The 72,089-nt window shown below is 42.4% G+C and overlaps 3 protein-coding genes across 5 annotated transcripts in view; all 3 read left to right on the forward strand.

The window, feature by feature from the left end:
- Positions 1-10,142: 10,142 nt before the first annotated feature.
- On the forward strand, positions 10,143-18,978 carry slc39a7 (solute carrier family 39 member 7). Its single transcript, XM_038966001.1, has 8 exons — positions 10,143-10,309; positions 10,970-11,328; positions 12,115-12,283; positions 12,552-12,629; positions 12,816-12,938; positions 13,928-14,044; positions 16,502-16,698; positions 16,941-18,978. Exons 2-8 carry the CDS (start codon positions 10,975-10,977, stop codon positions 17,193-17,195), a joined length of 1,293 nt encoding a protein of 430 aa, XP_038821929.1. The 5' UTR covers positions 10,143-10,309; positions 10,970-10,974; the 3' UTR covers positions 17,196-18,978.
- A 3,333-nt stretch (positions 18,979-22,311) lies between these two features.
- LOC120022097 (retinoic acid receptor RXR-beta-A) lies at positions 22,312-40,836 on the forward strand. Of its 3 annotated transcripts, XM_038965913.1 has the most exons (14): positions 22,312-22,461; positions 22,947-23,091; positions 25,722-25,951; positions 27,676-27,702; positions 28,258-28,405; positions 29,122-29,301; positions 29,901-29,924; positions 31,440-31,600; positions 31,858-31,987; positions 32,208-32,340; positions 34,530-34,571; positions 35,173-35,264; positions 35,433-35,538; positions 35,637-40,836. In XM_038965913.1, the coding sequence occupies exons 2-14, from the start codon at positions 23,076-23,078 to the stop codon at positions 35,782-35,784; spliced, it is 1,437 nt and encodes a 478-aa protein (XP_038821841.1). In that variant the 5' UTR covers positions 22,312-22,461; positions 22,947-23,075; the 3' UTR covers positions 35,785-40,836. The 3 variants fall into 3 exon arrangements, with proteins under 3 accessions (XP_038821841.1, XP_038821842.1, XP_038821843.1); XM_038965914.1 differs by lacking the exon at positions 29,901-29,924; XM_038965915.1 differs by lacking the exons at positions 29,901-29,924; positions 34,530-34,571.
- A 22,528-nt stretch (positions 40,837-63,364) lies between these two features.
- The window catches only part of LOC120022635 (collagen alpha-1(V) chain-like), a 47,130-nt gene continuing 38,405 nt past the window's right edge, over positions 63,365-72,089 (forward strand). Inside the window, exon 1 of the mRNA XM_038966612.1 lies at positions 63,365-63,482. Within this exon, the coding sequence (XP_038822540.1) occupies positions 63,365-63,482 (118 nt within the window). The remainder of the gene's footprint in view (positions 63,483-72,089) is intronic.

Here is a 72,089-nt window from a genome sequence, read left to right on the forward strand (position 1 = left end):
GTGTCATTCTCAAAACTTTTGGCCACGACTGTACATACTGTATCTGGGAGGATACCTGTGGTGAGTTCTTGTAAAAACAGAAGACACGATTTACTGTATTGATGCCTCCATACATCTAGTATAACATATGACCAAAACAATAACACACTATATTGTGTGTACACATTTGAATGTCTTGCAGCGTATCATTTGGGGGTTATACAAATGGTTTTCTGTGTGTAGATCAGGTATTCTGGGACTGTCAGTTTAGCAGAGGTGAGTCACCATGTGTGTGTACGTCTGGTTGTTGCTGATGTGGACTCTGTTCAACAAAATAAACTAAACTCTGTATTTCATTTAAAATTACTTTTACTCAAGTATGACCATTGGGTACTTTTTCCACCACTGCATGGATGTTTGTTTATGCTGTTGTCAAGCACACCTCTTCCGTCTAGGTTTTATCTGTACTCTAGGCTACCGAAACTCATTAATTAACTAGCATAACCAGTCCATGACGATAAAGATACCTTAATAGAAAATTACTCAAGTAAAAGTGAAAATCACCCAGTAAAATACTACTTGAATAAAAGTCTAAAAGTATCTGGTTTTAAATATACTTAAGTATCAAAAGTAAAAGACACCGCTAAAATATACTTAAAGGGCAATTCCGTCAGTTTTCAACCTCATATTCATTATCACCAGCACCATACCAGTGTCTACATACACTACCATTCAAAAGTGTGGGGTCACCTAGAAATGTCCTTGTTTTTTAAAGAAAAGCACATTTTTGTCCATTAAAATAACATCAAATTGATCAGAAATACAGTGTAGACATTGTTAATGTTGTAAATGACTATTGTAGCTGGAAACGGCTGATTTTGAATGGAATATCTACATAGGCCCATTAACAGCAACCATCACTCCTGTGTTCCAATGGCAAATTGTGTTAGCTAATCCAAGTTTATAATTTTAAAAGGCTGATTGATCATTAGAAAACCCTTTTGCAATTATGTTAGCACAGCTGAAAACTGTTGTCCTGATTAAAGAAGCAATAAAACTGGCCACAGGAGTGATGGTTGATGATAATGGGCCTCAGCATGCCTACATAGATATTCCTTAAAAAATCTGCCGTTTCCAGCTACAATAGTCATTTACAACAACATAAACAATGTCTGCACTGTATTTCTGATCAATTTGATGTTATTTTAATGGACAAAAACGTGCTTTTCTTTCAAAAACAAGGACATTTCCCAAACTTTTGAACGGTAGTGTATGTGAAAACGGCGCGTTTCTATTATCTGTGGTTAAAAAGATAAGGTCCTGAAAGGATCACAGGGTAGGATTCAAGGTGAAAGAAAAATTCTAAATGAGCTTCTAGCCAGAGGGCAGAGGTGTGTAGTAATGAGCTTGGAGGAACTAGTACTACTCTCTGTAGTTACTCTCTGTGAGCTGTACTTGTACTCTAAATCAAGTAATTTCTGAAAGAAGTAACTTACTTTTTACTCAGTTACATTTGACCATATCCCTTCAGTTACATAGATTTATATTATTAAATTGTTGGTCTCAGATGAAAACCTTGTAACTCCAAATGTGGTGATAATATATATTTTTTTACATTAATCGATGCTATTGGTTCCCCTTTACGTCTGTATGAACGTTTCACGACCCCTTGGCTAATGAAGTGTATTCAAAATACACTATATATACAAAGTATGTGGACATCCCATCATATTAGTGTCTGACAGGTGTATAAAATCGAGCACACAGCCACGCATTCCCCATAAACAAACATTGGCAGTAGAATGGCCTTACTGAAGAGCTTCATGACTTTCAACGTGGTACCGTCAGAGGATGCCACCTTTCCAACAAGTCAGTTTGTAAAATTTCTGCCCTGCTAAAGCTGCCCGGTCAACTGTTAAGTGCTAGCAGCCACACACAAGCCGAAGGTCATCATATGCAATGCATCGGCTGGAGTAGTGGAAATGGGTTCTCTCTGGAATGATGAATCCCGCTTCACCATCTGGCAGTCCGATGGACAAATCTGTGTTTGGCGGATGCTGGGATAACGCTAACTGCCGCAATGCATAGTGCCAACTGTAAAGTTTGGTGGAGGAGGAATAATGGTCTTGGGCTGTTTTTCATGGTTCAGGCTAGGCCCCTTAGTTCCAGTGAAGGGAAATCTTAACGCTACAGCATATAATGACATTCTAGACGATTTTGTGCTTCCAATTTTGTGGCAACAGTTTGGGGAAGGCCATTTCCTGTTTCAGCATGACAATGCCCCCGTGCATAAAGAAATGGTTTGTTGAGATCAGTGTGGAAGAACTTGACTGGCCTGCACAGAGCCCTGACCTCAGCCCCATTGAATACCTTTGGGATGAATTGGAACGCCGACTGCGAGCCAGGCCTAATCGCCCAACATCAATGCCCGACCTCACTAATGCTCTTGTGGCTGAATGGAAGCAAGTCCCCGCAGCAATGTTCCAACATCTAGTGGAAAGCCTTCCCAGAAGAGTGGAGGCTGTTATAGCAGCAAAGGGGGGACCTACTCCATATTAATGCCCATGATATTGGATTGAGATGTTCAACAAGCAGGTTTCCACATACTTTTGGTCATATAGTGCATCTGCATTCCCAGTCGTGAAATCCATAGATTAGGACCTAATGAATTTATTTCAATTGACTGATTTCCTTATATGAACTGTAACTCAGTAAAATCTTTGAAATTGTTGCATGCTGCATTTATATTTTTGTTTAGTGTATGTTCAATGTTGTTGATCCATCCTCAGTTTTCTTCTGTCATAGCCATTAAACTCTGTAACTGGCCTCCTGGTGAAATCGCTGAGTAGTTTCCTTTCCTCTCCGGCAACTATGTTAGGAAGGACGCCTGTATCTTTGTAGTGACTGGGTGTATTAATACACCATCCAAAGTGTAATTAATAACTTCAACATGCTCAAAGGGACATTCAATGTCTGCTTTTTTTTACCCATCTAACAATAGATGCACTTCTTTGCGAGGCATTGGAAAATCTCCAAGGTCTTTGAGGTTGAATCTGTGTTTGAAATTCACTGCTCGCCTGAGGAACCTTACTGATAATTTTATGTGTGGGGTACAGAGATGAGGTAGTCATTAAAAAATCATGTTAAACACTATTATTGCACACAGAGTGAGTCCATGCAACTTATGTGACTTGTTAAGCACATTTTTACTCCTGAACTTATTTAGGTTTGCCGTAACAAAGAGGTTGAATACTTATTGACTCAAGACATTTCAGCTTTTCATTCTTAATTAATTATTTAAAAAAATCAAAAAACATAATTCCACTTTGACATTATGGGGTGTTGTGTGTAGGCCAGTGACAAAAATTATACATTTAATAAGGGGTGTGAATACTTTCTGAAGGCATTGCATTTGAGTAAAAAGTATCTTTGGGAATGTAGTGGAGTAAAAGTAAAAGGTGTGAAAAATTATTAATAGTAAAGTCAAGTACAGATACCCTCAAAAATACTTAAGTAGTACTTCAAAGTATTTTACTTTGTTACTTTACACCCCTGCATCCATGAAATTATACAAAATATTTATTCAAGAGGGAGACTCTCGCAGACACTCTCCAGAGACTCTCCTAAACTTGCTTGGAACGCACACTACTATTCTACTATTCTATTTGTATTCTACTAATACAAAAATGAGGTACTTACATAAGCTGGGTAACTCTTCTGGAGAAAAAAAAAATTATTTGTGGAATTTTAATGCGTTTGAGCGAAACAGTTGTGTTGTGGCAAGGTAAGGGTGGTATACAGAAGATATCCCTAATTGGTAAAAGACAAAGTCCATATTATGGCAACAACAGCTCAAATAAGCAAAGACAAATGACAGTCCATCCTTACTTTAAGACATGAAGGTCAATCAATCTGGAAAATTTCAAGAACTTTTCAAGTTTCTTCAAGTGCAGTAGCAAAAACCATCAAGTGCTATGATGAAACTGGCTCTCGTGAGGACCGCCACAGGAAAGAAAGACCCAGAGTTACCTCTGCTGCAGAGGATACATTCATTAGAGTTAACAGCACCTCAGATTACAGCCCAAATAAATGCTTCACAGAGTTCAAATAACAGACAAAACCTCAACATCAACTGTTCAGGGGAGACTGTGTGAATCAAGCCTTCATGGTCGAATTTCTGCAAAGAAACCACTACTAAAGGACACCAATAATAAGAAGAGACTTGCTTGGGCTAAGAAACACGAGCAATGGACATTAGACCGGTGGAAATCTGTCCAAATTTGAGATTTTTGTTTCCAACCGCCGTGTCTTTGTGAGACGCAGAGTAGGCGAATGGATGATCTCCGCATGTGTGGTTCTCACTGTGAAGCATGGAGGAGGAGGTGTGATGGTGTGGGGGTGCTTTGCTGGTGACACTGTCAGTGATTTATTTAGAATTCAAGGCACACTTTAAACCAGCATGGCTACCACAGCATTATGCAGCAAATACGCCATCACATCTGGTTTGCACTTAGTGGGACTGTCATTTGTTTTTCAACAGGACAATGACCCAAACCGCACCTTCAGGCTGTGTAAGGGCTATTTGACAAAGGAGAGTGATGGAGGGCTGCATCAGATGACCTGGCCTCCACAATCACCTGACCTCAACCCAATTGAGATGGTTTGGGATGAGTTGGACTGCAGAGTGAAGGTAAAGCAGCCAACAAGTGCTCAGCATATGTGGGTACTCCTTCAAGACTGTTGGAAAAGCATTCCTCATGAAGCTGGTTGAGAGAATTCCAAGAGTGTGCAAAGCTGTCATCAAGGCAAAGGCTGGCTATTTTGAAGAATCTAAAATCTAAAATATATTTTGATTTGTTTAACACTTTTTTGGCTACTGCATGATTCCATATGTGTTATTTCATAGTTTTGATGTCGTCACTATTATTCTACAATGTAGAAAATAGTAAAAATAAAGAAAAAACCTTGAATGACTAGGTGTGTCCAAACTTTTGACTGGTACTGTATATATATATTTTTAAATCCCACCACTTGAATAATGATTCCCCTATTAACAGCTATTAAAACTGAAGAGATTACCATACAAATCATGTATTAAATTAGTATATTAGACTAGTGTTTGTGAGTAATTGCGTTGACCTTTAAGATGTGAAGGTAGAATTTTAGGTGCATGATTCTGTCAAGTTTTGAAAACGAGTTACAAAAAAAAGAACTAACGCCAGCTAGTTTTTCCTGCTTTGTTAAAATAAATTAACATTGCTACCTACAGGTTATTCATAAGAAATAGACAAGCAATGTGATCTGCTGTCACTAGCACAAACCATGTATCGTTTGTGTAATGTCTTAAAATGTATAAAGGTTTTACATACTGTGTAAATATGTTTTTAGGGTTGAATTTTCATAAAATCCCACCACTTATGCTGTGTGTTGTATGTTGCTTTAAACTTTTGACACACTTTTGTATCATTCCCACCATTGAAAAGCAATCTGTGGGGTCCAAATTAGAAAAGAAAAACGTTTCAGTGAATTGACTGAAAAGCTTCATTTTCAAGACAGTCAAATCTAGTCCAATGGGTGACAAAACTGTGAGAAAGTGAAAAGAGCGGTGCATATGATTATGGGCAAGGGCAGGACTGGGCAGGCCGCAGACGGACAGAGAAAATAACATTTACCTTGAACTCCGGCTGCTCTGTCTCTAGGGCGGGGTCAACAATTGTGCAAGGGTCTGACAGGGTCAGGGGGAGGGAGGAACCAGGGACAGAGGCTGCCCTGGGGTCGTGGGGGCTACCCAGGGGGTGTGGGGGGAGGGGGGGGGAGGGTATTGGCAGATTTAGGAGGCAGATGCTCAATATGCAGATGTCTAATCGAATTGTGGGATGTTAAATTGGTACCACTGATTTGCATCAATACAATAGCCCTCCCATCCCGCCTTGGCTTTAGGGGTCAACCGAGTTCCCTTGCATGGAATAAGCAGCATCTGAAAAGGTGTGAACTTCATAAAGCAAGCATACTGCTGCTTGGTGGGAAGACACAGAATTAAATATATATGGGATATACTTCCTATAAATGCAATATCTGTCAGTCTTATTTTAAATATATCTCTATTCCTATAGGCTTGTGTTATATCAGATTAAGGGATATTGTATCCAGTGGTTAAAGGCCCAGTGCAGTCAAAAACTAGATTTTTCTGTGTTTTATATATACACTGCTCAAAAAAATAAAAGGGAACACTAAAATAACACATCCTAGATCTGAATGAATGAAATATTCTTATTAAATACTTTTTCCTTTACATAGTTGAATGTGCTGACAACAAAATCACACAAAAATTATCAATGGAAATCAAATTTATCAACACATGGAGGTCTGGATTTGGATTCACACTCAAAATTAAAGTGGAAAACCACACTACAGGCTGATCCAACTTTGATGTAATGTCCTTAAAACAAGTCAAAATGAGGCTCAGTAGTGTGTGTGGCCTCCACGTGCCTGTATGACCTCCCTACAACGCCTGGGCATGGTCCTGATGAGGTGGCGGATGGTCTCCTGAGGGATCTCCTCCCAGACCTGGACTAAAGCATCCGACAACTCCTGGACAGTCTGTGGTGCAACGTGGCGTTGGTGGATGGAGCGAGACATGATGTCCCAGATGTGCTCAATTGGATTCAGGTCTGGGGAACGGGCGGGCCAGTCCATAGCATCAATGCCTTCCTCTTGCAGGAACTGCTGACACACTCCAGCCACATGAGGTCTAGCATTGTCTTGCATTAGGAGGAACCCAGGGCCAACCGAACCAGCATATGGTCTCACAAGGGGTCTGAGGATCTCATCTCGGTACCTAATGGCAGTCAGGCTACCTCTGGCGAGCACATGGAGGGCTGTGCGGCCCCCCAAAGAAATGCCACCCCACACCATGACTGACCCACCGCCAAACCGGTCATGCTGGAGGATGTTGCAGGCAGCAGAACGTTCTCCACGGCATCTCCAGACCCTGTCACGTCTGTCACATGTGCTCAGTGTGAACCTGCTTTCATCTGTGAAGAGCACAGGGCGCCAGTGGCGAATTTGCCAATCTTGGTGTTCTCTGGCAAATGCCAAACGTCCTGCACGGTGTTGGGCTGTAAGCACAACCCCCACCTGTGGACGTCGGGCCCTCATACCACCCTCATAGAGTCTGTTTCTGACCGTTTGAGTAGACACATGCACATTTGTGGCCTGCTGGAGGTCATTTTGCAGGGCTCTGGCATTGCTCCTCCTGCTCCTCCTTGCACAAAGGCGGAGGTAGCGGTCCTGCTGCTGGGTTGTTGCCCTCCTACGGCCTCCTCCACGTCTCCTGATGTACTGGCCTGTCTCCTGGTAGCGCCTCCATGCTCTGGACACTACGCTGACAGACACAGCAAACCTTCTTGCCACAGCTCGCATTGATGTGCCATCCTGGATGAGCTGCACTACCTGAGCCACTTGTGTGGGTTGTAGACTCCGTCTCATGCTACCACTAGAGTGAAAGCACCGCCAGCATTCAAAAGTGACCAAAACATCAGCCAGGAAGCATAGGAACTGAGAAGTGGTCTGTGGTCACCACCTGCAGAACCACTCCTTTATTGGGGGTGTCTTGCTAATTGCCTATAATTTCCACCTGTTGTCTATTCCATTTGCACAACAGCAGGTGAAATTTATTGTCAATCAGTGTTGCTTCCTAAGTGGACAGTTTGATTTCACAGAAGTGTGATTGACTTGGAGTTACATTGTGTTGTTTAAGTGTTCCCTTTATTTTTTTGAGCAGTGTATATATATTTCCACACTATGAGGTTGGAATAATACTGTGTAATTGTGAAAATTATGATAATGGTATTTTAGTGTTAGAGCTGTTTGAAAAGACCACCTGAAATGTCAACCTGTTTTGGTGGGATAGAGTTTTGGCCTGTCTCGTGACATCACCAAGCAGTAAATTAGTAAATTAGACCAATAAGAAAAAGAGTTCCAAACCTCTCTGTCAATAATTGTACGTTTTCCCCACCCCACTCAGACCACTACCAGACAGTCCTTTCTAAATTCTTTCTTGAGAAATTGCTCTTTGCTAAGAAGCTATTTTTGTTTCTTTTTGACCATTTTAATTGAAAACAATCACAGTAAGGTACTCAGAAATAATTTGATATTGAGATTTTTGCAAATCTGTCTGCATTTGACTTTTAAATTGAACTGGAGCTGGGCCATTCCACCAATTCGGTGCCTTTTGAGAAGTGTAACTTCATGAAAAAAACGTTGGATTTCACACATTTTTGTAATTCTGTCATAAAGAGCACGTGTTCAAATGATTAAAAAAATATGTTTTCCCATTTAAAAAAATGCTATAGTAAGAGCCTATTAAGTGCCAAATATAGTAACAGGTTGACCGTAACATGGTTGACGATTTCATCTTAAATCAGCTACAAATCCCATTTTGATTGGGGGAATGGAAGCTTGTTGTGTGCAACAGGGAGTAGCAATTGAATGCAAGCTTCACAATTTTTTATTTTTTATTGTTAGAATATTTCTAGTCTGTCTATCTATGGGTAACAGGGTTGACATGTCATGCTCAGCCAGCTCAGTTTTCCACCACAAAACACCGAAAACAGTAGAACCAGCTCACCTGCTTTTACACTATGATTTGACTATTAGATGTTCAATGATTCTTTTGAAAAATATTTTAAAAGGAACAGTTTTACCTAAAAAGAGAGTTCAGTTCACTTAACAGGATTGATCTTAAAATGAGGGACAGATGTAAATGAATCACTAATTACACTAAATGACTTTGTCAAAGCAACAAAATAACTAGATCTTTTCAATTATGATGAAAACTTGGACAATTGTGTGGTTTAAGTGACAGAGGGTGCACGGAGGGACATGTCAAAATGCTGGATTTTGGCACTTTAGCGTGTCTTTATTCATATAGAAAATTTGATTTATTTAATTCTCCATGTGGTCTATATTAAAGGACACTTAATTTAATATAACAGGCTTTTAAAATGCAATATTGGTGCAAAATTTCTACTTGAAATATCAAAGGGACGCAAAAGGCACTACTGTCAATGAGAGAGCCAGGCAGAGCTGAGCTCTCGAAACTTAGAAAAGTAGGATAAAAGTATGACAAACTAAGATTAGGGTTAGGGTTGAACATAAGGCTGGGCTAAGGTTAGGGTTATTGCTAGGGTTCGGGTTGAGCCAGGGTGTGGACCACAGGAGGTTGGTGGCACCTTAATTGGAGAGAACGGGCTCGTGGTAATAGCTGGAGCGGCATTAGTGGAATGGTATCAAATACATCCAACACATGGTTTCCATTCCATTTGCGCTGTTGTTATTATGAGCTGTTCTCCCCTCATCAGCCACCTGTGGTGTGGACATGAAGCCATGGTTAGGGTTATGGCTGGGGTCAGGTTTGAGCCAAGGTATGGACATGGGACAAGAGGAAAGTGTGCAGAGACATGGCAGATGAATGTAAGCATGGCTCAACTGTAATTCTAATCCTTTTTTTCTCGGTCCCTGAATAGAATGATACAGTATTTCCATTCCATCTCAATACACGTTTTGTTATTTGGAATTCCATTGCTTTTCATAGGGAAACTTCAACATCAAATGCGGTATTTTTGTCCTGATATTGTGAAATATTCCCATTTCTAATAGTACAAGTGTAGAAGGGTAGCCTAGAATGCTTCATTTAATTAGGCCTACATTTTTTCCCAGTCTTTATGTGGAATCTCAGAGAACAATACATGTAAACTGTAATACAACACACTCTCAGTTGAAAGTAAACCTCCCCTAAATAAGATAATTCCATTATTGGTCGTTGTCTTTTCCAAAGTAAACTTTGCAATAATTTCCCTGAAAATAGTAGTCAGAGAGATACAGAAGAGGAAGTGAGAGATACCACTCCCTATTTTTTTTCAGGTTCATACACAGTCAATCAACTAAGCAAAACAGAACCAACTGCTTAATGCACTGGTGCCTATGGGAGAGCTACTCCCTTAAGCAGACCAGTACTGTGACAAAAAAAATTCAATGGTAAATGGCCTGAGTGGGACGCCTTCATTCATCCACCATATTTGCGTCCGCATCCTGCTTTTATGCAGGATGAGATTACAAAAACATAAGTCTCGCGATATTATGACACGTACTCTTTAGTTACACCAGCGAATGAAATCACGCGAGGTTTCTATTTATTTGACTAAATGCCACGTTTGATAACGAATAGACACTTTTCAGATCATCTGTTGGGAATAATTTATCTGATAAACCGTTATCACTGACCCGCAACACCGCAGACTGTCTATCCGTGCATAATTATAACAGACAGGTGAGTTTAGGGCAATTCGTTTATACTGCAGCATTGTTGTCATCACCGCTAACAACTCCAAATACCTATCTAGGTAACGTTACCAATTGTTTGCTATTGTACTTTGCTAGTTAAGTATCCCGCCAACTGATTTTGCATGCAAATCTAAACTGCGACATCTGCATTCGTTTAATCGCATTCATAGGCAGCTATTGTTGATGTGGCTAACTTAGCTGGTAGCCAAACAGTTAGTGGCTAACTTGCTAGGCGTTAGGTATAACAACAATTAACATACAGTATGTTTCAAGCCAGCACTTTAATAACACGGCCTAGCTAAGTTAGTTACTCAACTAGGCTACTAACCCCATTTGGGACCCTACCCCTTTTCCTCAGTGTTTGACTCCTCATAACCCCCCCTTGAAAAGTGTACGCTTATTGCCTTAGCAGAGGGCCATCATGGGAATGCTGTTAGGTATAGCAGATGGGATGTTGATAATGTTAATTGTTGTCTAACTAACTAGTTAGCCTAATATTTGTTCCATAACTAGCTAACTAAAGCTACCCACAATATAAAAACAATAAGATGTTGCTGTATGAAGCTGTATTGCTGTACTATAGTACACCAACCTGTACTATAGCCTGTTGTAACCATAGATTTTTCCATTTGGGTGTCTGTCCCAGGTGAGATGATGGCCCATGGACGTCTGCTAGCACTGCTCACAGGAGCGGTGCTGTTGCTAGCCGCCCAGCTAACTGTTGCTCACAGTCACTCTCATGACCATGGGCATGCACATTCGCATGGGGGTGGCGGTTGCCATGGTCATTCCCATGGCGGTCAGAAGCTACACCAGGGGGCGAGCAAGTGGAGTGCTGAGGCCAACCTGCCCCCAGCAGAGGAGTCGCACCATGGTCATGCACATGACCATGGTCATGCTCATGAGCACAAGGAGGAGAGTGGACACGGGCACACCCAAGGAGGGGAGAGGGTGAAGAGGCAGGTGGAGGGAGAGAAGAGGGACATAGTGGAGCTCTGGATGCAGGTATTGTCAGTGGAGACCTTGGAGCCATACATGAATGGACATAAATGTGTTGTTCTGGATATTTGATACATTATTTTTGTCCAGAACCTGTGCTACATTTAGATGTCCGTTAGTGCTCATAGCCTACCTTCAATCAAATCATATGCAAAATGTAATATCTTTGTCGGTATCCCTCCTGTTAGTTCCAACAACCTCCTGACTTTCCCTGTGCAAACATAGGCTACCTATCTCTCCAGATTTAACGGATCACTACTGTAGGTACAAAATTACTGCTTTCACTTTTCAACAGACATTTCCCTTTTGCCAGTGAGTCTGTTGCTAAGTTTGATGTCGAGTTCTATTGACTAGTTTGGCTTTGACAACTGGACTAGACAACCTCACAGCAGTGTACTGCCAATAACTTTCTGTTGGTTTTGACTGCAGAGCGAAATGTCTCTGTTATGACGTTTGCATTTTTATTTGCTATGTTCAACAGGATTAGGTTTGTTAGACACTGTTTTACCATTATTTCAATGTGCTGGTCAGCACAACTCAGGTCAACTATTTAGGTTCTGTCAATTGAATTGGACTGAAACTGGAATGTATATATTTGGCATTCAATTATTGAAAGGCTTGGAATCCGAGCACTTTTGTAGACAGGAAATATCTTTTCCTTATTTGATGAAGTTCATTAGATTGGTTAGACACAGCCATCCTTATCAAGTGTGAGATTATTTTACCACACACAAGCACACTGTTAAAGTGGCCGCTTATGACCTGCTGTCTATGTTTCTCTCTTATTGTTAGGCCATCGGTGCCACTCTGCTGATCAGTGCTGCTCCCTTCCTCATCCTCTTCCTGATCCCGGTCCAGTCCAATACAGACCAGAACCAGAACCTCTTGAAGGTGCTGCTGAGCTTCGCCTCTGGTGGCCTGCTGGGAGACGCCTTCCTGCACCTCATCCCTCACGCCCTGGGTTAGTGAACGTATCGCAAGTATTGTCACAGTAGATTTCTTAATTAAGTGAAAATAATTGATTGCCTATCTATTCTTTTGAATATGTTTAGGTATGTTTCTGGCGTTTCATCTTTACGCAATAATCAGTGAAGCAAATTTAAGCTCTTAAGATCAGCAACAAAAAAAAAAGATTTATTGGTTTATAGTTAAAAGGATGTAGTCATGCCAGTCTGTTTCTTTGTCTGTCTTTCTCTCATTTTCATTCTCTCTCTTGCTTGTTTTCACAGAGCCTCACTCTCACCATGGAGACGAGGGACAAGGCCACTCTGACAGTGAAGAATCACAGTATCATGGCCATTCACATGGTATAGCTCCGTCGTGATCCCTACATTTACCATCACCATACTATCCAGCTTATCCATTACATACCAGTATTTAGCATGCTTCAGAATGACACTGACTCACTCTTCTACTCTATATTTTTTTTATTGAGTCTGGCCCCATTTTGGCAAAAAGCATGTCCCTGACGGTGTTCCTTATCACACCTGTAGGTGCCGCCCATGGTCACATGATGTCAGTAGGGCTGTGGGTTCTCGGTGGAATCGTGGCCTTCCTGGTGGTGGAGAAATTTGTTCGCCTCCTGAAGGGTGGACACGGACACTCCCACTCTCAGGGTAGGTAATACATTTTGATTTGAGTTTGTAGCGTGGGGGAAAAAAGAACAACAATTTGAATTGATGCATGTGCCCCTGCTATTTCAAGGCTACATCCATTCAATATGAGCTTTCTTTACCATAACTCATATGCCTTGAAATGATCCCTCTGTATGCAATGCATTTTTTTGCCTATTGCCCACTTCTGCCTTTGTCTATATATCTATGTAATGCATGTCAATTGTATTGGAATAGGTGAGGTAGTTACATTTACATTTGAGTCATTTAGCAGATGCTCTTAACCCTTATTGCTCCTGTAAGTCACTCTGGATAAGTGCCTTGCTTAAGGGCACATCTACAGATTTTTCACCTCGTCGGCTCGGGGATTCGAACCAGCGACCTTTTTGTTACTAGCTCTTAACCAACGCTCCTAGTTTAGGTCTTAGGAGCATAATTACACTACCACACTCCACCCCCGGGGGACAGCAGCTGGTTGGTTAGGTGCTCTGCCAAGAAGTCTTGTGAAGCCTTGATAAGAAGGATCTGTAATCAGTGAATATTTTGTTATCTTTAGTTTTGGTTCAGGCTATTTTGTACTTTTTGTTTTTGTATATATTTATTTTGTCATGAACAAATGATGATCCGCTTGGGCTGGCTGACTCCGGTGTCAGGACGGAGCTGGCCCTGAAAACAGGTAAAGTGTTTGTCTCCTGGGCACATGCATATAACATGGTCCTCATACTCTATCCTCTCACATAAATGTGCCTAGGACCCCTAGACCTAGTGAATGCAGCCAAATCATTAGGCTAGCGAGTTGGTTTCGTAACCCGACCTCTGGGTCCATTTTGAAATCTGGCATTTGATGAGATTTTCCTCTAGCCGAGAGCTGCTGTATGGTTGGGTGATTTGATGCTGCTCTTCTACTTTTGGAATGAGGCAGGGTCAGTAAACCAAAGAGTTATGCACGGCATTTTTATTTTCTTTCCTATTTTCTCGTCTCCTATTTTCAGCTGCTCCTAAGGCAAAGGAGAGTGACGGGGAGAAAAAAAAGAAAAACGAGGGTGAGAAAGATTTAAAAGAAAAGAAAGATGAGACGACTCCAAAAGAAGTGGAGGAGAAAACTACAGGTAAGATGGTTGAATAATTGCCACTTAAGTTCTTAGTGGGCAGTTTGCCTTCACTGAAATGGCTCTTTTTAAAATCTCAAAACCACTTTTTCTCCATGAGAATATTTACTTTATGACAACATTTCAGTTACCCGCGTCCCATCAAGCCAGTTTCTCTGTTGTATGTAACTATTGCAATGTTGTGATCATTGTCCACTCTCCCTTCTCAATATTAAGCAGGGCAAACTCTTTTTGGTGATTTCTGGTACATCAAATTAAATCGATCACAGCATGTTTCTGGACTCATTCAGAAGTTTTTAACCTGATTTAAGTGCAATACCTTTCCAAATGTATGTAGAAAGGTCAATTTATATTCCTAAAACTTCAATTGAAAATGATGCTGTCGCGGCTTCCTGTTGACAAGACATTTAGATAAAGAGCCCAATGTCAAAACACAGTTCATGTGTCCAAATCAACAAATAATATGATTCAACAGTTCCTGATATATTGAAAACATAAACAGTTTAAATAAAACATACAAAAAAAAAAGAACATGTGCAAGAATAGTAATCAGATTACTTGTATTTTTTTTAAACGAGCACCTTATAAACTGCACACATCTGAGAATAATGTTTACATCGCTGGTTAGAAGAGAATTTGTTGATTCATCTAAATTCTAGAATGCCGGATCGAGATTCTGGGAGTCTGCTGAAACAGGGCAGAAACAAATTTGCTTTAACTTCAACGAATCACGACCTTGCATAGGATATCAATAGTGCTGAGCAATTAACCGAAATGACAATTATTTTGTTTCATTATTATAATATATTTTTCACCCCCTTTTCCTCCACAATTGTCGATCTTGTCTCATTGCTGCAACTCCGCAATGTGAGAGAGAGTGAGAGAGAGTGAGAGAGAGTGAGAGAGAGTGAGAGAGAGTGAGAGAGAGTGAGAGAGAGTGAGAGAGAGTGAGAGATCGAGAGATCATGCGTCCTCTGAAACATGACCCGCCAAACCGCGCTTCTTAACACCTGCCAGCTTAAACCGGAAGCCAGCCACACCAATGAGTCGGAGGAAACACTGGCGACCGGGGTCACCAAAAGGAGTCGCTAGAGCGCGATGAGCTAAGTAAAGCCCCACCGGCCAAACTCTCCTCTAACCCGGACGATGCTGGGCCAATTGTGCGCTGGCCTATGGGACTCCCGGCCACGGCTGGTTGTGGCACAGCCCGGGAATTAACCCGGGTCTGTAGTAATGCCTCTAGCACTGTGATGCGGTACCTTAGACCGCTGCGCCACTTGGGAGGCCCCATATTTTAGTTTCTTAAACAACTAATTGACCGGCGCCTGTTCAGTTATTTGAATTCTATTTCATTCCTTTTTTTTTTTCTGTGAGATCAATGCGCAATTTGCGCTGCAGTTTCTTTAGAGATAAATCAGATCATGCCCGAACTGTGCGATGTAGTAGGGTGTTGTAGTTTCCAACAGGCCAATGTTCTACATAATTATCATGTTTTCCGAGCTAAACTAACTACAATGACCATAATCCACTGCACGGCTAAACTTGTCCGGTCTGTGTTTCTTTTACACCTGTTATGTAAGAGACAGGAAAATGCGCGATCAAGAGGGGATCCATAGAGAGCAGTTTCTTTGCGATGTATCTCTACCTGAAAATGCATGATCGAAGTGATTGATAGTTGGTATTCAGCAGTCATAAAAGTATGCCTTATTTACTTTGAAGAACTACAAAATAGTGATTTTTCAGACCGCACAGGCAGCATCTCTATAGAGGTGAGATAATGACTTGGAATGAAATAATAGTGATCAAATAAAACAAGTAATATAAGTAACTGAAATATTTGATTTAAAGAGGTTAATAAGTGATAAGCAGTCATGGGCAGTCACTACCATCATGGAATTTTGTTTTATTCTGTGTTACAGCATTCAACCCACACAATGCATAGTGCATTTCATGTTTTGTTTTTTTAATAATCGAAACTGTAAATTGTGATCCTTTTTTTTCATCGGACCGAAATTGAACAGACCTCTAAAAGCACTAATGGCTCAGCGCTCTAGATATCAACACGGACCAGGTTTGGCTGTTATTTAAGTGATCATTTGGCTCTGCAATTGGTGTATTGGCGTGAGACCAACTTTTATTATAAGAGCGCCCCAAATTGTCTGCCATTTGAGCTTAAAAGTCCTGCGACGGACAGGCACGTGTAACAAAATCAACGGTACCAAACCAAATATATGAATATTTTTTTAAAGCAATCGATTTAATGCATTCGTGATGACTCAACTTTTATACAATAGTAAATGTAGCACACTCAGACATTTTTACAAAAATTACATTTATTTGTACTTCAACCATGGAGAGTTAACAAATGCGCCTAAGCACAATTTAACCAGGTGCTCTAGACTAGAGTCCATAGGGTATGTGCAGCATGCTGAATGTTTGATGTCCTTATCAATATAGATATCAAGGTATCGGGCTACCTGAACCTGGCTGCTGACTTCACACACAATTTCACTGACGGGCTGGCCATCGGGGCATCGTTCCTGGTGGGCCCAGCAGTAGGCACAGTCACCACTCTCACCATCCTGCTGCATGAGGTGCCCCACGAGATTGGTGACTTTGCCATCCTGGTCCAGTCTGGCTGCACCAAGAAGAAGGTAATGCACAAGCTTCAGCTTTTCATAATGATTGATGTTACACATACTGATGTCAGACAAAACAGCAATGTTCTGACTATGTACTGAAACATGCTCGGTACAACATCTGTCATGACGACAACACAACGCCTATTGACACATGGTGGCAGCAGTAGGATTCGTATCTTTTCTGTTCCAACAGCCTGTATGAGAAAGTCTCTGTAGGTAGAAATGTCCATTGACAACTTCCTCTTTCCCATCAGGCTATGTGTCTACAGCTGCTGACAGCCTTGGGGGCTCTTGCCGGCACAGCCTGCTCCCTATTGGCTGAGGGTGTGGGTGCGGCTGCCACAGCCTGGATCCTACCATTCACTGCGGGTGGCTTTGTGTACATTGCCACTGTGACGGTTCTGCCTGAGCTGCTGGTTGGCCGCTCCAGTCTGGGCCAATCAGTGATGGAGATCCTAGCGATGCTGGTTGGAATTTACATGATGGTGCTAATCGCAGAGTATGAGTGAGACAGCGAGTCATCAATAAGAAAGGGAGGTGGAGGGAGGGATTTAGAGGAGGAGCAGAAACCGAATGAGAGATGGATTTATACGATTGGAGGGAAAGATACTGATGGAGTTTAAAGGAGAGGGTGAGAAGACAAGTGACAGACAGGACTGGACTAGGTTCTAAAGGGGACTTGAATGGGGAGTAGCATTTCAACACAAACCATCTGCAGGATGATGAGCAATAAGATTTGAACTGTACAAAGTCCTCATCAGCATGTCTAAGTCAGATAGGTCATCAAACTGAGACTTAGGCAAGCTACGCAGATGACTTGGGAGTTGTAATTCATCGTCCATTTATAATTGCAGAGTTTATTCCCTTTTGGTCATAAAAAGGCTAACCAAAACAATGTCCATTTAAGTTGCCGTGAACTATAGTTAAAACTAAAATCAAGAATTGCAATCACACCAATATGTTTAATGCTTACTTTTGCCTTTAATTGTACTTGCAGAGATCACAGATTGAACACAATAGAACTAGACAGTTAAGTGGTTAGGGCATTTTCCTGGATTTAAGTTAAGGGTTTATTTGGATCGGAGGATGTTAGTCTACAACTGGAACATTCCAATGAAATGAAAAGGGCATAATATTGTAACGTATAGTCCATAAACCAGGTCCCCAAATAGCAGCCATCAAAGATACTTGACATGTAGGCCAAGAGGCTTCAGCTTCCGGAATGTGACTTATTGGGAAACATGACTAAGCTGCTTTAGATGTCTACAACACACAGCAGTTACTGACCAAGCCACTTGTTTGTAACTGTTTTCATAACTGTTGGTTGCTTTCAAGTTGCATGTAAATCATTAGTTGTACCAGTATGTGACAATATATATTAATTGAATTATTAATCAACAGGTAAGCTGTGCTTAGAGGACCATTGGAGTATGATTTGCTTTAAAGTAGTGAATAAATTGCTTTAAATGTGCCCTTCACATGAAGTACCTTCATAATGTGAAAGTACAGTAAATTAATGTATTTAGGGTGGACTAGCCATTTGGAAACTGAACCGATTATCCAGAGTGACAGGATTTGGGGAAATAGATACAGTCCATCAAAACAAACATTTCTTCCACCCTAATTCATCTTAATGTGTCTGGAAGGAATGTTTGACCTACCTTTTGAACAACTGAATGATGAACCCTCTTCCACTTTTGTTTAGTGTTAATAAGCTGCGGCAGCAGGTTTTGTTGAATTGTAACATTTATTCATTTTTATTCACGTGTACTATTCTTTTTTTTTTTTTCGAATGGGTGTCTGCTCTCCCTCCACTCTTGAATAATACAGTAGGCCTTGTGTCAAAGACAATCAATGCTGTAGCTGTTATGTGGTTAGAAAGAGCTCCTTCACCCTAAACCATTCTGTATGTACACGACTGCATCTCTGGGCTGATTCCAAACCAACCCCATGCTGCTATCCCCATTACCTTGTTGACTTTTTTGTTGCGTATCTGAAATGGCTTGTATTGTAAGCTGCTTTACCTAGGCATCTGTGATACGTAGGTTGTTTCCTTCCAATGTATTCCTTTACATCAACAGTCTTATCAGATGCTTTAAGTTGTCAACATTGGCCTATAGTTGGGTGCAATGGCTTGATTTGGAATCAGAGCTTTTAATCAGAGGGACCAAGTAAAGGACTAATGTTAAAGTGGTGGGTGGGAGATTCAGTGAGTGAGTATGGTGGAATTTTTGTTACTTTGTTTTCTTGACTTTTCATTAAACAATTATGATTCCCTTAATGTTTACACTATATTTTACTGGGTCCCTGTTTCTCAGATAATGCAAGAGAACATGAAAAATACAAGCAATCCAATACTTGATTAGTTTATAATCCAACCTAGGCTAGATATTCAAGGGGAAATGAACAACCGATCACAAGACGCAGGCTAAGTGTGGCTGTATTCTTATATATAATATACATACGCTAAGTGTACAAAACAGTAGGAACACCTAATATTGAGTTGCACCCCCTTTTGCCTTCAGAACCAACTCAATTCTACAAGGTGTCGGAATCGTTCTACAGGGATCCTGGCCCATGTTGACTCCAATGATTCCCACATTCGTGTCAAGTTGGATGGATGTCCTTTGGGTGTTTGACAATTCTTGATACACATGGGAAACTGAGTGTGAAAAATCCATCAGCATTGCAGTTCTTGACACACTCAAACCGGTGCACCTGGCATCTAATACTATACCCCATTCAAAGGCACTTAACTTTTGTCTTGCCCATTCACCCTCTGAATAGCACACATACAATCCATACACAATTCATGGCTTAAAAAGCCTTCTTTAACCTGTCTTCTCCCCTTCATCTACACCGATTGAAGTGGATTTAACAAATTACATCAATAAGGGAGCACAGCTTTCACGTGGATTCACCTGTCAGTCTATGTCATGGAAAGCGCAGGTGTTCCTAATGTTTTGTGCACTGTATGTAACTGTTTTGCTTGAAATATCATAGTAAAACTTTTTAACTTTTCCGTTACCACAAAAATTATTTTAAAGAATTAAAGCAAGCTCCGCATCTTTACTTGTAAAGTCACCCTCTAGTTTGATCTTGTTCTTGATGCCATGTCTTATTTTGAGGTGCTTTGACTGTCACGTGACGTCTATGCTAATATTGTTCAAATTCGCTAGCTAGCTAGCCAACAACTGTAACGATGTGTTTGAGACAAGTGCTCATTGTGCAAATGTATGTTTTCAATAAACATTGGAGACGAATTATAGTTACATGTCAACAATCTAAGCAAACCCCTTCTGTTTTGTTGCTAACCAGCCAACCTGTCTATTGGAGAAGCCGTTTGTGCCCAGAGCCATATACACTGAACAGAAATATAAACGTAAAGTGTTGGTCCCATGTTTCACGAGCTGAAATATAAAAGATCCCAGAAATGTTACAAACTCACAAAAATATTATTTCTCTAAAATGTTGTGTATAAATTTGTTTACATCCCTGTTAGTGACCATTTCTCCTTTGCCAAAATAATCCATCCACATGACAGGTGTGGCATATCAAGACGCTGTTTAAACAGCATGATCATTACACAGGTGCACCTTGTGCCACTAAAATGTGCACACAACACAATGTCTCAAGTTTTGAGGGAGCGTGCAATTGGCATACCGACTGCAGGAATGCCTACCAGAGCTGTTGCCAGAGAATTGAATGTTAATTTCTCTCCCATAAGCTGCTTCCAACATCTTTTTAGAGAATTTGGCAGTAAGTCCAACCGCAGACCACGTGTAACCACACCAGCCCAGGACCTCCACATCCGGCTTTTTCACCTGTGGGATCGTCTGAGACTAGCCACCCGGACAGCTGATGAGACTGTGGTTTTGCACAACAAAATCATTTCTGTACAAACTGTCAGAAACCGTCTCAGGGAAGTTCATCTGCATGCTCATCTTCCTCACACGAGTCTTGACCTGACTGCAGATTGACGTCGTAACCAACTTCAGTGGGCAAATGCTCACCTTCATGGCCACTGGTGTAACAGTATAACTTTAAACCGTCCCCTCGCCCCGACACGGGCGCGAACCAGGGACCCTCTGCACACATCAACAACTGACACCCACGAAGCATCGTTACCCATCGCTCCACAAAAGCCGCGGCCCTTGCAGAGCAAGGGGCAACACTACTTCTAGGTTTCAGAGCAAGTGACGTAACTGATTGAAACGCTACTAGCGCGTACCCGCTAACTAGCTAGCCATTTCACATCCGTTACACTCACCCCCCTTTCAACCTCCTCATTTTCCGCAGCCCAGTGATCCGGGTCAACAGCATCAATGTAACAGTATAACTTTAAACCGTCCCCTCGCCCCGACACGGGCGCGAACCAGGGACCCTCTGCACACATCAACAACGGTCGCCCACGAAGCAACGTTACCCATCGCTCCACAAAAGCCGCGGCCCTTGCAGAGCAAGGGGCAACACTACATCTAGGTTTCAGAGCAAGTGACGTAACTGATTGAAACGCTACTAGCGCGTACCCGCTAACTAGCTAGCCATTTCACATCCGTTACACTGGCACGCTTGAGAAGTGTGCTCTTCACAGATGAACCCCGGTTTTAACAGTGTATGTTGTCTTGTGGGCGAGCGGTTTGCTGAACAGAGTGCCCCATGGTGGCGGTGGGGTTATGGTATAGCCAGGCATAAGCTACGGACAATGAACACAATTGCATTTTATCGATGGCAATTTATATGCACAGAGATATCATGACGAGATCCTGAGGCCCATTGTCATGCCATTCATCTGCCGCCATCACCTCATGTTTCAGCATGATAATGCACAGCCCCATGTTGCAAGGATCTGTACACAATTCCTGGAAGCTGAAAATGTCCCAGTTCTTCCATGCCTGCATACTCACCAGACATGTCACCCATTGAGCTTGTTTGGGATGCTCTGGATCGACGTTTACGACAGCATGATCCAGTTCCTACAACTTCGCACAGCCATTGAAGAGGAGTGGGACAACATTCCACAGGCCACAATCAAAAGCCTGATCAACTCTATGTGAAGTAGATGTGTTACACTGCATGAGGCAAATGGTGGTCACACCAGATACTGACTGGTTTGCTGATCCACACCCCTCTTTTAAGGCATCTTGTGACTAACAAGATGCATATCTGTATTCCCTGTCGTGAAATCCATTAGATTAGGGACTAATTAATTTATTTCAAATGACTTATTTCCTTATATGAACTGTAACATCTTGAAAATTGTTGCATGTTGTGTTTATATTTGGGTTCTGTGTATTTAGAGTTGGGACAACTTTTAGAATTTGGGATATTGTTCTAATTCAAGACATTCAGTTACATAACATTGTTTAAATATTCCCCATGTAATGTTCATGGGGAACATGGCTGCATGTGGTAGTGTCATGTAAATGCATCTTAATGCTCATTACAGACATTCAGTTTTATAGTATTTTTTTAATATTCCCCATGTAATGTTAATTGGGAGCTAACAAGCTAACATGGCTGCCATAGAATGTTGAAGTGGCATGTAAATGCATCATAATGCAGAAACCTTTTCAAACGGTACTGTTTTTGGTACGGTAGCTACTCCGTCAGCCACAGGCAGAAGGGCTGTACAGGGAAAGGGAGGGCTGACGGCGAGGCAAAGTGGGGAGAGAGGAGAGGAAGAACTCGGGGCCTGACCACCACATCTTTTCATGCGAACTCGGAGCCTGACCACCAAATCTTTTCATGCGAAGAAACTGCACTGTCAAAAACGTTAGTAATTAGGTATAATTATTGTTGATGCATAGTTTGTTTTAGCGTTAACGTTATATCTTACTGTTGGGGTAATGTATAGCTAGAATGTTGAATCGTTTACAAACTGACCAACTATCACTTGCGAGTTTTCTCTGGTCGGTTGTTGCACTACGCTAGATAGCTAGGTTGCTAACTGCACAACTGATTTAAAACGTCCTTCTACTATCTGTGGCTGCACTATCTACAGGCCACACTTTTGTTGACTCCGCGTTTGTCACAATCTAGGTAGCTAGTTATTTGAGATATATAATGTCAGCTAGCTAGGTAACGTTAGTTTACGACATGCATCTTCTTGACCAAAATGCACAGACAGAAAACAAATGAGAATGGATGCTTATGCCTCATGTTATGAAAACCGTGCCTCTCAAAAGCACGGGCCTGATGCCAAATGTTGACGTTTGCGTCTGTTATTTCATGAATTTCACCCCCCTCATTTCTTTCAGTCCTGTTTTTGGTCATCCGAAAACGACTCTGGCCCGGGCCCCAGTCCGCGGTCTTGAGTTAGATAGCGGAGTGTGATTGAAGCACGTCTATCGGTGTCCCAGCACGTCTTTTCCACCAAGGAGGTAGTAATGGGTGACAGCAGAGGTAAGAGAATGCCACTGGTGTTTTCGAATGAATTTCGCTAGCTATCAAGCCACTTCGGCATTTTTTTTAAATGTTCCAGCTGCAGTGGTCAACTATAGTTGGTGCATTAGAGATGCTTGTTGACAATATTTGCAATGGCTCAAGGCATAACAAGTTACTAAGCTACCAAACTGAATAGCCTAGTTGGCTATAGCTACAAGGATGCACTCACAAATTACACACAAAAAAACACATCACCCCAGTTTTTAGTCTGATTACTACACACTTATTGGTATATACAGCTTGAAATGATTGTTTAAATGTTCTTTACAAGCCAGAATGTTTAATACAATCATTTGAAATGACTACCAGTTAGTTTTCTGTGGTGTTGGACTTTCAGGTCGAAATTTGATATCCACAAGAAAGTATTGTTTACTCAACTGTTTAGAGCGGCAGTACCGAAGTTGACATTTCTATCACCTGGCACATGCTTAAAACCATGTCAACACCTGCTGACACCAGTACATCACTGGGACCTATCCAGGACATCTACTCAAAATGGTGCCTGAGGAAGGCCTGCAGCGGTCATCACACCCCAAACACGAGCTGTTCCCTCCCCTACCGTCAGGGCAGACGGTATCGGAGCATGAGGTCTGATATCAAAAGGCTCAGACAGTTTCCATCTACATCCATCATCAGATACTGAACACTTGAACTGGACTGACCACATGCACTGACTCTCCACACCTTGGCATACACACACACACACACACACACATCACAACTGCTGCTACCCGACTCTTATGATGATTGCTAAATACTGTATTATAATTATGCTAAAATGTTTATTCTACTCTACTGAGCCATTTACTTTTTTCATATTCTTATATTTTATTATTTCTTACTGTTGTATTGTTAAAAAGTAAGCATTTAGTTGGACGTGTATACCATGTGTATCCCGTACATACGACTAATAAAACTGGACTTCAGTTAGTTTGCCTGCATGTACTTCCGTCTTGTGCACGTGCCTTTCGGTCATGAGCAAACACGCGAGGCATGCATACTGAAGTCAGCAGGTAGTTACATGGTTTTGCGCATGTGCCAGGTGATGATAGAAACTTTAGTACCGGCGCTCTAAAAAGTCAGCTAAACAATACTTTCCTGTGGATAATTTGTTTCAAATTTCGACCAGCATGGTGTTGGGCAACCGGTAAGTAAGTAGCCTTGGCTTGTGCGATCCGGAACAGCTCATTAGGGCAGGAACCTATCTCCTGTCTCTGTAGCGCGAGGCAGCTTGATGTACAAGTACACCCCCTGGACAAGACGCTAGTCTATCGCAGGGACTTACACGGAACCCAAACCGGCTGCGCCATCAAGCATCAATTTATTTTGTCCCCCCACACCAAACGCGATCACGACACGCAGGTTAAAATATCAAAACAAACTCTGAACCAATTACACCAAATGATTTTTAAATCAGTTACAAAGTTGAATGGCTATGATAGGAGAACGGAGGATTGATCAACAACATTGTAGTTACGCCACAATACTAACAAATGACAGTGAAAAGAGGGTAGGTAGCCTTTACAGAATAAAAATGTTCCAAAACATGCATCCTGTTTGCAACAAAGCACTAAAGTAATACTGAAAAAAAACAAAAAACAACCATTGAGTACCACTCTTCATATTTTCAAGCATGTTGGTGGCTGCAACATGGGGCAGCAGGTAGCCTAGTGGTTAGAGCGTTGGACTAGTAACCGAAAAGGTTGCAAGATAAAATCCCCGAACTGACAAGGTAAAAATCTGTCGTTCTGCCCCTGAACAAGGCAGTTAACCCACTGTTCCTAGGCCGTCATTCAAAATAAGAATTTGTTCTTAACTGACTTGCCTAGTAAAATAAAAATGTTATGGGTATGTTTATCATCGGCAAGGACTAGGTTGTTTTTTAGGATAAATAATTAACGGAAAAGAGCTAAGCACAGGCAAATCCTAGAGGAATACCTGGTTCAGCATGCTTTCCACCAGACACTTGGAGACAAATTCACCTTTCAGCAGGACAATCGCCTAAAAAACGAGGCCAAATATAGATGGGTTGCTTACCAAGACGACATTGAATGTTGCTGAGTGGCCTAGTTACAGTTTTGACTTAAGCGGCTTAAATCTATGGCAAGACTTAAAAATGGTTGTCTAGCAATAATTAACAATCAACATGACATAGCCTGAATATTTTTTTTTCAAGATTAATGGCCAAATATTGTACACTGTTTTGAGAAAAAAAGTTGTGCTGTTCACTGCGGAGCTGCGTTGATGCGCTGTCCCAAAGCCAGCCAGCCGCGAAAGCAGCCTTCCTGCCCTGGTTCTGAGCCGTCTGCATGATCCCAAAGCCATCTCTCTGATACTGCTTACACTGCATTTGCCTTTTAATCGGGATTAGAATGATTTTAGTGACCTATTTTAAATTGGTGTTGATCTAGGGTTTGCACCTGCCATACCCAATTGACACCCCTGGGCATGACCCTTGTAAAAGTAAGCACACACAAAACTAACTTCATTGTAGCTAGGGGAACTATCAATCATTTTTTTTCTTAAACTTGAGTTGTATGTAGGGTGTCATCACTTTCTGGCATATAATCCCTGTGGTTTCTCACCAGATTCCCGCAGCCCAGACAGCTCCTCTGTGTCCTCCCCTCCCTCTGGCCAGCGCTCGCCACCCCTGACCCCCACAGCTGCCGCAATGACTTCTCTGCCGCCCGCCACCTCGGCCGTCAACAGCCCCATCAGCAGCATGGGCTCGCCCTTCTCTGTCATCAGCTCCTCCCTGGGGTCGCCCTGCCTGCCCGGGACACCCTCAGTGGGTTACGGCCCCATCAGCAGCCCCCAGGTGAGCCCTGAGTTCCAGACAGGTAGCTAACACTGTTCTGTTCTACCACTCTTCTCCTGCCTCATCTTTCACCTTTCAGGGTCATTCAGAGATGGGAAGTTGGCGCCATGGTCAATAAATGCTGCTTTACAGTAGTGGCCAGTGTGAACCAAGTGTGACTTCATAGGCTGCAGTCAACATGCGTGTATCTGCCAGTATCATCCTCTGGTGATTGGTTGAGAAGAGTATCACTTGTTGAGCTCACTTTTATTGTAAATAAACAATTGGCTGCTATTTTACGACCCCTAAAATGTGCAATTAGGCAATATCGCAATATTATTTTTGAGCTAGCTGTACCTGCATCAACTCTAGTATTTTCCCTTCAAAGCTTGTTTTCCATATTATTTTTTAAATAGGGAGCCAATTTGTTTTCAGCACTTTTATTTCCATGGTTGATAAAAACTATTATTATCATGGCTCTCTCTTGTCCCTCTGCAGCAGACATATGGTGAGAAATATGTTTGGAACATCAAATCGCAATAAAATCACAGTATCCAATCGCAATACATATCCAATCGTGAGAATCGCAATACATATCGTATCGACACCTAAGCCTTGTGATAATATCATATCGTGAGGTCCCTGGCAATTCCCAGCCTTATAGGTCAAGTGAAGTTGTGGATAACTACCAAAGGCAAACGTGAAACCATACATATCTAAATATTGTAAATCATTGATTCTTAAAAGTAGCACATTTTTTATCTGTGAAATCAACCACGAAATAGCATTATTTGGGTACTTTTTTAAACATGTTGCCCTTTTTCTTTGAATGCGTTCTGACTTTAAAAACCTCACAAAATATTAAATTAATTGAGTAATGATTAAATTATGACATTTTAGATCATGGGTGCCAGTGGATGAATCATTGGTTGCCCTCAAAACCACACATCAAAAGATCAAACTCTCCCTGTCCTCTTCCTGCGTATGACTAGAAAATAGGGAACACATTCTGCAATATTTCCATGAAATATATACAGTACCAGTCAAGTTTGGACACACCTACTCATTCAAAGGTTTTTCTTTATTTTTACTATTTTCTACATTGTAGAATAATAGTGAACATATCAAAACTACGAAATAACACATCATGCAGTAACCAAAAAAGTGTTAAACAAATCAAAATGTGTTTTATATTTTAGATTCTTCAAATAGCCACCCTTTGCCTTGATGACAGCTTTGCACACTCTTGGCATTCTCTCAACCATCTTCACGAGGTAGTCACCTGGAATGCATTTCAATTAACAGGTGTGTCTTGTTAATTTGTGGAATTTCTTTCCTTCTTAATGCGTTTGAGACAATCAGCTATGTTGTGACAAGCTAGGGTTGGTATACAGAAGACAGTATGTGTTATTTCATAATTGTAGAAAATAGTCAAACAAAAGAAAAACCCTGGAATGAGTAGGGGTGTCCAAACTTTTGACTAGTACTGTACATAAAATCCATAAATTCACATGCACAAAGTACAGTTTTTAAATCTACATTTAATGTATCTGCGTTTGCGAACATTTTATGTAGATGTTTTTTTCTTCCAGGCACAAAATTATTTGTCCAAGGGGCTCGTAGTGGCAGCATAGTAGTGAATATCCAAACAAATACCCGTACTGTCCGTCCCTGAGTGTGCCCACCCATCCCTCTTTCTTTCCTCCCCTGCCCTCTACTTCATCCCTTTTCTTTTTACTTCACAGATCAATATGTATACCAGGAGTGCAGAGGTAAGAACCCCCCCCTATTACCACCTCTGCCTTTCTCTATATTGGTTGTTTTATTTCCTCTATCTCCTCTCACATCAGATGGTCCTTTTCAGTGTTATTTCTCCTCTCCTTCCCTTGCTTTTTCTCTTTCTTTCTCCTCCCTCCCCCCATTTCACTTTTTGCCTCTGATTCTCCTCAAACGTCCTCACGAATTAATCCGGCTATGAGGATGCCTTGAGACTTAACCTGCTTGAACTGGTGAGGGCGAGAAGTGCTCTGTAATCTCTATTGCTTTGAGGGCGAGGGAGGCTCTTTTCTCCGACCAATGATGCCTGGGCGTGCGAACGGGTAACTGAATGTGGCTTTAATACTGATCAACCAGCCCACTCAAAAAGATAGCTGTGATTGTTGGATGCATGAAAGTACTGATGTTTTTTGTCATTTTTAAAAAATATGTCAGCTCTGCATCTATGACTCCAAATAATCAAACTAAGGAGTGATGTGCTGTCAGTTCATGACACATCCTCCCCTCTCACTCCTGCCCCTATTCCCTCCCTCCTTTCTCTCTGCCTCCAGATCAACTCCACAGTGTCCATGTCGGGCCTGCACGCGGTCAGCAGCTCGGATGATGTGAAGCCTCCGTTCGGGCTGGGAGGCCACAGCCCAGGGGGCCCCATGCTCTCCCAAAAGCGCCTGTGTGCCATCTGTGGTGACCGCTCCTCCGGTAAGTCTAGGCCCAATCCCAAACTGGCCCCTAGACCCTATGCTCTTGTGGAGATCAGAGATGAATTGAATGGTGTATGCAATATGGCCAGAACCCCACCCCAGCCTGTAAGAAGACAAGTTGAACTATATACTCTTCCATCTATAGGACAGACTGGGGGGTGATTTAGGGTCTGTGTCAGGGGGGGACTGAGAGAGAAGCAGTAGTGCAATATGCTTTGTTTATTAAAGGATAGTTCTGTCCAAAATTGTACAGGCGTTGAATGAAATGTAGTTAGGTGGTGTGGATGTTTCTCATGAATTTGGGATTGACACTCTGAGATTTGTGTTGTGCATAGTGGGATCTACACAACATGGCATTGGCTACATGGACTTATAGCCTTATGGTATGGAAACGTCATATAACCCTAGATTTTGGGTTACCTTTCCGTAGTGTAGAAAATTGTAAAAAATCTGCATAAAATGTTTAAAACACAGTAGGGAATTGTTTTTCATCTATCCCTTGTCTGTACCAGTTCAGTTTCTACTAAAAGGGACCGAAACACTTCCATGTATTTTCATTACCATCACACCTGAAGAACTATGCGCTCTAGGCTTAGTGCCTGAAGGATTGAAAGGGGTTTGTTACTGATGTAACCTTCCCTCCTTTTGCTATCCCCCTATTCCCTCTCTATTGTTGTCAATTTGCATTCATCTTTCTTGTCATTCTCTCTATAGGTAAGCACTACGGAGTGCACAGCTGCGAGGGCTGCAAGGGTTTCTTCAAGCGCACGGTGCGCAAGGACCTGAGCTACACCTGCCGGGACAACAAGGACTGCCTGGTGGACAAGCGCCAGCGCAACCGCTGCCAGTACTGCCGCTACCAGAAGTGCCTGGCCTGTGGCATGAAGAGGGAAGGTAAGGGGGGAGCCTAGCAGTCTGCTGTCCTCAACTAGCATTCAATATGGCTTATTAAAGGGTAACGCTATCACCTGGTAAGGCTTGAAATGGAGGGAGAGGCCGAGAGGGATGCAATTGGAGATATGAGGAGCGAGACCGCGACAAGACAGACAGAATGAGGGAGAGCTAGGATCCTTATTGAAATTGGGTCTGACTTGCTACCGTAAGAATGTAGAAGTAAGAGGGATGGGGCCCCTTGTGTCTCCTAACCCAAAGACCCCCACTCACCAACCGTCCTGTTGCCCTGCTGAAATAACACTGGTTGACATTGTTGCCAAAAAGATTGTATAGCCTACTTGCTATAAAACTATTTCCAATTGCTGTTTTTAAATCCACTGAAATAATCTATGTATAATAAAGATTCTCTAAGAGCATTTAAGATTTTTTGAATATTGTAATATGAATTTCTAAGGGGAGAGTTGATTGTACTCAAAGGGGATGAAAAGAACGAGAAAGAGGTAGAGAGAGGGGGATGGAGAGCCTTGTAAACACTAACCCCTGTCCCCCTCTCTCTCCCCTCTTGTTTCCTCTCGTTTTCTCTCTCCCATCTTCTGTAGTGGTCCAAGATGAACGACAGAGATGTAAGGAGAATGGCATTTAAATAGTTGGTGGGGAATAGTGCAGAGTACTTATGTAGTTTTATGTCAATGCTCAGAAATGGACCATACCACACAGAAGACAGCGCTCTCTTGCCTACAAGACTTTGAAACAATCATCCTTTTTCTAATGTTTGTGCATTTTTCAAATGTTTTATATGGTCAAGAGGTAAAACAACAATATTTTATGTTGTTTTGTTGTAATGGTCTATTTCTGGGTGAGGTATGTTGCAGAATGTATTGGTATGAAACTAGCCATCGGGCGTACGACATTGCCATCAGCCGTTGAGGAAATGCTTCCTTTGAAATCAATGAAAGCTGCTTCACTACCCTTGTTGTGCTCACGTTGCGTCAAGTCCAAGTCTTTACGCCGCGTTCATTCCGTCTTGTAAATTGGAATAATGAGAAATAAAGTTGATTTTGGTTGCGTAGAGCCTCCACTATACACCACTGGTTATTTTACTAAGATTTCTGAAGTCAAGAAGCTACTACTTCTAGCTAGCTAGCTACGTTGACTAGCTAGGTTCACAATGTAAACAAAGGCAACTTGTGCAATTAGAGGATCATTTAGTACAACCACTACCAACACTTTAATGAGTACTTGCGAAAAACTGGACCAAAGCTATTGTACTTCCACATAATTGATGAATATGGTAAGGTACAGTAGGGGAAAATAGAGGAAAGATGTTCTTCCCCTCTGTTCCTCTCCGCTCTCAAAACAACATGCTCTGTGTAGCAGGTAGAACATCACATTGACACAACGCTGATAGCAACGCTTATCGTGGAGTTAAAGTGTTACTGTTCTCAGTATCGCTGACATTGTGTAAAATCGTATTACCATCATATTACTGTGGTGTCGGGCTGATTTCACATATTTCCCTGCATTCGCTGATAGTGGTGCACAGTTGATTGGTATTGTGCCAGTTTATGTGGTTTGGGGTGACTTCAAAGATGTATAACCTGTAATGTGCCATAGAAATAAACCTTATTGTGGGGTGATTCTAATAGGAAAATTCTCTTGATGGCTGATGGGAATCAGATATCAGTCTTGGGGCCACAGGAAAGCAGCTTGCGAGCCTGATGTGGCCCCTAGGCCTTGAGTTTGAGACCTGGTGTGAAAGGTAAAAAAAAAGCTTTGTCGTTTGAACTAAACGGGAAATGTACATATCTGTGTATCTCCTTTTCCTCTACCTGTGTCATTCTTTACTTTCCTCATTTCACATTCCTCCCTTTCGCAACTTTTTTAAATTTCCCCTCCTTTCTCTCTCACCTTTCTCAACTTTTTTCTTCACTTTGCTTCCCATTTGCTCTCTCCCTCTCTCCATCTCACTTCCCTGTCCTGCTCTTTCTTTATCTTTTACCCCTCCATCCTTCTCCCTCTGCTGCTCCCTACTTTCCCCTCACCTCCTCCCCTCCTGTGCCTCTTTCCTTCTCGCTCCCCGACTCTCTCGTCCCCTCCTTCCCTCTCTCCTTCCCTCTGCCCTTCCTGTGCCCCTGCAGCTGTGCAGGAAGAGCGCCAGAGGAACAAGGAGCGGGAGAGCGAGGTGGAGTCGACCAGCGCCGTCAACGAGGAAATGCCCGTGGAAAAGATCCTGGAGGCCGAGATGGCCGTGGAGCAGAAGACCGAGCTGCATGCCGACGGGAGCTCCGGGGACAGCTCGGTAAATGTGTGTGTGTGTGACCCACCGTCTGACCCCGCGACGCACACATACCAACTTCTCTTAGCACACATACCAACTTCTCTTACTCCACTGTCTGTTATTATTTCTAGAGATTTGATTGTGCGACTGAGCCAACAATTTGTGAATATATTCTGAGATAACAGACCCGCTTAGTTTTAAATGTGATCCTAAGGTCTCCAGTCCCTATTTTGTGCCCTATGTTGAAGCCAGTCTCTCCTCCCTCTGTTCCTCTCCAGCCCAATGACCCGGTCACCAACATCTGCCAGGCTGCAGACAAGCAGCTGTTTACCCTGGTGGAGTGGGCCAAGAGGGTCCCCCACTTCTCTGAGCTGGCCCTGGACGACCAGGTCATCCTGCTACGTGCCGGTACGCTCAAAAAGCCTTCGCCTTTTCATGTTCATCGGCACCAAACGGAAGAAAGCAAACTGAAACCTGGACATGTCCAATAAAACTTTACTTTTTTTTAGTTGGAAAAAGTTTTTTGTCATACACCCTAATGAACACAGCCCTGCTCAGCTTTGACCTCATTAAATCCAAGCTGTTCACAGCCCTACATGGATAGGCTGATGACCCTGTCTCCCTCCAGGTTGGAACGAGCTGCTGATCGCTTCCTTCTCTCACCGCTCCATCAGTGTGAAGGACGGCATCCTATTGGCCACCGGCCTACACGTGCACAGGAACAGCGCCCACAGTGCCGGCGTGGGAGCCATCTTCGACAGGTAACACACACACGTGCGATGGACCTCGGTGAACCACATAGAAGCAACCTTTTACATGTTCATTTTCAAAGAAAAGCTTATAAACTGCAGGGAGAAAGATTGAAAAAAAGAAAGGTGCCCCTGAAGGATTTAAGCATTCTGCATTGGTTTTAAGCTCAGTTTTCCATAAACAGTCAACACTTAATGTCTAGTGTTTTTGTAATGGCAGTTTATTTTATTTGATCATACACGCCGTCATATAAACACTTTATCATACATGTGTCTGTAGAACATAATTTTCAGTCATGGTCATGCCTGTTAGTTATTATTCATTAAATGGCCATTTCTCTTTGGAGTCCAGATGAGTTTGTTGAAATGAGCTGAATCATTTTCCTGAATAAAGGGAGAATGGAGCACTTTCGGGTAGAGTTCGTGCATATATTAGGATTACATTTTGTGACGTTTTTGTTCATTTTGGACTACGGTGAGGATTTTTTCCGGCTGTTCGAGCACCCAGCATTTTTTCTGGAGGCAAGCCGAAGTTCGAAGACGAAGTCTACGCCCTTTCATTGGTAATTGGTCAACAGTAGGGATTATTCAGTAAAGTCTTTGTTGTCATTCAACAAGAGACGACTTGTTTTCATGTACATTTTTTCTTTGAAAATGCACCAAACATCTTAGTTAGATGTAAAATTCGCGACTAACATCTATTTGGGCAAAAACGTCTAAATTAAAGACAGATTTCTTGAGTTATCTTAGATTAATTTGGACTATTTTGAGGAAGTGTACACTGGTTACGGCGTCTCAAAATGGACAAACAGTGCTATTGCGAGCTTTTTTCCCCTCATTTTTCAAGCAAAGGATTTTTTTAAGGGAGTATGCGAGCACACTCGTTCGGTTCGGCTAGCTGAGTTCGGTCAGGTGCCAGCCGAGTTGAAGCATGCTGACGGCTTTAGTCTGCCTCTAGAATAATGCAGCATGCTAGAACGCTGGGGACTAGTGCTTAATGTACTGTAGACGTCACTGTTGATTTCACTAGGATACCCCCCCCCCCCCCCCCCAACACAGCCACACACACACGGGGCACACTCATCTATTCCATTTTACTTTGGCAGATGTCAATATTTTATTCAGTAGCATAAAATAGCCTTTAATCAAGCGGCATGGCACCTGTCTTGAGTAAAATCCTGCGCTCATCGCAGCTCTCAAGGAACAAGCGTGCCCACCCCAACTCAATAGGGTCGCCACATCACATGGTGTGAATGCATTGTTTATTACACAGTAATTACATTGTTATTAATAGTTCGTAAACTGCAAGACTCCCAATTCCCACAGGAACTTAAGCATCTCTTGGATTAACTGGTTGCAGGCTTTTGTTTCAGATTCATCTAGACATCCTTGCGTAAATGTGGTCCGCTGAATGTTTTTTGTTGTGTGAAATCTCTCAATTCTCATTTTTTATCTTCACGTGTCTTTTTTGTTTCCTAAAAAAAACATATTTTTCATTCATTTATGATTTATGCCAAATCGATTTGATTAAGATGATTAAATCATATTACTGCATTGTTCCGTTGACTATTTATTACGCTCCTCTATTGGCTTATGCTTTCTGCTCTACTGTCATTGGCCCGTGCTAATACCCATAACCCTTTTGTGCTGATTTGGTTAAACCATTTACATGAAGGATTTTTTTAAATGATACGTACTTACCCAGGAAGTTTTATATGCTAATTATCGAGGGTACAATGAAGTATGCCTAAAACGCTACGGTAGTGAAGATAAGCAGAGGTCTTGGGTAATACTGTATAGAACTAGTTAAATAAAGGTTCATTAAAAAACAACATTAAATAAAAAATAACTATTTGCCCTATTTCAATCAGACCCAATATGAAAGTCTTCTCCTCTAAATCTTGTCTGTGCTCAAATGTCTCGGATCTATTTATTGCTGTGTTACACTGGCATATTTTTGTCATTCCTCAAGCTTTATTTCCCGTAGTTTTAATGCTATCTAAAACATTTTCATCAGGCCAAGTCTCCATCAACAAGAGCCTGTAGCTTGTTACTCCCAGAAGTGGAACTGGGCACCAAAATGCAATGTAGAGTCTAACTTACCTGTTCCTCTGGGCCCAAACCAACGCAGGGGGGGACAATGTAATAACAATGTAACTGTGTAATAACATTGTAATAACACATTGTAATTGAATACACAGGGAGAGTGCGCACAATGCAGAGGTTGGAGCCATATTTGACAGGTAATGACATCACTACACGCCTACCTTCCCCTATCAACAACGAACACAAAACAAAACAAACAACGCCACAAAATAAACGCTTTTCTTGGCCCAGTTGTTGAGTGAGAGAATCTGGCAAAGAAAGTGCTGTAATTAGCCCAGGTAAAAGAGCGGGTCGTGTGTATCTTGTCCGCTCGTGTTTCAGTGAGTGTTGTGTTCTGTTTCTCCTCTTCTCTGTCGTAGCGCAGGCTCGACTGGTCGCTGGCGCAGCGTCGACAAAACACCAGCTGCTAACTTCCTTCCCTTCATCTTCTTTCTGTCCTTATTGAATGATTGCATTACCCAACATTTTTGCGATGTGCAGTAGTTTGTAAATAAGAAAAGTGTGGTTTGGGCTTGGATGGAAGTTATAGATTGTGTGGTTGTAGTGTAACGTTTAAATGCATAATGTAAAGAGGATGTAAAACTTGTATCCCCGCCCCCCTGCCCTTCTGTTAATTTCTTTATTTAACTGCTGCATCGTTGAGTGGAACTGTGGTGAACCCTAGAGAAGATGCTAACCCATCTCCTCCCGTTCTCTCGTCCCTCTGTCACACCTCCCCCTCCTCGACCCTGGTTGTAGAGTTCTCACTGAGCTGGTCAGTAAGATGAGAGACATGCAGATGGACAAGACCGAGCTCGGCTGCCTCCGAGCCATCATCCTCTTCAACCCAGGTAATGATTTCCGCTCAAATAATGATTTGAGACAAGATAACGATTTAAGCCGTTTCAGACCAGATTATGATTTCAGTCATTTCATCCCAGATATAGCATGATGTCAGGAAGAATCACATGTTAATTATTGTCATGTGCTATAGTGCCTGTGTTTGTTCCTGCATTCAGATGCCAAGGGCCTGTCCAGCCCAAGTGAAGTGGAATTGCTGAGGGAGAAGGTGTACGCATCGCTGGAGTCCTATTGTAAACAGAGATACCCCGACCAGCAGGGCAGGTACAAGAGAAACACACAGACATACTATAGCACCTATCCGCACAATACTCCCACGTCACCGCCATGATTGACCTCACTTGTTCTCCCCATCGCCCCAGGTTCGCTAAGCTCCTCCTCCGGCTGCCAGCGCTGCGCTCCATTGGCCTGAAGTGCCTGGAGCACCTGTTCTTCTTCAAGCTGATTGGCGACACCCCTATCGACACGTTCCTCATGGAGATGCTAGAGGCGCCCCACCAGCTGACCTAAGAACCAGGTTCTGCCCTGGTCCATTTTGCACCAGGGGTTCTAGTTCTGGCACCCTGGTTCTGGGGCTTCACCATGTCTGCTGGTTTTGATGTCCCGCTCACACCAACCCCACCACCCCTTCACCCATAACCCCCCCAAGCTTATACAGCTCCGAAAGACCATATGCTGTCAAACACACAGGCGCAAACACTTTTTCACAGTAGGGGTTAAGACACATTGAAATATCTCCTTTTTAACTGCTTATACAAGTTTTTATCATGAGTTAGCCTTCAGTTGGTAGCCTCCAGCTTTGAGTGTAAACGCTTCTGCGAATCCGGTAGACCTCTCAGCTTCTTGTGGGGTTCGTAAGTTATTCAGATACATTGCTGTGCGCATAGATATGACGAGTGGCTTACACCGTCTTAGGCTTTACTCTTGGGATTAACCCAAACACGTCATGATCAGGTGCGTAATATTTCAATCAACTGTCACCCAACTTCTATTGGTCAGGACACAGCCAATAGAGGCAGACACGCCCCTCTGAGTTCACCAATCCGAATGTGATTTGAATACTATGCTTTATTCATGCTTAAATGCGCTGAATTCATTCTGAAGTACTGTACTCTTAAAATGAGACCTTTTTAAGGCGTTGAAATCCAAGGAGGGGGCACTTTGGTTGGCCCTTAAAGCTCACACCAGGCTTTCAAAGAGAGAAACTGACTTGTAAGATGTGTTCTTTGTTGCATTTAGCTGTTTGTTCTCTTTAAGTCCAAACAAGGGCCATTGGGCACAGGAAGTGCAACCTTGTTCAAGAGCACTGCGTTCATTGGTGCTGTTGTAGATGTTTCTTTTGTTTGACACCCTCTACTTTGCTAATGGTCATTTTTGCACTCTGTGAAACATTACTGTGTAAGTAAACATTTGTTGCAGAAACCTATCTGCCCATCTTTAAGAAACTGGGGCAACCACAATGAATCTCTCCATCTCTCATCTTAAAAGTCAAGGTGTTAATGGCCGTGCTTCGTTCTGTGAAATGGCCATCCGGTCTAAGAAAGCCTTGATATCATTCGATATCTTGTTCCAGTGTACCCCTACAACTCCCCTTCTGAATCCTCAGTTTGTGTCATTCAAGTGCTTGCAGCCTCTTTCCGTTAACTTTTTAACAATATGTAAATACGATGACACATCTACTCCTTCACTAGAGCACGACTGGGCAATCCCAATATGTGCATACAGTAGGGAAAACACAGGGGTTAGCAAGCATGTTAGCACACAACAAAAAGTTTTCCCCGATAGCAATATGAACAGATATTGTACACATTCAATATGTACTGTAAAAAAAAATATATATAATCGTAAAGGGTTTTACCCATAGACTGGATGACTATTAGGTCTAGTTGTTGTGCTAGTAGTTCCGTCACTCTTGACGTGATGGTATTCTATAGGGATGGTATTCTATAGGGCTGCTGTGTCACGGGCAGGGCGATAGACCCCGCCCCCTTAGCCTGCCCAGCCTGTGACAATACTTTGTCTTTTATTGTGGAGCTGATTGGCTACCGCGACTGTATTGTGTGGTCTGCTTACACAAAGCTAAGCAATAGGGGCCGATTCAGCTCCCCCATAACAGAACTAGCTGTCAATACATTAGATACAAACTTTGAACTGAAATATTTAAAGAGCATCATTACACACAACGTGAGCAGTATTGGCGGATGCATAACGATTGAGACCATATTGTGTGCATAGAAGGATTTAGATGTGTTGGTCGTTTATGAAGTATTTGGAGATGGGTATTATTTACCATTCAGAACAGAAATTAGGATGTAGAATAGAGATTGCTGTATCGCTTACTGGACAGAAATTCAACTGTCCTAAAGTTGGGTGCTACACGACTCATGTGGTCTTACAATTATAGATGTGCTTGTTTACACCAGTGGAGGCTGGTGGTAGGCGCTATAGGAGGATGGGCTCATTGTAATGGCTGGAATGGAATTGACATTTTTAGTAATTTTAGAAGATCCTCTTAAACAGAGCGACTTAGAGGAGCAATTAGGGTTAAGTGCCTTGCTCAAGGGCACATCGACAGATTTTTCACCTAGTCGGCTCAGGGATTAGAACCAGCGACCTTTCGGTTACTGTCCCAACTGTCTTAACCGCTAGGCTACCTGCCGCCCGTTCAATGGAATGCTGTCAAACACGTTGTTTCCATGTGTTTGAAGTGTTTGGTACCATTCCATTTATTCCATTCCCGCGATTACATTGAGCCCGTCCTCCTATAGCTCCTCGCACCAATGCAAACACAGTACACAAACAAAACGCTAAGAGTGTGCAAGTACACACCCTCCACCTTTTTTCCCTCTTGAAACTGAGGTCTACTTAAAATAGGATTCCCACTCGGCCGTACTCTTTTCAGCCGATCCCCTACATTGACTTGCAGTCAGCCCTTTCTGGCGGGAGAGGAACACCTCCCCCATGTAATGTGTATATGGAGGATGATACCTGTCTAACAGGGTGTCCTACTCCAAGCCGGTGAACAGGCCGTGGGAGCACTGTAGACCATTTACATGCCCGTCGGGTTTATGTACGTCTATACATGTGAACATGCACATGCTCTGTTCCTCAGTGTCCAGATTGTGAATGTACAGAGAAGAGCTGCGTCGCTTGTTGTCGCATCCCGATTTCAGAGCGATGAATCGAATTCGGAATCGGTCGCTGCAGAATAAAATGAACGATTAGAACTCGAGATCAGCCTTAAGGAATTTAGTCCCACGGGGTAGAGTATCTTATCTGTGTATCCCCAGTGTGAACCACGATCTTGTCACGATGTTGGCAACAATCCCTCATGTAATTCCCTCGTTTTTTTGTTGGAGCTTCCTCAGTTGAATGTGAACGCATTTCAATCTCCCATTTCTTAACACTAGAAAAGCCTGGCCTTGAGGGACCCCTCTTCAAGCCAAAACGAGTCTTTGACTCCAACATTCTAACAGTCTAATAAGTTAATTTCATATATGCTATTGGAAAAATAATATTTTGCTTGTGTTTATGAAGGACTTAAGTAACAGAATGCCAAAAAAGTATTATTTCAAAGAACAAAATAGCATTTTCATTAGTTTGTTACTGTAGGCTATTTGTTTTCTCATGCTCAAGTGTAGAGCTCATGGAACAGAGGTAATTATTGGAAAAGGGATATTTTGAAATAGAGCCAATACTATATAGAAATCAGTCTTACCTGCATGTGACTGTAGGAGGATTTCAAAAAGTCACTTGTCGCTCCGAAAAATATATATCCTCTTTAGAACTGCTTATAACACAAAATGCTAAAATGCGTGTGTTAAATAGACGTATTTAGGAAAAGTCAGACTGAGGGAGGCATGACTTTTAAAATGGCAGAGATATTTAAATTTCATATTTAGTCCAAATGACTTACTTGCCTCTTCTAGTGCTGTAACAGTGCATTTTAAAGTGAATCCCTTGTTATGCTGTGTCTTGTCCTATAAAATTCAGTTTAGCTGTGAGCAGAGATTACTTCGTACAGTATACGTATAACAGCCCTATAAGAATTCTACAGGTTCTATAAGCTAAGCATTTTCAGGTTGTTCAGGCAGACAGTTTATCAGAAGAAGATTTTTTTTTTGAACTGCCTGTACACTATGTTTATGTGCCTGTGTTGATATGTCACTATATCCACTGTGTACAATGAAGTCTTGGTCTGGTTATACCAGCAAGCTCGGGTGTGCTGCAGCATGGAGAGAGGTTTTCAACAACACAGAAAGATGCACAGAAGAGCAGGGCGCAAGCGAAGTGGGGTGTAAATTTGCGTACACGTTGCCCGGGCCCTTCTCTTCCCTTGCCAACCGAGTGCAGTGTCCCTTTGGTATTACTTGATGGCAGTGCTGCGGCGGTCTTCGCCCTTGGAGACAGACCGCCGGCGTGCGGCCCAAAGATGCGTGTCCCTCGTGACCGCGTGCACTCAAGGCAGACGCCTGGACCTTTTGATTACATTCATTTATCTTCAACTTACTTTTGAAATCAGTTGCTTTAAAAAATATAAAAAAACTCTTAAAATTTTGCAGGCTGTGAAGCTGTCATGTGTTGGTATCTAGCGGGATGCAATACTTATTTAATAGGCACCCTGGTGCAAAGGTCAACTCTGTGATGATCAAAACACCCCATGCGGTTGGTTGGTGCCACCCCTGTGATGACGTAACACAGGTGTGAAGGCCAGCGTTGATGCTGTGCCACGCTGAGGTCCCATGGCTGACTGTTGAGTATTCAGAGTGTTGTGCTTTGTCACTAAAGAACTCCCCTTTTATAAGAAAGGTGCCACAGCAAGGCGGAGGGCACTAGTCGGGGTGGTCCCTATGGTGATTATACTGTGCATTGGTGTTTTTTTAAGTGGCCAAGAGAGCAGAGTTACAAGCTAGGAACGTGCACCGATAATTTGGCTATTTGGATCACGGTTTTGTCTTCCGTGTCCAACGCAAACAGGAGTGTGTTTACGTAGAAAAATATGCATTGGACACTGCCAGCAAACCTTGGCTTAAGCTGAGAAAAACATTGGAGCCAATGCATAGATCCCAAAGGTGCGCGCTGAAGTCACGCCTCTGGATAGTGTCCCATTACGCGGATGAACTTGAGGGGAGTGCCAACTCAACATGCTCAGAGGAGAATGCGTTCAAAGTGGGATAAGTGCTTAGGGTGGTAGACTTTCACTTGATCAGATGTTGTTTTGTTGATCAAGAAAAGCTGTTTTCGTTAGATCTCGAGATTTCCTGTCGTTGATTCCCGCCAAAATACACTGCTTCTTTGTTGTGCTTGACTCTTTCCTTTGACCGCGCTATTCATCTGTCTGTATTCAGGACTATTAAACACATGCAGGAACTGTTATATCACATGGGATCTTCAATTTCCTTTTTCTCATGTCTATTTTTTGTTTTTATCTCTGACTCCAGCATACATGTGGAAATGATTGACTGTTTTGTGTGTTTTGGGGAAGGAAAGGCATTTTTTTTGTCATTTAATTTGGAATCTGTTTCTGTTGTATCATGTCCGAGTAAAGGTTTTAATACTGTACCATTCCTGTCTTGGTGGATTTTGTCTGTCCATGCTTTTCAGTGTATGTTTCAAAATAAGCATTCAAAGAACAATGTGGAACATTTGACTTGTTGGAAGCTTGACAACCATGCACTATTGGATTCAACATTTTCATTTACAGTTGAAGTCGGAAGTTTAAATACACTTAGGTTGGAGTCATTAAAACTTGTTTTTCAAATTTCTTGTTAAACTATAGCTTTGGCAAGTTGGTTAGGACATCTACTTTGTGCATAACACAAGTAATTTTCCCAACAATTGTTGTTTACAGATACAGTGAAATAATCTATCACAATTCCAGTGGGTCAGAAGTTTACATACACAAAGTTGACTGTGCCTTTAAACAGTTTGGAAAATTCCAGAAAATGATGTCATGGCTTTAGACGCTTCTGATAGGCTAATTGACATCATTTGAGTCAATTGGAGGTGTTCCTGTGGATGTATTTCAAGGCCTGCCTTCAAACTCAGTGCCTCTTTGCTTGACATCATGGGAAAATCAAAAGAAATCAGCCAAGACCTTAGAAAACAAATTGTAGACCTCCACAAGTCTGGTTCATCCTTGGGAGCAATTTCCAAACACCTGAAGGTGCCACGTTCATCTGTACAAACAATAGTACGTAAGTATAAACACCATGTGACCATGCAGCCATCATACCGCTCAGGAAGGAGATGCGTTCTGTCTCCTAGAGATGAACGTACTTTGGTGCAAAAAGTGCAAATCAATCCCAGAACAACATCAAAGGACCTTGTGAAGATGCTGGAGAAACAGGTACAATAGTATATATCCACAGTAAAATGAGTCCTTTAACGACACAACCTGAAAGGCCGCTCAGCAAGGAAGAAGCCACTGCTCCAAAACCGCCATAAAAAAGCCAGACTACGGTTTGCAACTGCACATGGGGACAAAGATCGTACTTTTTGGAGAAATGTCCCCTGGTCTGATGAAACAAAAATATAACTGTTCGGCCATAATGACCATCGTTCTGTTTTGAGGAAAAGGGGGGAGTCTTGCAAGCCGAAGAACATCTCAACGGTGAAGCACGGAGGTGGCAGCATCATGTTGTGGGGGTGCTTTGCTGCAGGAGGGACTGGTGTAATTCACAAAATAGATGCCATCATGAGGTAGGAAAATGATGTGGATATATTGAAGCAACAACTGAAGACATCAGTCAAGAAGTTAAAGCTTGGTCACATGCGTCTTCCAAATGGACAATGACCCACAAACATACTTCCAAAGTTGTGGCAAAATGGCTTAAGGACAACAAAGTCAAGGTATTGGAGTGGCCATCACAAAGCCCTGAACTCAATCCCATAGATTGTGGGCAGAACTGAAAAAGTGTGTGCGAGCAAGGCCTACAAACCTGACTGTTACACCAGCTCTGTCAGGAGGAATGGGCCAAAATTCACCCAACTTATTGTGGGAAGCTTGTGGAAGGCTACCTGAAACGTTTGACCCAAGTTAAACAATTTAAAGGCAATGCTACCAAATACTAATTGAGTATGTAAACTTCTGACCCACTGGGAATGTGATGAAAGAAATAAAAGCTGCAATAAATAATTCTCTACTATTATTCTGACGTTTCACATTCTTAAAATAAAGTGGTGATCCTAACTGACCTAAAACAGGGACTTTTTACTCTGATTAAATGTCAGGAATTGTGAAAAACTGAGTTTAAATGTATTTGGCTAAGGTGTATGTAAACTTCCGACTTCAACTGTAGATCAATTATACATTCTGATGTTCTGATTTGATATGAATCAGTTTAAGCATTTTCAACAGGCTTCTTAGAGAAAGTAACTGGTTGTCTAATAAATTGAATCTCTTGATTGGCCTCCCCCGTGTCAAGAAATGGGATGGTATGGTCCTCAGTCCAGCAGGACCCCCGGGCCTCGAGTGCCCAGTGGCCCTGTAGTTTAGCCATGAATCCACCAGAGGGAGCGCCGACCTGTGTCCTTTCTACCCCGGCCTGCTGTAACAAACTGCCCAGCCGCGGAAAGTGTGTCCGTCCTTCTCTCATCGCTGTTTGGTAATGACCGCTTCTCTGTACAAGTTCTATTTTCTGTTCTCTCCCCCCGCCCCTGTCTCCTCCCTCAATTTTGACTCATTGGTTGGATTTTCTTCTCGGTCAACACTGCATTTTCCCTCAATTACAAAAGCCTTCTAGAAGGATTTGCACAATAACCCGAGGATTTGGGCCCACGGATATAACATTTTAGAGTCGGTAAAATGGCGAATTTAAATCACAGACCATGTCAATAGCCTAACTACTTAAACTAGTCCTCGGCCTATACAGCCGGCCAACTTTCTACAACTCATATTCAGTAATCGTCCACAGTTATTGAGGCTACAGCCTCTCTTCAGATGTATCTACGGTATTATAATTGAATTCCCCATTAAAATAAATTATAGTTTCTAACATGTCTTGTTCAAAGTCACGTTTTGCAGGCTTGGTCAGTGTAACAACCAGTAGCCTAATGAAAAATGGCGGTAGGTTAGTGTAAACGTCTTAGGCAATGGAGTCAAGTCTAGTGTGGACACCAGGAAGAGTAGCTTTGGCATTCGCAGCAGCTAATTGGGATCCCAATAAAATACCAAAAAAAGTACTTTGTCATACAGCAGCTATGACTGAAATTGTAAAAATTCCTTCTTCTCTGTACTTACGTAATTTTCGCATTATTTCTGCACTATACCGAGTCAAACGTTACGTTACACAAGCAATACAGATTTACAGCTTTATTGTGAGTCATTGGATTTTGATTGAAGTGGAACCTGTCCTCAGTCAGTAGTACTCAGTACCGACAACAAAGATGCACAGTAACGCCGAGGATGTTGCGTCTGTTGTTCCAATTGTGTCCAGCAGAGGGAGTACGTACCTTGACCTCCTGATACAGAGACATGAGCTTGATGTCAAGCAGTGGTTCAATTGTATTGTAGGCCTATGTGTGAACCTCCATGTATCTTTGACTCAGGTTTAGTCACATTTGACATGCATTGGCTGAAATGATTGCATGATGGAAATGTATACAAGGCTGTTAAGTCCAGTGAATCATTCCTCAGGCTGTACCTATGGGACTCCTAATCTGTGATTAGGAGTCCCATAGGGCGGCGCACAATTGGCCCAGCGTCGTCCGGGTTTGGCCGGTGTAGGCTGTCATTGTAAATAAGAATTTGTTCCTAACTGACTTGCCTAGTTAAATAAAGGTTTTAACACTTTTCCTTTCCAACTCCCAGTCCCTCCCCAATCCTGTTCCTCTCCTCCCACCCATCTCCCTCGTCTCCTCCTTGTCCAATTCCCCTATGTGTTAGGGGTGGCATAATGGGGCCTTTATGCAGGGACAAAATTCCACATTCTTTTTAAACTCTCATGCCTCAAATGTTTGATTTCTGTAAATTTATATTATTGCTGAGTATTAAATCAAATGTTTTTGTTTGGTGGGCAATGTGTGGTTAAAGAACTCCCACACCTAGCTGCATGCAGACAGAACTTTATTGAACTTGTGAACTGATCACTTAGACTATTAACATGTGGAAAGGTTTCAGATTTCTGTACTGTTTGATTGCTTTAATCACAGTGCAATTAAGAAACACTTTACTCACTTTTAAGATATTAAAGCATGTATTTGCATGTTAAACACGCTATCACTGAAGAACTTGGTTCGAAGGTCATACTCTAATCTATTTTAATCAGCGTGTCTGTGTCTTTTAAAATCTTTTTTTGTCTGTTATCACCCCATGTTCCTTTCCATCTTGTCTAAATAATCCGATTTTAAGACACTGGCTCCGTTCCTCTCCTGTCAGTATTAACCCCTCCTTCATTCTATCCAGTTATTGGTCACATAACCTACATGTTTTTTTCTTCTTTCGGTCCCATCCTGTTTCTTTCTATGACTATATATGGTCAAAAGTGAAAGATGCAGGTAGACCTGGAGAAGGTACAGTGCCTTCAGAAAGTATTCATACCCCTTTGACTTATTCGACACTTTGTTGTGTTACAATATGAATTCAGAATGGATAAAAAATATTTTTTTCCTCACCCATCTACAGACAATACCCAACAATGATTAAGTGAAAACTTGTTTTTAGAATTGTTTGCAAATGTTTTGAAAATGAAAAACAGAAATATCTGATTTGCATAAGTATTCACACACGTTGAGTCAATACGTGATATATTCACTTTTGGCAATGATTACAGCTGTGAGTTGTTCTGGGTAAGTCTCTAAGAGCTTTGCACACCTGGATTGTGTGGAAAAGTGTGGAAAAAGTCAAGGGGTGTGAATACTTTCTGAAGGTCCTGTATGCATTATGCTTTATAAGGTGATGATGAGGCCAAGTATGTATTGTGTTTTAGGGTGTTTGATGGCATGTCTCTGTCACTCTGTCACAGTTCACAGAGTTGGTAGGTCAGTTTGTTACAGAACACCCTGTCACTTCTCCATGATTGTGAGATTTGTGCAATTACACATATTTACACGATCCCTAAATCCCAAAACAAAATGAACTTCAACTAAAATGAGTAACGGGAAATTGTTTCCTAGATTCAAAACAAGCTCTGTGATCTGAAATCATAGTCCTTTAAAAAAAAATATATATTTTGTGACAAGTTATGACTTTGTTATTATGGAGTATTTTATTGTTAATACTCCGTTATTGCTGTGGAGTATGACGCAGTAGGCGTTTGTTATAACAGTTGCACAGAAAGACATGCAATCTTTATTGAAAGAAATACGCATGTAAAGGTTGTAGTTGTTTTGATGTTGTTTGATCACTTAGTTGGGCGCAGAAGTAAAATGTAAATCCACAATTGAAGCAGTAAAGTGGGTTTTATAGTAGCTTTTGGCTTCATGTAAGGAGTATCCTTTAGTGACTTGGATTTATACTGAACAAAAAATATAAACACAACATGTACAGTGTTGGTCCCATGTTTCATGAGCTGAAATAAAAAAAATACTCCATGTTCTATTGGCACAAAAAGTTTATTTTTCTCAAATGTTGTGCGAAAATTTGATTACATCCCTGTTAGTGAGCTTTTCTCCTTTACCAAGATAATCCATCCACCTGACAGGTGTGGCATTTCAAGAAGCTGTTTAAACAGCATGATCATTACACAGGTGCACCTTGTGCTGGGGACTAGAAATGGACACTTTAAAATGTGCAGTTTTATCACACAACAGAAATTCCACAGATGTCTCATGTTTTGAGGGAGTGTGCATTTGGCATGCTGACTGCAGGAATGTCCACCAGAGCAGTTGCCAGAGAATTGAATGTTAATTTCTCAATCATAAGTAGCCTCCAACGTTGTTTTAGAGAATTTGGCAGTACGTCCAACCGGCCTCACAACCGCAGACCACGCCAGAGTCATCATCCTGGGGGGGGGGGGGGCTGAACCCCTGACCAGGCATGTGACGTCCATAGATTAGGGCCTAATTTATTTATTTAAATGTCGTTATATGAACTGTAACTCAGTAAAATCTTTGAAATTGTTGCATGTTGCGTTTATGTTTTTGTTTAGTATACTTGGAAAGAGTAGGAACACTTTCAGCACAGTGATAGGGACTGAACAATGTTTCCTTTGCCACTTACCATTTAATTAATGATATGCTAAAGCATGGGGAACGGCAGGTAGCCAGCGCCTGGAAGGTCACTGGTTTGAATCCCTTAGCCGACTAGGTGAAACATCTGTCGATGTGCCCTTGAGCAAGTCACTTAACCCTAATTGCTCCTGTATAATTCTAGATCTGAGAGAATACCGTTCTGCTCCAAAAAGAAAAGTACACACATCACAAAGCCAGCCGTAGTTAGAGGCTATACCATCCAATGTGATGAAGTTGCCGAAATGAGCCCATGGGGTGATGATGTATATTTTTTAAGTAATACCAGAAAACTTCATAGAGACTGACATTGATTTTGTCTTGATGAACGTCCCATTATACAAAATAACAATGAGATTCTGGTGTAGACTAAAATATACACTGAACAGAAATATAAACGCAACATGTGAAGTGCTGGTCCCATGTTTCATGAGCTGAAATAAAAGATCCTGTTCCATAAGCACAAAAAGCTTATTTCTCTTAAATTTTGTGCACAAATTTGTTTACATCCCTGTTAGTGAGCATTTCTCCTTTGTCCAAGATAATCCATCCACCTGACAGGTGTGGCATATCAAGAAGCTGATTAAACAGCATGATCATTTCACAGGTGCACCTTGTGCTGGGGACAATAAAAGGCCACTCTAAAACGTGCAGTTTGGTCACACAACACAATGCCACAGATGTCTCAAGTTTTGAGGGAGCGTGCAATTGGCATGCTGACTGTAGGAATGTCCACCAGAGCTGTTGCCAGAGAATGAAATGTTAATTTGGCCTATAAAATATGATTTCCTCATATGAACTGTAAGTCAATAAAATCAATGAAATTGTTGCACGTTGCGTTTATATTTCTCTTCAGGATAGATAGATGGAAAAAAACATCATTTTGGCATGAAGGCCTATCGTGTATTGCACTGTCACCGCAAAGAACACTAGGATATCAGTACATCGATCCTTGCCAGGAGTGAATGTGAGAGGGGTGAAATGTGTCACAGAGGGGAAATGGGGAAAGGAAGGGAAGAGGACAAACAGGAAGGAAGGAAGAAAGGGAGGGATTATTATTCTGTATCATCATAGTTATGTATTCATCTAACTGGCTCTCTGTGTGTGTTAGCCTAGGCCCGGATGCGGCCAAACAAAAATCAAACAGAGACCAAGCAAGGAACTGCTTTGATGGCTTTCCAAAGGCAAACATTAGGAGGAATTGCTGACCTCAAACGTTCCTTTAATTTTGGGATTGTTTTTATTGTGCTCTTTCCCTGACCTGATTAACTACATACCCAATCTCTATTTCTTGTTACTGTGGGTTTCACCACTTTGGATCACTGAGGAGATATTTTATAGGCCAATAATTAGCCTGCTGTTTGGTAACTTTAATGACAAAGCGCTCATAAGATATGTATAGTTTACATTCTATTAGGGAATGAGTGATGATTATGAATGTCTTATTAATTCAAGTGGCTTCATTGTGTTACCCATTTATTTCAGTACACTTCAATTCATTTTTTTATACTTTGGTCTTTCTAGGTTGTAAGATCGGATCACCGTGTATACTGTAGATAGCTTTACTTTGACACAAGCTGGAACCAGGAGGCAGGACTTGTCAGGACCAGACTGGCAGCAGCTGGATTAGCTCCAAAGGTAAAATGGGTTTTGTTGGTGGTCCAGTCAGAAGGAGTATTGTTTGTGTCAGGATTGGTCAAATTCAATTGATTTTGTAGTGAAAGAATGTGCATGACATCAAGTCAGTGATATCCCCTGAAATGTAGTTGTCCAAGATCAAGCTCAAGTTCTTTGCATTGGAGAGTTATTTGAATGGATAGGCCTTTGTGGTATGAAAAGCTCAGTTGAGGCTATGAAGGTATGTGTAGCAGATGTAGTATTGCTAGCAGTTTAGCTGAGCACCAGAGCAAGCATTAAGCGAGGACATCACCCTGTCTGAGACTTGTAGTGTCGCCCTTGCTCAACCAAAACCATGGCTTTGGTAGAATGATTGGTTAGACCGCTGCTTCGTGAGTGTGAAGTATTGTTGTGCAGAAGGTCCCGAGTTCATGCCCAGGTGGGGCCAGGGATGGGACATAATCTGTTACTGTGGTGCCGTGACTAGTATCACTGTCACGATCGTCGTAAAGTGGAAGAGAGGAGGACCAAGGCGCCGCGTGATAACGATACATCTTCTTTTATTGAAGACGAAAATGAAACGAAGGACACTATACAAACTAAACAAAACAACAAACGACCGTGAAGCTATAAAACGAAAGTGCAGACACAAGCAACTAACGTAAAGACATAGACAATCACCCACGAACTACCTAATGAATATGGCTGCCTAAATATGGTTCCCAATCAGAGACAACGATAGACAGCTGTCTCTAATTGAGAACCAATCTAGGCAACCATAGACATACATACACCTAGACTGAACACTGCCCCATAAACATACAAAAACCCCTAGACAATACAAAACACATACATCCCCCATGTCACACCCTGACCTAACTAAAATAATAAAGAAAACAAAGATAACTAAGGCCAGGGTGTGACAATCACACAGTCAGGCTCTGCCTGGTTGCTGATTGGTTATTATTTTGTAAGAAACATTGATGACGTGACCATAGGAATGTGAACAGAGCACAACGAGGTACCAAGCACTGAGCCCTGAGGGACTCCAATCGTCAAATGCATTGATTGTAAGGAAATATTCCTGTCCTTGGCCACCTATTAAGAGCTAGATAAATCCCAGTCCAAAAACAACCCATAGCCTCCAGGGACTTCATGTAGATCAGTGTTTCTCAAACTTGGTGCACATTTAGTTTTTTGCCCTAGCACTACACAGCTGATTCAAATAATCAACTAATCATTAAGCTTTAATTATTTTAATCAACTGTGTATTACTAGGGCAAAATACTAAACGTGCACCCCTTGGGGTCCCGAGGACTGAGTTTGGGAAACACTGATGTAGATAGAAAGAAATGTATAGGTAATCTATCAGAAATATGGTAGTTGCTCCACCTTGCCCTCGTAATATTGCTTACACCTAACCAATCCTAACCAAGGACTGGGGGTTGTTTCTAGAGCATGATCACTGGGCCCGTCTCAGCGGCTTCCTATTATAATTAATAAAATAATGATATCTGATGGTTTAATTTGTCAAATGCTGCCAACAGGCCTTGCAGGATCAAAACTGAATGGGGAGGTGGAATCTCATTTAGATTTGAATGGAGTGTTGAAACCAACGAACTTTGGCTGCTTGTGGTGCTGAGTACATTTGCTTTTTTTCTGTGGGAATTGCACCGGTCTCCTCATATTTTATCGTGTTTTTATATACTATTTAATCCGTTGTTCACAGTTGCTTTGTTGTCCCTGTTTTGCCAATATTTTCGAATTATTGCTTGACTGTATAGCCTCAAATCATGTGTGAAGGGGGAATTGAAGACTATTTAACCCCCCCCCCCCCCCCCCCCCCACTCCGGCACTTTGGGAAACACTGTTAAGTTATTAAGTTGTAGACTGTGGGTGGAATGACCCTTAAAGTTAATTTATCAGGCTGTTTAATATGTGGCATATTGTGCCTACAATATATGTTGTTCACCTGAATAATCATGTGAACACTTCCAGTGTACAGCTGGTCTTGGGTAAGGCTGTATGGGATGAAGACTCCACAGTTCTCGTCACTCTCCTCCTCTACATTCCCCTTCCTCCAAGGTTCTACTGTACCACTGGGTCCGTCTCTGCTGCGCCCTGCCTCACAAAAGGCCCTTCTGTTTTCCCTGCCTTTCCCCTGCCACCCCACCCCCTTCCACAACACCCCAGTGGTACATTCCCTCTCCTCCCCTATCGCATTCCATATTGACCAGTCCCATTGGGAAGTACCTATTTCACCTCAATGAGAACAGAACCATAGAGGTCCACTCTTGAGTATGGTGGACCTTTAGAGTGTCTCAGGTAGACTTAACACAGGCCTAGTACCTGTTCCTGTAAACTGTGGCCCTCAGTTGTTTCCTTGATTATTGTCCCAACATACACAAATCAAATGTTATTCGGCACATGCTTCGTAAACAACAGGTATAGACGAACAGTGAAATGATTACTTACAGGTCCTTCCCAACAATGCAGAGAGAAAAAAAGTAGAGAAATAACAGGAAAGTAATAACACGTAATACAATTAATAATAAATACACAATAAGTACGATAACGTGACTAGATACACGGGGTACCAGTGCTGAGTCGATGTGCAGGGGCATAAGGTAAATGAGGTACAAATGTACACATACAGTGAATTCAGATAGTATTCATACCCCTTGAATTATTCCACATTTTGTTATAATTAAAGACATTTTTTCTCTCACCCATCTACACACAATATACATTTTTGCAAATGTATTGAAAATAAAATACAGAAATATCTCAGTTACATAAGTATTCACACCCCTAAGTCAATACTTTATAGAAGCACATTTAGCAGCGATTACAACTTTGACTCGTCTTGGGTATGTCTGTATCAGCTTTGCACATCTTGATTTGGGGATTTTCTCCCATTCTTCCTTGCAGATTCACTCAAGCTCTGTTAAGTTAGATGGGGAGTGGCGGTGAACAGCAATCTTCAAGTCTTTCCACAGATTTTCAATGGGATGTAACTCTGGACTTTTGGCTGACCCACTCAAGGAATTTCACATTCTTGTTCTGAAGCCATTCCAGCATTGTTTTGGCTGTATGATTGGGGACATTGTCCTGCTGGAACTAAATATTCGCCCCAGTCTAAGGTTGTTTGCACTCTCTTAGCAGGTTATCGTCAAGGATTTGCCTGTATTTAGCTCTATTCATTATTCCCTCTATCCTTACCAGTCTCCCAGTCCCTGCCGCTGAAAAGCATCCCCATAGCATGATGCTGCCACCTCCATGCTTCCCAGTAGGGATGGTGTTAGACAGGTGTTTCATCAGACCACAGAGTCTTTTACCTTTTACCTATCTTTCATGTGTCTTTTTTTGCAAACTCCAGACGTGCTGTCATGTGCCTTTTTCTCAGAAGTGGCTTCCATCTGGCCACTCTCCCATAAAGCACAGATTAGTGAAGTGCCGTAGAGACTGCTGTCCATCTGGCAGGTTCTCCCATCACAGCCAAGAAACTGTAGTTCGGTCAGAGTGGTCATTGGTTTCTTGGTCACCTCCTTGATCAAGGTCCTTCTTGGCCCGGTTGCTCAGTTTAGCCGGGTGGCCAGCTCTAGGAAGAGTCTTGGTGGTTCCAAACTTCTTCAATTTAATTGTGTTGTGTTCTTGGGGATCTTCAATGCTGCAGAAATCTTTTGGTACCCTTCCCCAGATCTGTGCCTCCACACAATCTTTTCTCAGAGCTCAACAGACAATTCCTTCGAACTCATGGCTTGGTTTTTTCCCAATTACGGAGACCATTGTGCTTTTGAGAAACTTTCAACACTCTAGAAATTGTTTTATACCCTTCTCCAGATATATGCCTCCTCATAAATCTCAGAGATCTACAGACAGTTCCTTGGACTTCATGGTGTCGTTTCTGCTCTGACATGCGCTGTCAACTGTGGGACTTTATAAAGACAGGTGGGTTTCTTTTTAAATAATGTCCAAACAATTGAATGAGACACAGGTGGACTCATCAAGTTGTAATGACATCTCAAGGATGATCAAAGGAAATTGGATGCACCTGAGCTCAATTTGGAGTGTCATAGCAAAGGGGTGTAAATACTTATGTAAATTAGATATTTCTGTGTTTCATTTTCAATATATATGCAAAAACTTCTAAAAACATGTTTTCACTTTGTCATTATGGGGTATTTTGTGTAGATGGGTGAGGAAAATAAGTAATTTAATCCGTTTTGAATTCAGCCTGTAACACAACAAAATATGGAATAAGTCAAGGGGTATGAATACTTTCTGAATGCACTCTAACTAGGAATAGAGTGACTACGCAACAGGATAGATGGTAATCAGTAGCAGCAGCGTATGTGATTAGTCAATAACTGTTGTGCAGAAAGGGTTAATGCTGATATTCCGAGTAGCTATTTGGTGACTGGGGATAGGGCCTAATTCTGAGTCATTTATGTTAATGCCTGGGTGTGGCGTTTGATAGCTATGTTGTTACTTTGCTTTTGTCATTTGTGTCGTTTGTGTTGTCATTGGTGTAGCACGGGAGACCCTTTCATGTTCCCAACATGAATGTAACAGTTTAGAATTAAATGATGCTGTACTGAAAAACAATCCTGTTGTAGGGGTTTCCATTGTGAAGGATGAAAGATGAGAGGCAGCAAGTATGTAAACTATTCCATTTGTTGCTGGTGGTGACGGTATGAAACAGCAGCCAGGCCGGAACTTCAGCGGTCAGCTGGCTTCTGTGGATAGAGGGAAGGTTAGGTGGGTCATTTTGACGTTAGCATGACGCTGTGCTCTACCTGCTCTGACCGTGCGAATGGACTCTGTGGAGCAGGGGTCACCAACTGAGTTCCTTAAGTCACAAGTTAATTAATAAATGTCTGAATCATTATGTGTACAAGAGAAATCTGGTCAGAATTATAATATATTCATCATAGATTTATAATACATAAACAAATAGATCTTAGTGGCTGTCATGTTTGATCTTTGTTACATACACAAAGATATAAAGATATACTCACGCTAGACTATCATAATAAACTATTGAGTAACTTCGGGACTAAAAAGGTCACATCTATTCTATACTGAATACAAATATAAACACAAAAAGATAAACAGTCCACCTGACAGGTGGCATATCAAGAAGCTGATTAAACAGCATGATCATTACACAGGTGCACCTTGTGCTAGAGACAATAAAAGGCCACTCTAAAATGTGCAGTTTTGTCACACAACACAATGCCACAGATGTCTCAAGTTTTGAGGGAGAGTGCATTTGGCATGCTGACTGCAGGAATGTCCACCAGAGCTGTTGCCAGAGAATTTAATGTTCATTTCTCTACCGTAAGCCGCCTCCAACGTTGTTTTAGAGAATTTGTCAGTACGTCCATTGGCCTCACAACCGCAGACTACGTGTATGCCGTCTTGTGGGCGAGCAGTTTGCTGATGTCAACGTTGTGAACAGAGTGCCCCATGGTGGTGGTGGGGTTATGGTATGGGCAGGCATAAGCTTGGGACAACGAACACAATTGCATTTTATCGATGTTCATTTGAATGCACAGAGATACCGTAACGAGATCCTGTACAACAGCGTGTTCCAGATTCCGCCAATATCCAGCAACTTCGCACTACCATTGAAGAGGAGTGGGACAACATTCCACAGGCCACAATCAGCAGCCTGATCAACTCTATGCGAAGATGTGTCGAGCTGCATGAGGCAAATGGTGTTGAAACCAGATACTGACTGGTTTTCTGATCCATGCAACTAACTTTTTTTCAAGGTATCTGTGACCAACAGATGCATATCTGTATTCCCAGTCATGTGAAATCCATATATTAGGGCCTAATGAATTCATTTGAATTGACTGATTTCCTTATATGAACTCTAACTCAGTAACATATTTGAATTTGTTGTGTTTATATTTTTGTTCAGTATACATGGTTTGCTGTTTGTATGTTGAGTAGACTCAGATGAGCGTCAGATCAAGTCCATAATATGCTTATTTGTATATACCTGACAGTGGTTTTGCCACTTCTTAAACACCTGAATTATGCAAGCAGCGCATGAGAGCTGGGTGAGGCAGGTAGCGTAGCGGTTAGAGTGTTGGGCCAGTAACCGAAAGGTCGCTGCGGGGACTTGCTTCCGTTCAGCCGCAAGAGCATTAGTGAGGTCTGGCACTGATTTTGGGTGATTAGGCCTGGTTCGCAGTCGGTGTTCCGTTCATCCCAAATGTGTTCGATGGTCTGGGCTCTGTGCAGGCTAGTCAAGTTCTTCCACACCGATCTCGACAAACCATTTCTGTATGGACCTTGTTATGTGCACGGAGGCATTGTCATGCTGAAACAGGACCTTCCCCAAACTGTTGCCACAAAGTTGGAAGCACAGAATTGTCTAGAATGTCATTGTATGCTGTAGGGTTAAGATTTCCCTTCATTGGAACAAAGGGGCCTAGCCCGAACCATGAAAAACAGCCCCAGACCATTATCCCTCCTCCACCAAACTTTACAGTTGACACTATGCATTGGGGCAGGTAGAGTTTTCCTGACATCCGCCAAACCCAGATTCATCTGTCAGACTGCTGGATGGTGAAGCGGGATTCATCACTCCAGAGAACGCGTTTCCACTGCTGCAGAGTCCAATGGCGGCGAGCTTTACACCACTCCAGCTGACACTTGGCATTGAGCATGTTGATCTTAGGCTTGTGTGCGGCTGCTCGGCCATGGAAACCCATTTCATGAAGCTCCTGACCAACAGTTCTTGTGCTGACGTTGCTTCCAGAGGCAGTTCTGAACTCGGTAGTGAGGGTTGCAACCGAGGACAGACGATTTTTACCTGCTACACGCTTCATCACTCGGCGGTCCCGTTCTGTGAGCTTGTGTGGCCTACCACTTCGCAGCTGAGCCATTGTTGCTCCTAGACATTTACACTTCATAATAACAGCACTTACAGTTGACCGGGGAAGCTATAGCAGGACAGAAATTTGACTTGTTGGAAAGGTGACATCCTATGACGGTGCCACTTTGAAAGTCACTGAGCTCTTCAGTAAGGCCATTCTACTGCCAATGTTAGTCTATGGAGATTGCATGGTGGTGTGTTCAATTTTATTCACCTGTCAGCAACGGGTGTGGCTGAAATAGCCGAATCCACTAAATTGAAGGCGTGTCCACATACTCTTTGTATATATTGTGTATATTCTCAAGGAAAGCTGCAAGATGCACCAATCACCTTAAAGCCATAATGGAGAAGGATGCTACCTAATTTCATGAGGGTGTGGTTTATGGCATATTTCATCTGGAATCTTCCAGTGCTTGTGTTTCGGTCTGGACATAGAATAAGATACAACTTTAAAAAAGTGAACTGTTCCCTTTTGACAGTGAGGAATGGGTTGTTTAAATGATTCTAACATGAAACCATTGTAGGTTTACTGATTCCGAAATACACAGTTGAGTCATGTTGTTGGACAGTAGGTCAGCTGAAGTGAACCCCCTGGTCGACTGCCCCTCCCCTCCCCACCTCCATTTTTTTCTAGAATCTCCCTGTGTAAATAGTGTTTGATCCCGCTCTCTCTCTCTCTCTCTCTCTCTCTCTCTCTCTCTCTCTCTCTCTCTCTCTCTCTCTCTCTCTCTCTCTCTCTCTCTCTCTCTCTCTCTCTCTCTCGCTTCATCAATGGCCCTCATTCATTCCCCCTCTACCTCTGCATGCCTCTGTACCCCCTTCCCTTCTTCACTATTCATTCCTATGATTTTTCCTGCCTGTACCTTTCCATGGCTTGAAGTATTTCAACGCACGCGTATTAACCCATTGTAAAGACATGCCTATAGAGGCAATCACACTCAGTAAAAAAAATATGTTCTATTGTCACATACACCAGACAGGTGCAGTCAAATGCGTTGTTTTACAGGGTCAGCCATAGTAGTACGGCGCCCCTGGAGCAAATTAAGGTTAAGTGCCTTGCTCAAGGGCACATCGAGCGATTTTTCACCTTGTCGGCTTGGGTATTCAAACCAGCGAATTTTCAGTTACTGGCCCAACACTCGAACCGCCAGACTACCTGCTGCCCAGTATTGGCCTACTAAAATGCAACGCTAAGCAGCATCCATTGATATCGACAGATCCACCTCACCACTCCATGCACACACAGCCATCATACACAGGGTGGCATACACAGGGTTGCATACACAGGGTGGCATACACAGGGTGGTATACACAGGTGGCATACAAACTCCAGACCTCACAGACACCCACCCCACACATAGATAAATACACCCACATATGCATACCCTCTCTCTGTGTAGGCCTGTCTCTCTCTGCCCCTCTATTCCCTCCCTCTTGCTCTCTTTTCTCTCTCTCTCTCTCTCCTCTGAATGCCTATTTCGAGTGCATGTGGTTAGTTGGGCGTGTTCACGGTCATCAGTGACCCATTCTCTCGTTCAATTCCTTCTTCTTTACCTGCATCACCTCTATCAGTGTGCCCAGGCCATGCATGTGTCAAACACACACACACACACACACACACACATTCACTCTGTGCTAACATCCTACATTAATACCCCAACCCCTCCCTCGCCCCATTTCCTCCCACCCCCTCTCTGATCTATTTTTGTGTTATGTGGCGAGTAGGGTGTGTGTGCTCGGTTTGCAGCCCTGCCCAGTAAAATACAGACTTTTCAAGGAAGTCAACAATATAATATGGTCGCTTTATTGTAATTACAAGGTTCCAGTTTTGGAAATAGCCAGGCTACCCACAAGCACTTGCTGTGTCTGTCTCTACGGCACTCGTTGCTATTCTTTTGCACCCCCCTCAACTCCCCCGGCCAGCTCTCTTTTGGTTTATTATTATTTGGCACAGCAACGCAGAAGCCCGTCAGTAAATCAAGTGACATCATCATAGCATATGAAATGTAATTGGTTCTCACTAGCTGAGTGTTGAAAATCTGGCACGTGGGAGGCCAACCCTGACCACGATGAACCACAGAGCCTTGCGGTCTTTGTCTTAACCCTAAAATTACTGCCGGCAAATTACTAGGCTTTATTAATTTAAAGAGGCTGACATTCAAGGTAAATTCCGTAATTGATAGTTTAGACTTAACCCTAAAACCTGCTGCCCAGATTTAGTAAGAGCATCTGCTTGTTTTATCAGCAGATTGTACACTGTAATAATGTTTTTACAGTCAATTCTCATGGTAAAATCTCTCCTTTACATTGTGCCAAAAACTTATTCAGGGTGAGTGAAGTCAGTCATTTTGCCCATTTTGGTATGTTCATAAGCTGTGGTACATTCCTAGAGTGATAGATATTTACCTGGTTGTGCTTATGACTACCGTTGCTATGAGTGTGTGAATGCCCAGTGTATTCTCTCCAATGTTAGGCAACTTATTTTTGCTGTTCATAATCAAAGATTTTCAAAGATATTCTTGCTTGGCCTATGACGGCACAACACATAATTTCCCCTTCACTCTTTCATCCAATCATCATTCTTATCTGTCCTTTTCTGCCCACCCCTCTCCTTTCCCTGCCACTGTTTATCTGGGAACCACAGGTTCAACAAAAGCTGTGATTAAAGTCATTTTAAAGGACCAATGCAGCCATTTTTATATCAATATCAAATAATTTCTGGGTAACAATTAAATATCTTACTTTAATACATTTCTATTAAAATGGGCAATAATAGCTTTTGAGCAAGAAAATATTTCTCAAGCAAGAATTTTGCTAGGAATTGGGAAGGGGAAAAATGAAAACTGCTGTTATTGGCAGAGAGGTTTGGAACTCTCTTTGTCATTCGTCTATTAACCAATTTACCGCATGGTGATGTCACCTTCGAAAGCCGAAACTCCCACCCATGCAAACCTGCTGATTAGAAGCTCCTGTGTAGAGGTTATCAAGAAATAACACAGATCAAATGTTTTCACACTTTTCCAGTGTTATTTTCATCAGCTATTGTACAATATGATATAAAACACAGGAAAACAGAATTTTGACTGCACTGGGCCTTTAATATGGAAACAACCTAAGGTTACAGTGCACAAGCACGGCACAAACACATAGCAAGGGTGTCTCTTTTTACAGCCTGCGGCAGCACTGACCTTACGGGGCAAAAACATTTGGCCCACAGAGTGTCCAATGTGTTCTACAGTCCAAAATAAACCCATAAAATTCTCATTCTGAAATATTTTCAATTGCGTTTACCCCATTGTGTTCGCTCAGTTGGCCACAAACAGAGATTCTAGAGTTTTTTTTTCCAATTGACATACACTATATTTACAAAAGTATGTGGACACCCCTTCAAATGATTGGATTTGGCTATTTCAGCCACACCCTTTGCTGACAAGTGTATAAAATCGAGCACACAGCAATGCAATCTCCATAGACAAACATTGGTATTAGAATGGCCTTTCTGAAGAGCTCAGTGACCGTCATAAGATGCCACCTTTCCAACAAGTCAGTTTGTCAAATTTCTGCCCTGCTAGAGCTGCCCCAGTCAACTATAAGTGCTGTTATTGTGAAGTGGAAACATCTAGGAGCAACAACAGCTCAGCCGCGAAGTGGTAGGCCACACAAGCTCACAGAACGGGACTGCCGAGTGCTGAATCGCGTAGCGCATAAAAATCATCTGTCCTCGATTGCAACACTCACCACCGAGTTCCAAACTGCCTCTGGAAGCAACATCATCACAAGAACTGTTCGTCGGGAGCTTCATGAAGTTGGTTTCCATGGTCGAGCAGCCACACACAAGCCTAAGATCACCATGCTCAATGCCAAGCGTCGGCTGGAGTGATGTAAAGCTCGCCGCCATTGGGCTCCGGAGCAGTGGAAACGCGTTCTCTGGAGTGATGAATCACGCTTCACCATCTGGCAGTCCGACGGACGATATTGGGTTTGGTGGATGCCGGGAGAACGCTACCTTTCCCAATGCATAGTGCCAACTGTAAAGTTTGGTGGAGGAGGGATATTGATCTGGGGCTGTTTTTCATGGTTCGGGCTAGGCCCCTTTGTTACAGTGAAGGGAAATCTTAACGCTACAGCATACAATGACATTCTACACAATTCTGTGCTTCCAACTTTGTGGCAACAGTTTCGGGAAGGCCCTTTCCTGTTTCAGCATGACAATGCCCCTGTGCACAAAGCAAGTTCCATTACGACAGAAATGGTTAGTTGAGATCGGTGTGGAAAAACTTGACTGGTCTGCACAGAGCCCTGACCTCAACAGCATCGAACACCTTTGGGATGAATTGGAACGCCGACAGCGAGCCAGGCCTAATCGGCCAACATCAGTGCTCGACCTTACTAATGCTCTTGTGGAAAGCCTTCCCAGAAGAGTGGAGGCTGTTATAGCAGCAAAGGGGGGACCAACTCCATATTACTACCCATGATTTTGGAATGAGATGTTCGACGAGCAGGTGTCCACATACTTTTGGTCATGTAGTGTATGAGTTCTGGTTGTCTCTTTTGGTTTTCAATAGTAGTCTTGCTGGTAGCTATAAATATTGCCTGAGCGCTGTTGCCATATAATCCCTGATTCATAATTGGTGAATGCAATAGTTGATTTTTGGTGACTCTTGAGTAGTGTATTACAATTGCTGGTTAATTATTCCTTTCATTATATTTTTGTATACTTATCCCTATAGTTTCTTATGAAAGGAAGCATGATTTTCCTAAGTGGCCTTTCATGCAAAAGCCTGGACAGTGCCAAGGTGCGGGACCCTAAAAAAAAGACCTTAGTTCTTTCTACTTCTAAATTATCCCTTACTTAGTCCTCTGAACTGCAGACGGGCATCTATATGTGCAGTCGAGACACAAAAGCGATTGAGACTGAGAGGAGGGATGGTCAAAATACCACAAAATGCTAACTTTTTTGCCTTCAGAGAATCCAAGTAAAAAATAAAGGGAGAAATGAGAGGGAATGAGAAAGAGTAAGAGGCAAAGAAAGAACATCAGAAGATGATTATACTGAATGATGGCCTTCTGGCTCTTCAGTCTGCTTTTGAAAAAGACGGACTAAACACTGGTTGTTTCGCTGTACAGCAAGTCACAAAGCAAAGAGCCACACAGGTACAGCTATTCTTATGATACCTTTGAAATAGAGGATATAATGGACTTGAGTTTGAATACTTAATAATTCCCATCCATGACTTGCACAAAATGCTTCCCATTGTAGCTGTCAATTCATCTGACGATCAACTCCTGAAAACGAGTATGGATATTGATAGAAAATGCTGTTGTTGGCAGCCCTATTTTCTGATTCAGTTTTCACTACCCTACCTAAGAAGAAATATGGGAACACTAACATCAGAGGCAATCAGAAAAGGACTTTAAAAGATACATTGCCTTCGGAAAGTGTTCAGACACTTTGACTTTTTCCACATTTTGTTACTTTACAGCCTTATTCTAAAATTCATTACATTTGATTTTTTCCTCAATCTACACACAATAGCCCATAATGACAAAGCAAAAACTGGTTTTTAGATACTTTTGCTCATTTACTGAAATATCACATTTACATAAATATTCAGACCCTTTCCTCAGTACTTTGTTGAAACACCTTTGGCAGCGATTACAGCTTCGGGTCTTCTTGGGTATGACACGACAAGCTTGGCACACCTGTATTTGGGGAATTTATCACATTCTTCTCAGCAGGTCCTCACAAACTCTGTCAGGTTGGATGGGGAGCGTTGCTGCACAGCCATTTTCAGGTCTCTCCAGAGACGTTCGATTGGGTTCAAGTCCGGGCTCTGGCTGGGCCACTCAAGGACATTCAGAGACTTGTCCCGAAGCCACTTCTACATTGTCTTGACTGTGTGCTTAGGGTTGTTGTCCTGTTGGAAGGTGAACCTTCTCCCCAGTCTGAGATCCTGAGCGCTATGGAGCAGGTTTTCATTAAGGATCTCTGTACTTTGCTCCGTTCATCTTTGCCTCGATCCTGACTAGTCTCCTGAAAAACATCCCAACAGCATGGTGCTGCCACCGCCATGCTTCACCGTAGGGATGGTGCCAAGTTTACTCCAGACGTGATGCTTGGCATTCAGGCCAAAGAGTTCAAGCTTGGTTTCATCAGACCAGAGAATCTTGTTTCTTGAGTCTTTAGGTGACTTTTGGCAAACTCCAAGCGGACTGTCCTGTGCCTTTTACTGAGGAATGGCTTCCATCTGGCCACCACAAAGGCCCGATTGGTGGAGTGCTGCAGAGATGGTTGTCCTTCTGGAAGGTTCTCCCATCTCCACAGAGGAACTCTAGAGCTCTGTCAGAGTGACCATTCGGTTCTTGGTCACCTCCCTGACCAAGGCCCTTCTCCCCCGATTGCTCAGTTTAGCTGGGTGGCCAGCTCTAGGAAGAGTCTTGGTGGTTCCAAACTTCTTCCATTTAAGAGTGATAGAGGTTCTTGGGGATCTTCAATGCTGCGGAAATGTTTTGGTATCCTTCCTCAGATCTGTGCCTTGACACAATCTTGTCTCAGAGCTCTACAGACAATTCCTTCAAACTCGTGGCTTGGTTTTTGCACTGAGATGCACTGTCAACTGTGGGACCTTATATAGACAGGTGTTTTCCTTTCCAAATCATGTCCAAGCAATTGAATTTACCACATGTGGACTCCAATAAAGTTGTATAAAAATCTCAAGGATGATCAATAGAAACAGGAAGCACCTGAGTTCAATATCGAGTCTCATAGCAAAGGGTTTGAATACTTATGTAAATACGTATTTCTGTTTTTTATTTTTTATTTGCAAAATGTCTAAAAACCTGTTTTCGCTTCTTCATTATGGGGTATTGTGTGTAGATTGCTGAGTTTTTGTATTTTTATTATCCATTTTAGAATAAGGCTGTAACATAACAAAATGTGGAAAAAGTAATGGGGTCTGAATACTTTCTGTAGGCACTGTATATAATTATATTAGGTAACACTTTACTTAAATCATCCAGACAGATTTATAACTTCTTATAATAATGTATGAGCCTTTATAATGTCTTATAACAAGACTTGTAATATGTTATGTATTTTTATGCATATCCTTTTCAATGTCTCAAACTTCTGTTATTTAGTCCTGCTCATTATGAGATTGTTATAAGACATTATAAAGGGGTCCTACATGTATCATAACTAAGACATTATACCTACCTGTAGGCTTCAAGTGGTCAATTCAGCGGATCGATTGCTATTCAATGTATGTTTTTAATAAAAAGGAACTGACCCCAACTCTGAACCCTAACCCTGTCATATCTAGCCCACTCATGTAAACCCCCGTGTCATAAAACAGCTATGGGAATGAAAATTGATGCATTCAAGTTATGATCATGAGAAATGTGCCTGCTCTAAAATTAACATCCTCACTGTCGCACCTGGGTAGCTTCTGACGCCACGTGGGACTGACCAATCAGACCTTAAAGGAGTACGTGAAACCTCGAAGGCATTTTAATATGGGCGTGGATTACATTCGTTTGCGAGTTCAGACGGCGAACTGATTGGCTGCGGCAACTCCTATACAGATTTACACTGTCCAGCTCTTTTATTGGGATATACCGGGACAGAAAAAAATCTGTTTGACAGACAGACAGACGCTCATATTTTAAAAAGCGAGCATATGCCTGGAAAGAGCGCAACACAGTGCCACGGATACTAAGACAAGGATGGAAATTAGGAAATAGAGAGAAGGTGCCCATAATAAGAAGACAGTGACAGGTTTACATTCAGGATTATGCATGGTTCCCTTAGGCAATAATAATAACCCACATGCAATAGAAACATAGCCTAGTAAGGGGTGAATATTTATTATAAACGTTCCATTTATCGCATGCTCTCTTCCTCTCGCAACTCTACATTTTTCTCACACGTCTGCCTCGCGCGTAATTGCTCACAATCTCTCCCTCCCTCCTTCCCTTCTGCCACTCAGTCATTCATTCACTCACTCTCTCTCTCCGTACGCACACACGCGCTCTCTCACTTTTCGTGGGAGAAAGTAGGAAGGGGGAGAGAGAACGAGAGAGAAAGGAGAGGGAGTGAATTCAGGTCTCTCTCTGCTCTCTCCGCTGTGGGCACTCATATCCACTCCGCTGACTCAATGGGGCTTTAGCACTTGGAATATAACATCAAATATTTATTGATCGTACCCCTTTTACTATTTAAATGTTGTACATAGCATAGGTAGATATAGGTAACTTATTAAATAAGCGTTAAGAAGAGGTAAAATACGTTGTTTTTTTTGCCTCACAGAAGGTCCAGTCGAAATTCTCTTCCACTGTCTTTCTGTGAGAGAGGATATCTAATTTGAACATATCCGATCTTAAAGTCCAAGGTCAAACAACTACAAAACAATGGATATTCGAGATTGCCCTTTTCGGAAGAAGCGGAGACCATGGCGCGTGGACCTTTCCTCTTTTGCCTTGGTAACTCTGGTGCTCGCGCTGTGCCAACTACCCGTGGCTCGAGCAGGTAAGATGCCTTTTCTTTTGAATAACTACGCTGAGCGTTCCAGTAAGACTTTGCAGCTAAATAATTGTCTGAAATGCGATGTAAATTGTACCAAATCTCAGAATTGTCAAGCACTGACTGCCCGCACCGTGCGTATTTGCTTTTGAAAAGTAATGTTGCTTGACAGTATTTCCAATGATTGTAGTCTAGGTTTATAGGTGACCCGTGGTGCTTTACTGCTAGCCTACATTACTCCAAAACAGTACAGGGAACAGGGTTTCTAATTCATTTAATGTTCTACTGAAATAATATTTTGACGTTTTCATGGGTTTGTATCTCTTCTTCCTCAAGAGGCCGTGGTGAAAGGCGTTGCCCTGACAGGTGTCAGTCAGTTCCCCATTGCAGTTAGCCCAACGGCTCAACCATTCCAGATATTTAGACGATTTCTGTGGAAGTTGTGAATGTAATGTTTTCTTCTACATTTGACAATAGTTGTAAAAGATAATGGCTTTGTTAGATGAATTAAGTGACGTTTTGGAGCTCGTGCGCCATTGCGCATGGACGCGCATTCATTCCAGACGGGGCCATAGGATAGGACGGTGCGTTCAGCAGCCAAAGTTATACTGAGATACTTTACCGAGAGAGTTCACGTCTGATTTATCGTTCTCTTTACCTGTATATTTCTTGCTACTGGATGTAGGCCTGTGCGTACGTGGATATACAGTGGCAAAGTCAGAGTAATGACTGTGGACATTTTATGGGGACTTGATTAGATGTTTACCAGTTCACCCCGTGCACCCGCCCCTGCCCATCACTGTCACCTCTCATCACTCTCTTGTTTTGTGAGGAGGGTTTTGCACTAGGAATGGATGTTAGTACTGTGACAATAGAGACAGTTTTTTTTGGTGTTCCATCCTGTCTTTAGGCCTACTTGTGAAAGCCTTTAACTTACATTGTTTGACATTGGTCGCCTCTATTGTTTTTTTTAAGTTTCAAAAAATAGTTACCATTGTTTTTATGAAGTTACTGTATCATGATTGAATCATATTATTGATTTATATGATGCTTTTTTAACAAGAAACAGTTTAAAGCGAACAGAAGTTTGTGCTTAATAATAGCCTAATTGACAATAGCCGATCAATAATTTGAATTAGACGATTAACAATTACGCTTTTATAATCAATTGTCATTATGATTACAATACTTTTAATTTATATATGGATAACGTTTTATTTTAAGCTTTAACAGCGTCAATGCGTAATTGTTTTTCGAAGAATTTGGTGTCAAGAATGTCTTCAAGGCAGGATGGTAATTCCGTGACTGACCACTAGATTATAACATGCGCATTTGGATCTTTCACGTTATTTTTAACACAGTGGTACCATTCATTCCCTCAACTCTACAAGCTATGCTCTTAGTTAAATATGACTTCTATAGGATTAAACTTGTATTGATTATTTATTTATTCAGTTGAACATTGGTAACTAATGACACACTTGACCAATTTGAAAAGGCCTACAATTGAACCATTTAAGGTGACACCTTATTATACTAATACCATAGGCACTCATATAATTGTATTATAACATAACAATAATATCCTACAGTTTTATATAGCAATTGCAAATTGAGCTTTATCCCAAATGTATGAGGCCCACGTAAAAAGAGCACTGCTTGTAGTGCCTGTATGGGATACCTCTTGCAAGATATTGGCAATGTAATATATTAATATAGGCTATACTTCCAAAATACTTTATTGTTCTCTTCGGGTGCGACATTGGATGAATGCGACTTTATTCTGCGGTTTTTGTTAATTATGCTTTAATGCCATAGGCGTTCTGGTGGGAATAGATGCTAGTGTGTACGGATGGGGGTTTCTAAAAAAGTGTGTGCGCTCTACTGTGTTCTTTGGATCGAGTTCCTATTTCAGATTGCAGAGCCGATTGCAATTTCCCGTCGTCTGACTCCTGTATGTGTTTCGGAGGAGGAAGTCTGAACATTTTTGCTTTTTATGACTAGGTTATTATACGGGAGTGTGCGCTTCTGCGAGACGGAGTGGAAGAGAGAGAAGGGTGTGGAGAGTGAACGTATAAGTGTCTCCGAGTGTATGTTCGCTTTAACAGTTTTGTGTATATGCGGCGGTGAAACCTATGGATTGTTCCATTTCGGGTGTGGAAGTGCCCCTTTAAAATGAATGTGCGCCTCTGTGTCTAACACCTCGGACTGTTTTTCTGACGTTATGAACGTTATGGAGTGCGCTTGCATAAATGCATCAGATCATTTTAAAGTTCAGAAGTGATTTCTCTTTATTATAGTTCAAACTTAACGAGCAGTATATGAATCCATAGAATATTATCTTATTTCCGTAGTTGGGCGCCCTGCGTGCGTTATTGCGCGGGTGTGAACTTGCGCACATCAGTACGACAAGACAGTATCTAAACATTCCTTCAAACCCCTGCTACTGCCCATGCTACAGCGTGATAGCTCCTTGGTTTATGACGTTCACAGATGACATGTGGATATGGGCTACAAACTAAAGACTAAACAGGTCCCCACCCAGGCAATGAAAGCCCGAATTAGAGGCGGACTGCGCTGTGGCTCCCTCAGAAAGTCTGCCCCTACGGTTTGTTCTCATCCCGCTGGGAAAAAGAGAGTGTGCATATTATAGTATGACACACACAGAGGGTCAAAGGAATGAAAGCAGGGTTTTGTAAATGAACAAAATAGGTCGGCAATATTTTCTTAACATGGATATTCCTTAACCTCATTTCAAAGAACAGTCTCACTTATTCTAACCAAAACACCCTCCCTCACTTACACCCTCTTTCCCCTGCGCTCTCTCACTCGTTCTCCCCCTAGCAGTCACAGAGGTAGTGAATAGAGCCACTGTGTGGCCGAGCAGTAGGGCCCTGGCTATTTGTCCTCAGCCTATGCCACAGGCATGCTTTTTGGTGTATGTAAGTGTGAGTATGTATCTATGTGAACTGGATGCCTGAACTGATGTCCCCGTGATTTTCCCTTGTCTTGTCTTTTTTCACATGTCCTGTGGGATGGATTATTCCCATATTTATTGTTCTCTCTCGCTCCCTCCACCTCTCTCTCTCTCTCTCTCTCTCCCTCTCTCTCTCTCTCTCTCTCTCTCTCTCTCTCTCTCTCTCTCTCTCTCTCTCTCTCTCTCTCTCTCTCCCCCCCTCCCTCTCTCCCTCCCTCCACCTCTCTCTCTCTCTCCTCCCTCCACCTTTCTCTCTCTCTCTCTCTCTCTCTCTCTCTCTCTCTCTCTCTCTCTCTCTCTCTCTCTCTCTCTCTCTCTCTCTCTCTCTCTCTCTCTCTCTCTCTCTCTCTCTCTCTCTCTCTCTCTCACTCTCTTCCCCTCTCCTTCTTTCTCTCCTTCATCTTGGCATGTGTGTTGCTTTTGTCCAGTTCCATGTTGTCTCTGAAGTTGAGCAGTACCATAGCTACTTTAGCTGCCTCCAACAGTTAGCAGCAGTGGTGGAGAGCTCATCAGACCAGCACACTAGATAGCAGATACTGTTCAGTCACAAGGGCCAAGTGTTAGTGTACCACTTATCATGAGAGGTGTCCGTCTCCTCTATTCACTTATCATGAGAGTTGAGGAGTGGTGTATGGTGGGTCAAGAACCATCAAGACAAAGGAAAACCAAAGGGGCATCCAAGCATCCACGATGGGTCATGAACCGACACCCCCGGTTGCCCACATCCCACTCTGCACACCCGGAGATAGACTTAGGGCTTGGCCCAGACTGCGGTCGTACTGTAGATGTGAAACATGCACAACCGAAGGCCCTAACTGCGTATCAACCGTGTAAAGCTGTAAATCTGAAATCTTGCCGTGTTAAAAAGGGCCTAACCAGTTCATGACGCTGCCAACCCTAAATGTCATAGTCACGTTTCAGACTAACCGCAGTAGCCCATCAGACTAGGGCCCATCAGACTAGAGCCCATCAGACTAGAGGCTCTTTCAGCGCTCTGCTTTTGAGGGAGGTTTTGCGAGAGAGATAGTTAGACATCTTCAAGCGGTTTTCTGAAAATTGACATGCCAGAGCATAATCATACACTGTCAGTCTAGGCCTCCTGTTCCTGGTAAACCAGTCACTGTTATTTTCCTGGTTGTAGGAAGTGTGTGTGGGCGTGTCCGGAAACTTAGATGGGTACTTTTACATGTAGATTTGTATCAATTATTTCAGACAGGCAATATTTTATACATTTGAAGGCATCAGCTGTCCATGAGTGGACATGCATGAGATGTAAGACTATAAATTGCATATAAATAGCATTGTGTTATTGCAGTCTTACTCAGGAACTGAACTGAAGTTATAATTTATGGTCCTAGTCATCTAGAATTCTCTTCGTTTTATGAGCACGGTAAATGTTTTAGAGACCAGTGATTTCCACATTGTATGGTTGCAGAGCCCCCGGCGCAAGAGAGTCAGACGGCTCTTTGGCTGCTTGTATGGTCTATGCAACCCCTGCCCCCTTCATATAACATAGTGGGCCATTTAGAGATGAAAAATCATCGCCTGCCATCATCTCCCCACCTCAAATGATGTTCCAATTCAAGGTAGTGCTCACCTATAAAGATTTCAGAATGTTTGGTGATTTTCTGAAGGGTATTTCCAGGCTCGGATGGAACGTCGCCAAGTGCCTCGACAAACAATGATGATGATACCTTATTGTTCTGTAATCTGCATCGTTCCGCAGCACTATTTAACGAGCCTGACTTAGTCACCATTCCTAGGCTCAGTGGTAAATAGGCTGGAAGCTCTTCGGTATACTTTGCTTAGGCCTCAGTCTGGTTTGATTTCACTGTTTTCCAGTCAGACTCTTTCCTGGTTGGGCAGAGTGCTGTAAAGCTGCATGGCAGCTATGCTGCATTAAAAAGTGCCAACACAGTTTGTTGTAGATCTGTATAAGGCATTGAATTTAGACGTTTAGGCCAACATGTAAAACAAAGTTGTGGAGCTCCTGGTTACGATGTGGGACTATTTAAGCCATGTGTTTAACATGGAAGGGCACTAACTTGTTACTCCCTGAGTTGGGATTCTTGCTTGTGCTTCTGTTGGATACTAGGCCTAACTGCCAAGAAGACGTGCAGTATCTTAGCCTTCCAACTATGCCTCAGTTAAGATTCTTTATTTGCCACTGGCTGTTTGGGCTGTACGCTTTAGTAAGGCATCAAAGCCTCTCACATTGAGGCCTAGTGGTCCTATAGAGACCTTGTGGTCCACGTATCCTCCCTTATGGCTAGTCCTATCCACGGCCCAACTGAGTCACTGACTGAACTGAACCACATGCCTCACGGTCCACGTTGGCACTCTGCAGTAGAACTGCCAATCGGGGATTGGACTACTTTTGTAGCATAGGGCAATGGTTAGGTTTAAATCTTCCTAGCCTGGTTAAACCAGACTAAACACTACACTCTAAGTAAAACATTAGTGAACGTAGCACTCAGTCTGGTTTAACCAGGCTGTAGTTAACCCACCTCCTCATTGACTTTATAATGTAAAGAATGAACTGTGATTCACCGCTGTCCAACATACTGTCCTGCTTGTCTCATCCTACCATTCACTTATCATTGCTTGAGGGTACGATCCCTTGCATAGGAGAACGAGTGCTTTCCTGTGGGTTTTCTACAGCATTGACCTGTTGTGATCTTCTACTCTGCCTCATGTTTTTGAGGCTGCAGGTCTCGGACAACAACAAACAATGCAACCGTTACGAGGTTAGGCCTGAGCTGTAGTCACAGGCTACGATAGATTGTGCGATCATGTGATCCGGTGTCTTGTGATGCCTCTGTCAATCAAAACACGTTTGGAGATATTCATAACCATGTTAGGACTAGACATTGAGGTGTGTTAGCTAGGCTTTCTGAAAACCTCCTTTTTACTGAGCTCTGTATGTACATGTCAAACGACAAATGTGTTCTTACATTCTATGATATGGCAAGGTTTCATCAGTGGTTTTGTGGAATGTTTGATGGTTAGAAGTCGTTCGAAGTTTCTCGACTTGAGGTTGAGTTCGTCAATCCTCAGTAGTCTCTTGTACTTACCCCAGGCAACCCTTCCAAACATCTTACCTCACTTTGAAGTTGTGCATTCTTTCATATTAAGTCCTAATTGTATATAAATATATATATCATATGCTTCAATAGCTCCTTTTTATAGTGTGGGTGGTTATAATGGATTTTCTGTCTGTGTACATGGAGGATTATAAATACATTATAACTATAGAGAATACTGATGTAAATTATAGGCCTCCAGTCTGAGCTGAACACATGCCTTACTATTGCAGAGAGAGAGAGAAATAGAACGAAAGAGAACGAAAGAGAGGAAATTGAGGACAAACTTGGTTTTGGTCTGGATTCTTGCCTTTTTTAAAGTGTTGTGTGTTCTCCAATCATCTCCCATTTCCTCTATGTTTTAGCCCTTTTCACTTCCTGTTTTAGTCTCCTTCTCATTCCACCCTGTCTGCAACACTTTCATGTTGTCCCTCTCTGTTTTTCTCTCTGTCTCTCTCTAACAATGTCAGCTTTGTGTGACAGTGAAGGTGAGAGGTGAGGGGGTCAAGGTGTCAGGTGGTGTGCCTGTCTGGTATTTGGCGCCGCTGTACAAGGATGCCCCTGAAGAAAGAGTGAAAGGTGCGAGGGTGGAGGCGGGAAACGCGAGGTTACCCACGGGGTGAAGTGAAGAACGCTCCTCAGCACTGATTCTCATTCTCCTTGTTTAACGTTGGACAGTGTTACAAAAGCTCTGCAGTTTTATTGGGCACCAGTGCACCAGTCTATAGGGTCATCTGGAGCGTGACGGCTCTGGTCTGCAGTGGTCTCACAGCACTCTGTTTAGTGTGTGTGTGTGTGTGTGTGTGTGTGTGTGTGTGTGTGTGTGTGTGTGTGTGTGTGTGTGTGTGTGTGTGTGTGTGTGTGTGTGTGTGTGTGTGTCAAGTCACCTAGTCTCCTCCAACAGTGTCTGTCCACGGTCTCTGTGTTTGGACAGTTTGTGTTTAGACAACAGGGTTGTTTGTTTCACTCGGTTGGTTTTGGGTCAGTTAGCTGTTTTATGTTCAAATATGTATTAGCCTGGATGTATGGACTCAGTGTTTAAACTGTGATCAGTTATGGCCACAATATATCGTTTGTATATTAATGTTAATTATACATTTGGAAAGAATTATGGGTGAAATAAACCATGAAAGTGCAGATAGAAATGTAATGAATAGAGCTAACAGGAGACCTTATTCTACCTGACAGACAATCACATCTGCTCTCCTTAGTACTTTTCTATCTGAGCGTTCTGTAACGTTTGACCCTCTTGAACAGGCTCCTGTTCTGACAGCTGTCAGGAGAGTTCTGTGTCTGACCTGGCCCCATCTAGTGGTCAATTAAGTTAATTACATTAAAGCAGCTGTGCCACTCCTATTTGTTTACATTACATTATCCAATGGTCTTACATTTAGGATTGTTTTGATTGGGCTTAGTGCTATATGTGAAAACGTTTTGTTGATGATAATAAGGGCTACATATTAAAGGCTCCAAGAACAATGTCTAACATCCTGGTGGATAATGGATGGAACATACTACTACTGTATGTTGGCTATTTGCATGAAATACATAGATAGCCTAGTTCAATTTCTATGTGATTGGTTAATGTGATTTCATCATTACTGTAGCTCACTGCTGGGCTGCTGTGAATAAAGCAACGTGAGGGATAATAGAATGATTATCATTTACAGTACAGGGCGTTTACTCCTTTCACACACCCGGTACTCCCCTTTAAGACACTGTGTACAGGGTGGTCTCTACTCTGTGACCAAATGTGTGACTTAAAGGAGAGGGAGACAGGAGAAAGAAAGTGGGCAAAGAGAGAGAGGTGGCTTGTCTACCCCCGGCTGGCTCCATATTTGTCCCGCGTGTATGTTTTTTTTGTGGGTGTGTGTTAGTCATTTTATTCGTTCGTCCTCCTCTCCCAAGACCTCCTGGCAGGAAGGGCTCATTGAGCAGGGCAGCTGTGAGCAGGCCGAAACAGAGGTGCTCATTGTGATGTGATCCTGCGGTGGAATCTGATAGAGTATCCAGCATCACAGGGCTGTGCTGTCTGCAGTTCCTCTCCTTCTCCCTCTCTCTTCCTTTCTTTCGCTCTCGTCCCTCTCGTCCTCTCTCTCTCTCTCTCTGTTTCTCTCTCTCTGTGTCTCTCTTTCTCTCTGTGTGTCTCTCTCTCTCTTCTTTCTACCCCCTTTCTCTCTCAATCCCCCCTCTCTTTCTCACTCTCTCTCTCCCTGTTTCTACCCCCTTCTCTCTCTTCCTCTCCCTCTCTCCCCCCTGTCTTGTTCTCCAGGTTACTGTTTTGGAGAGTTAATGGGGCATTACAATATCACTCTCTCTATCTCTCTGTTTATAAAGAATTCCCTCTCTCATAGACCCTTGCCCCGTCCTCGTCCCTCTCTCTGTCTCTCAGTTAGTGTGCTGGTAATAGACTGTGGTCACGATTCTCCGAGTCAATATTAACGCACCATTTGAGAGTTCCCCAAATATTGTCACCTGAGGCCTTCAAACTGGTTGTTAACTCTGGGTGTCACCTAAACACAATGACCCTGGATTGGATCATTGTGCTAAAAA

Source organism: Salvelinus namaycush, chromosome 27 (genome assembly GCF_016432855.1).
Source record: "Salvelinus namaycush isolate Seneca chromosome 27, SaNama_1.0, whole genome shotgun sequence".
Taxonomy (NCBI): domain Eukaryota; kingdom Metazoa; phylum Chordata; class Actinopteri; order Salmoniformes; family Salmonidae; genus Salvelinus; species Salvelinus namaycush.

What these genes read in the sequence shown, in the direction of transcription:
- LOC120022097 (XM_038965913.1), top strand. An exon ending in TGTATACCAGGAGTGCAGAG is followed by an intron (nt 27,703 to 28,257) that starts GTAAGAACCCCC and finishes CTCTGCCTCCAG; the next exon opens with ATCAACTCCACAGTGTCCAT. An exon ending in GGTCATCCTGCTACGTGCCG is followed by an intron (nt 31,988 to 32,207) that starts GTACGCTCAAAA and finishes GTCTCCCTCCAG; the next exon opens with GTTGGAACGAGCTGCTGATC.
- slc39a7 (XM_038966001.1), top strand. Translation starts at nt 10,975, where the DNA reads ATGATGGCCCATGGACGTCTGCTAGCACTGCTCACAGGAGCGGTGCTG. An exon ending in GTATCATGGCCATTCACATG is followed by an intron (nt 12,630 to 12,815) that starts GTATAGCTCCGT and finishes TCACACCTGTAG; the next exon opens with GTGCCGCCCATGGTCACATG. An exon ending in CTGGCTGCACCAAGAAGAAG is followed by an intron (nt 16,699 to 16,940) that starts GTAATGCACAAG and finishes CTTTCCCATCAG; the next exon opens with GCTATGTGTCTACAGCTGCT.